A 58,562-nucleotide genomic window follows, 5' to 3' on the forward strand; every position below is an offset into this window, starting at 1 on the left:
TGTATTACATGACCAGTTTCTTAGCATGTACATCTAACTTTACTCCCGACTTTAGTCTTCTGCCCCTATGCACGTCCCTATTTCTTCTCTGTGTTTGGGTGAAGTAAGCCATAAATAAGATAGGCCTGAATCCAGTAATGAAATGTCAGAGCCGTGGGCTTGTTTGCCATCCACAAATATTGCAATATCCTGACACTATGTGGTCAAGATTGGTAGTGGCTCTTTTTATGTTATTTATATTATAGCTGAAGTGAGTAATGACAACCTTTATTTGTATGTATGTATAAAATCATGTTTTCAATAGCCTACAGCAATTTATACTTTCAATTAATATTTGCATTTTAAAACTGTCTATACATTTGTTATTTAAAATATAAATAACAATATATACAGTACACTATGTAAGGTATACTGAATTTACAACACTTTCTTTTTAGTAAAAACTTATTTTTACCGTACTTTTCTTTATGACGTTTTTTTTTTTAAAGATGAGGACATAAAATATTCAAACATAATACAAAAATAAGTAACTCTGTACCAAAACTAATTGTTCATGAATTTGTTCATGTTTGTCAGCATGTAAGCACACAGAATCGCTAAATATTGCATAAGCAGCAAAGAATAAGCTTTAAACCTTTTAAACCAAGCATCTGGAGATAGAGAGACTTTAGAAATTAATGAACTGATTAAAGAAAAAACACTTTAGAAAACTGAGTCGTTCTCAGTACCAAAACAAACTTGTAGCCAATCAGCAGTAAGGTGTAGGATAGGGGCTTTACCACTTATATCAGGGAAAGGCAACTCTGGTCCTGGAGGGCCACTATCCTGCAGAGTTTAGCTTCAGTCCTCATAAAAACTCACCTGCCTGTATCTATCTAGTAATCCCTAAAACACTGATTGCCTGGTTCAGGTGTGTTTAATTAGGGTTGGAGCTAAACTCTGCAGGATAGTGGCCCGTCAGGACTGGAGTTGCCTATCCCTGACTTATACTGTTTTCAATACAATACCGATATTTTTCAAGGCAGTATGGTTGATGTTGATATCGATACGATACTTCTAAACTAAAATTTTAAATTATGAAATTTATAAGATTATTAAAATACTCAGAGTAAAATTGGTAATGATAACCACTTAACTTTCAATATGCCTTAATTGTACCTTATTAGGTTATATTTTTGTGTACACGTGATTCAAATATGTTTTTTTTTTATTTACACATGATTGTAATCTACAAATAGGCTACTATGGTTGAACTACGGTCACTTTAGTAAAAACATGGTTCATTTTGATAAGGGACTGCCACTGACAGTCTGAAGCCTGAAGCGTCTAAACTTCCTCTACTGTCTGTTTCAAGCTTCAGTTCCCAAAGTATGTCCGAAAAGTAAGATAATATATTTAATACAGCAGATTCCGCCATAATCCTTGCCTGGGTTTCGTATGCGAGATCCTTTTGGTATAGGTGTGTTTGTTTTGGTGATTTTAAAGATAAGCATTGGCTACCAGAAATCACACCCCCTCTCAGAAATCACGTACCCCACCTTTAATCAACGCTATAAGGCTACGTCATGAAGTTGGGTCAAGACGGCGGATGGATATGATGTTGTGTTGGCAGTCCGCTAGTTCCTGCTCTGCTACATGACTTCTCAGCATTGAGAAGTGTGCCACTGTTACAGAATTAATTTATTATACTATAATGGGCTACAAAGCGCAGTTGATGTAAAAAAAAAAAAAGAAGACTCTCTTCAATAAAAACACGTTGGCTTAAATTGAAATCTCATATAAAGCGCAGTTAGGAGAAAATATGGTCTTATGCAGAGGTTGTTCAAAATACGGTTAACTTGCCTCCTGCATATATTCTATAAAGTATTTTGTTTCCAAAAGACAAAATACAAACAAAAACAGAAAAAAATTAATAAAAATAAAAAAACAGGATGGGAACTATTTCTTCAGGAAATCTCTTTAAGCGGAAGGATACCATCCTTCAATGAGAAAACACGAACAGGTGTATGAAGCAAAACAGTCGGTCAATACATCCGTCCACCATCATCACAAAACGCCAGTTACAAGTAAACATCCCATACTAACACAACACTGTATCTGTAAAACATATGTGTAATTTTACCACGAAGTACAGCTGTTCAGAAAGGAGATTCAACATGACGTAAGGTAAGAAGACAACATTTGTTGGCTCGCTAGCTCGGTGGCTAAACGTAGCGGCAAGTGCTTTGATAACTGACGCTCGAATGGTATTACCCAATAACTGTTAGTATCTCGGAACGCTTTTAGATATATTTAGCGTAACGGTACTGTGTTTATGTCAGATGTATTTTACTCCGTAAAGATATCGACATGAAAATGGCACACATATTTGAATGTCCTCTCAGCGTTAGTTGTCACGTATTATTGTTCGTATTTAGAGAGCTTCGATGTCATTATATGCACTTTAACGTTAGGTGTTATAATACTGTTTCAGCACGAAATAAGTACGTTAACGGATATGAACATTTCCTCTTCTGAGGTGTTCAGAAGTTTGCGTAGCTGGCAGCAGTATTTACTTGAAGCGCACTCTTGTTACGTCTAAATGCGGGTCTTATTATGCCGCGGTGTCATGTTTTATTAGGTTCGGTAACTGTTTCGTACATCTCTGTTATTTTGATTCATTGTTAACTGCTCTAGTTCATTTCAGCTCATTTCAGCTGCCATATGGTAAATGACTCGCCCTGTCATTGATTATTTATTTAAAGATCTCAATCGACTGTAAATGAAGAATGCTGTCATTGTTTATTTTTTCCTGTAAGACACAAAATATGATGTACTGCCGGATTCAGTCACCATTCGCTTTCATTACACTTTTTTTTCCAGACAATGAAAGTGAATGGTGAACTGATTGGGGAACTGATTTTTAACTTATAAACCTCTAAAAAGAAACCTGCTGTAAACTGAGGTTTTTAAACAATGTTCAACTTAAGTTGTTTAACAGCAGAATTCCAGGTGAAAAACAGCAGTTTCAGGAAGTTCAAAGGGAAAATAGGTTTTTAACAATTAACTTATAAACCTTTAAATACAGACTTCTCATGAGCTCTGAGATGAATAGATTTCATATGCTTTTGATGAACCCATCTCTTTACATTAATTCAACTTATTTTTTAGAATAATCGTGTTTAATAGTGGAATTCGTGGTGAAAAACTACGTTACCCATAATGCTGTTCAGAAGGTTCCCCCAATTAGAGTGGTACAGTGAACAAAATATTCCAAAAGAGATCTTTAGGCCTGCCCACACCCCATGAATCAGCGCAAATAAGGTAATTTAGACAGTCTTTGAAAAAAATAAATGAAAATTCTGGACCGAAACTTAAAATTAATACTTTTATTGAAAGTGACACAATAAAATTGGACAGAAAATATATTCATATTAAATATATAATTTGTATTTTGTTCTATGCAACAGAATCAGATATAACTCTTTTTTTGTCTTTTTTTTGTCTTTTCTTTTTTATAATTATCCAAATAATGTATAGTCCTTCGAAGATATTATCAGAGCATGTGAGCAGAGTATTGGGGAGCACATCAGTGAACGAGAGGGTAGATACTATGGAATATGTTTTTCTGTGTAAGAAGCCACATCATCTCACTCGACTGTAATATAAAGAGAGTTTGGAGTAAAAACATGTTATTAAATGTGATATTTTTACATGATTTCAGATGGAGCAGCATTTACTACACAGAGCCGTAGTTCACAGAGAAGCTACGCAATCACATTCGATTAATTGTTCAGCCCTAAATTTACATCATTTTGAAATTTCATCCAGTTACCAAAATAGTGTGGTTGGGCCTCATTAGGGGACAGTCATGACAACACAGCAGACTGCCGTCCATCAGCTGCTGGCTGTCTGTGGGAGTTTCTTTCATAAACAAACACTTACTAACAATGACACTTTTCCTCACGCTGCGAACACCACTGCTAGCATCATCCCTATGGCAACAGACCCCACAGCGACCAAAAAGACAGGCATGCAGCCGAAGGCACCACATTAGCAATCAGTGAGTAAGAGGAGTCAGTGTTCCCCAAAGACACTCTTAAGAAATGCTGAAATCTTAGAATATCCTCTAATAGTAGGTTACAAATCCCAGTACTCTCAGGAAATAGAGTCTTGACTGCTAGCTGCTAATGAAAGTAGACTGGATCACGTCAAGCTAGGTAGAATAATCACTGAAACATGTCATGTGAACTACACAAGGGTAAGGGTGATTTTGAGTCAGTTATTCCCTTTTTTATGACCGAATTGGCGTAGCAGGTGTATTTGTGTATGTCAGCTTATTATATTATATTAAAGGTTAAGCAAAAACAAAATATACAACATAATAATAATAAAAAAATCAAAAATCACTTAATTCGAAGCTAGTTGCAACTCAACGATACTAAAATAACATTTGTGTGTGTCAGACTGTGATTGAGAGAGACGCCTGCCAACTGAAGGCCATTCATGCCATGAGTTGGGTGAGGAGCACGTGGCAGCTCTTGACGACAGTGGGACGGGGAGAACGGAGGGAGGGATGGGGGCAGTGTGCTACATGACTCATTGTGTTGTGACTAGAAGAAGCTGGAGGAAGGAAAGACAGAGGTGGGCCTGATGACAGACAGTGGGAGCGTTATCGTTGAGGTCAGCAGTGCTCATTTTAGGGTACCTTTGTTTTCCATCACAGCTCAAAACATAATGCATTTCGAGGTCAATCCAGAGTCTTGGCACTGGGTGTCATAAGCTGGGGCTCTCTGTAGGATCTCCTGTCCTGCCCTCTGCTTGAGGAGGGCATGAACCACATTAGATAAACAGAGCGGAACCTTACAGCCGCACTATACACATGTCAAGGGAGTGACCAATGTAAAGACGAATGTAAAACTTTAAACAGACGAAGGAATCTTTGTTAGCAAAGTTGTTGAAAGTCACGTGACATACAGCCAAGTATGGTGACCCATACTCTGAATTCGTGATCTGCTTTTAACCCACCAAAGTGCACACACACAGCAGTGAAGACACACACACTGTGAACACACACCCGGAGCAGTGGGCAGCCATTTATGCTGCAGCGCCCGGGGAGCAGATAGGGGTTCAGTGCCTTTCTCAAGGGCACCTCATTCGTGGTATTAAGGGTGGAGAGAGCACTGTACATGTACTCCCCCCACCTAAAATTCCTGCCGGCCCGAGACTCGAACTCACAACCCTTCGATTGCGAGTCCGACTCTCTAACCATTAGACCAAGACTTCCCTTTGACTACAAAAATGCAGCATGCATTTTTCACTCTCCCTCTGGAAGTCGGAACTTTGCGGTGTGTTGCTCCACTCAATATTCTGCTCTCTGAATGTGCTTTCCATTAGGTTCTTCATGGCTAATGTGAATGCTCCACTCATGTGCCGCTCATGCTCTCCGCAAAGTATGCTAAATTAATTAAAATAAGCTAAAACAACAAAAAATCTAGATATTTCTTATTTTTAATTAATACCCTCTCAACAACCAAAGATGCCCAACAGTTTGGGAAAACTGGGATGTATTAAACTTTATCATGTCATGAGATGTAAAATTCTTTCATTTTGAAAGAGTGTGATTTATAGACATGGAAATTCAAGTAATTTAATACAATTACATAACTCCATGGCCATTTTTTATAATGCATGTACATTTTTCTAGTTATTCCAAGCTGTAAAATATTTAATCGGTCAAAATACTTCCTTATCCTTAATCGCCATTTACACCATGAAACAACTGGAAATGTCATGGGGTCTTTGAATGTTGTTGTAGGCAGTAGGGCGACTTGTGAAAAAGGTTGAGAATCACAGCAAACCAAGTGTTTAGGTTTGCAGGGAAAGGATGTAAAAGATCAATGTATGTTGCATTTTTGATGGCAGGGCTTTCTATTCGTTGAGCTCTATTCAAGGCTAGATTTTGCACCATTCATCAAGGCCCACATAAATCAATACACAACCACAGGATGTTGGTGTCCAGCTCTTTTTCCTTTAGTGTGACTATGAGCCTCAGTTACTACAAGCTCAGTCCTTTAGGCCAAGTAATAATACCTGGAAGTGAAATCAGTGAAATGGAGCTCCCAGGAGGTCCTGTACTTGCATTAAGCATGTGCAGATAACAGCTCAGTTTTTCCATCGCACTCTTACTGACGTGATGTTAAACACACACACACACACTCACACAGGCAGAGCAGGAAGATCAGCTCTGGTGCATTTATAGAGCAGTCCTACACTCAAAGTTGGCATTCATTCAACAAGGAAGTGATTTATTTTAAGTAAATGAGGAAAGTGAATGGTGCATTAGCATACCCTCTAAAAAGCCTCTAGCTGGTTCAGCAGCCATAAACTGTTGAGTTTCTTAAAACACTGGAGCAGAGACTTGGGGTAAACCGATATTGTTTTTTTGATGGCAGATTCTTTTGATTTCTTAGAGAGCAGGTTGTCTGATGGCCAATATAAAGCCAATATATAGTATTTATGAAAGTATATAGTTTATCCTTATTTGAATAAACTACAAATAGTTTAAAAATTAATGGAAAAATAAATCTTAAAATTTAACAAACTTACATTAGATGGCAACTCCTTGACTGTAATCGTTTTACTAGTTTTACACACAGCACACAGTGAATATGATGATGAGCAACTAAATACAGTGCAGCATAATTTAAAATCAAGGGTTTAAAGTTTGTCGATCGTGCATCTCCAGTAACAGCTAAACTGTCCTGTACACATTCAACTCACACGGACTGACCGTCACGCACAAAACACATTCAAGCTGGTTACTATTACTAATGTGCACTTCAGAATATCTGACAGCTGGTTTCGATTAAGTCTGCAATTTTTTTTTTCATGGAAATTGTTTAAATATAAATATAAAAGCGTAGTTGCTGAATGCTGACGTTAAATGAGAACGTATTATAGTGTTTGTTTTTCTGTTACTAATAATATAAAAGAAAATGCTGTAATACTTTTTCGTATACGGTTTTCTTTAACAGTTCTCTCTAGTCAAGTCACCTTTATTTATATAGCACTTTTAACAATACAGATTGTGTCAAGGCAACTGAACAGAATTAAATAGGTGGCTACGGGTGACCTTGAAAAAAAAGATAGAAACAGACTTATATTAGCATAGATGCCATTCTTCTCATGGTGTAGCAAGTACATCGGGTCTTATGAGAAGTGTTCCAGGTTCTGGTTTTCCTACTGAATGCAGCCTAAAAATCCTTTAATGAATTTTAATATTAGAAATGTGTTAGTGTGTAATGTGTAAGCCAGGTTAAAAAGATGGGTCTTTAACCTGACACAAGAGCCAGTGCAGTGTTGACAGAACCAGGCTAATATAACCAAACTTCCTGGTTCTAGTAAGAACTCTAGCTGCTGCATTTTGGACTAGCTGTTTGGACTATTAGTTTGTATATTAAGCATGCAAAACAACCACCCGATAAAGCATTACAAAATCTAACCTTGAGGTCATGAACACATGAATTAACGTTTCTGCATTTGACATAGTAATAATAGGTCATAATGTAGATATTTTTTTAGATGGAAAAAAGCCGTTTTACAACTGCTAGAAGTGTGGCTTTTAAAGGAAAGATTGCAATCAAATAGCACACCCAGGTTCCTAACTGATGACGAAGAATTGACAGAGCAGCCATCAAGTCTAAGACAGTGTTCTAGGTTATTACAAGCAGAGTTTTAGGTCCTATAATTAAGACCTGCTTTTTCATAATTTAGCAGTAAGAAATTACTCCTCATCCGGGTTTTTATATAGACTATGCATTCCGTAAATTTTTCAAACGTATTAGACAAAACTCTAGCAACGTATTAGACAAAACTGTTAAACAGAGACTAACTAATGAAGATACATAGATACTGTTCTCAGTGCAATCAAAATCAAAGTGTGGCACACTGTCAAAATAAAAGACCTGCTTCCAACGCATCGCCAAAACAAAAACAATTTTGCAGATGCTGATTTTTATAAAAATGTACGATATTACAGAAATAACTTATAGGTTATCAGTTTTGCTCTCCTTCCTTTTGATGTGGGTGGGTCTAGTCTATAATCACATATCCCCCTCTCTCTCACATCCCTAATGGGTTTGTCATGAGTTTAGTGGAGAAACAAAGACTGCCTTATCCTGGGCTGTAAAAACAGCTGATGTTAGTGTCATGAAGAGAGAAGTCGTGTAAGGGACCCACTGGCATTATTCATTTATCTGAACATGCTGTGCTGCTGAAGATTTAGCTTGCCATCGTGTATGTCTTTGATGATTTAGAGAACTGGAGCATGAAGGAGGACAGCATTAAGATGCATAAAGCTCAAGTTTAGCTTTAAAAAGCTTGTAGACGCTTCACTTCCTCATAGCAGACTTTTTTTTTTTTTTTTTAATTGCACTAAATTAATGTTGTTATATGATATTCTGCCTTGTTAACTCTTTTAAATGCCTACTTTGAGGTGATTGTTTTCAGTGAATTGCAGAGATCACGCTCTCTATTTGGATTTATATTGTCTTAGGGGAATGTTTTTGGTTTGTTTTGGTCCCCTTATCTAGGGCCTGTGAACCTTCACCTGACCTGCTCTAGACGGACTCCTCTCTTTAGACGCTAAAGAAGCACTCTTCAGACTCCAGGACCATGTCAAGTAAGCTTACTGAATGAATACACAACAATAATAATAAAAATATATGGAAGCATATTTGTATTTGTCTATTGTCAAACACAGTTCATCCCTTCATAAGGTCTTCTGACCTCTTTAGCAGGTAAATACACTCCAGCCCCAGGGGGCCCTTTTTCGGCCCTCACACCCAGCATGTGGCCCCAGGACATCCTGGCCAAGTACTGTCAGGTAGTTTACTTGTGTAATTTTTTTTTTCTTTTTTCTTAGAGGGCTTGTTTAATAATGCTGTAAGTGGCCGATTAATGTTATGTTATTGTAACATCTTCATGGGAAGTGGCTCATCTGTCAGAGACGTTGTTCTGACTGTTGCAGAAAGACTCCAGTATGGAAGCAGAAGTGCAGTATGATGAATTCGGGTTCCGGATCGATAGTGAAGGTTAGTGTGGGAACATCAGCACTCATTAAAAGTTGAGCAGGGCCCAACTCTAACATTTATCTAGGACAACCACAGAGAGAGAAGAAAAAAAAAAAACTGGATTTGTCTTTACACTGCAATGAATCTATTCAATAGGCTGAATTTTGCATAATCTATGATTCTGCACCATCTCAGGCAGTTTTCATAATGCTCTATATACTGTACCATTCTAAACTTTGAGCTCAGAAAGTGTTTGTTTGCATACAAACAATATTTAATTGTTTTTTAATTTATCCAAAGCAACAGTGAGGACATTTATAACGTTACAAAAGATTTCTGTTTTAAATGCAGGCTGTTTTTTTTTACTTTGTCAACCAAAGAAGCCTGGAAAAAATGTATCATGGTTTCCACAACTGTTTTCTGCTGATATTATAAAAAACAATCCTTCAATACACAATCAGCATATTTAGAATTATTTCAGAAGGATGGTGTGACACTGAAGACTGGAGTAATGGCTGCTATATATAGAGTTATTTAAAATTATTATAATATTTTACAATATTACAGTTTTTCTGTTTTTGTTCAAATAGATGCAGCCTTGGTGCGAAAAAGTAAATAAATAAATAAATAGTGGTAGAGAATGCTAGCATGTATAATTATTGCCAATAATATTTTATGTAGGAGCTTTGTTGTAGAAATGTTGTTTGTCACAAGTTAATTTTTGGAAAAGCAAGTGATCCGGTTTAAAAAGAAGGGTATCCCCCTGGAATTTTTATGTCAAGTGAAAAAGCAAGCCTCATCTAGTACTGTCTTTGACAAGTGTTAAGACTTTTTTTTATATCTCAGATGGGGTTGAGACAAGAAAATGTCAGCGTGGTGAGGGAGCCCCTCAGAGAGAAGACCCTCAGCAAAGACTTCGCTGGCAAGCCCACCTGGAGTTCACGCACAATCACACTGTAGGAGACCTGACATGGGACAAGATCTCCCCCACACTGGCTCGCTCTGATCGCCTTCGGACCCTGGTGCTGGGGGGCATACCGCACAGCATGAGACCACAGGTCAGCACTCAGAACCTGCACTTGTTTGTGTTTTTACCTCACAGCATATTACAGGCTGTCCTTGTGTTGTTACACACCATCAGGCGGCTAATCTGCTGATGTAATGTTCTCATGGCAACCGTGTTAATGCTTGAGGGATTCTTATTGTCACTGAAATAGGACATGATGTTTTGGTAATATCTTGTTTATGCTGTATTGCTACTTTCAGAGATTCCCATGAGAACAGCGGTGCGATTCAAATTTAAGATCTTCCAACCGCATCTCTACTGGATCTCGTGTGTTTATCTGTCTTGTTCCTCATTGTCTCTTTCATGCATTCCCTTAGTTGTGGATGCGTTTGTCAGGGGCCCTGCAGAAAAAGAGAACATCAGAAATCTGCTACAAGGAAATAGTCAAAAACAGCTCTAATGATGACACCACAGCAGCCAAACAGGTACATGTCATCTCTGCCACGGATCTGATGGAGTCAGAGCTTTATTTAAAATGGAAACTATTGAGCTGTCAGAGAAATTTGAAAAGATGCATCACGGTTTTCAAAAAAATATTAGACTACTCAACTGCTTTACACAGTAATAGCAATAAGAAATGTTTCTTGAAAACACCAAATCAGCATATTAAAAAAATCTCACTAAGGCTCACTGTAATGCCCATTAAGTTTAAATGATCTTAAAATAAATAAACACATAAAAAGGCATATATATATATATATATTTTAATTTGATACATCTGCTTGAATAACAGTTTTGAATTATTTTAATTTGGTAGTTTTTGCAGGTAACACTGATATGCATTTTATGTGTGATTCATTTGATTGCCGCCTTTTCAACTGAAAGCTCGAATTCATTCATGTATACACACTTACCCTCAGACTGTTCATAGCCCTCTTCCAGTACTGATTTTATTATGGTTATCTCTCTGTCTGTGCTGCAGATAGAAAAGGATCTTTTGCGGACCATGCCCACTAATGCGTGCTTCAGCACCATGTCGAGTGTGGGGGTGCCCAAACTCAGGCGGGTCCTGAGAGGGCTGGCGTGGCTGTATCCAGACATCGGCTACTGTCAGGGCACAGGCATGGTGGGAAGCAACCTTATCACACTCTTTGTCTCTCTGTCACCTAACATTTGGGTCACCGGGGGTCAAACTCAGAGGTGTGTGTTTGTCTTTGATACAGGTGGTGTCCTGCCTGCTGCTGTTTCTGGAGGAGGAGGATGCACTGTGGATGATGTGTGCACTGATAGAGGACCTGCTGCCTCCCTCATACTTCTCCTCCACGCTGCTGGGAGTTCAGACTGACCAGCGTGTGCTCAGACAGCTCATAGTGCAGTATCTGCCGAGTCTAGACCAGCTGCTACAGGAGCATGACATTGGTGGGTCCACAGCCTCAAAAATATTTAATGCACGTTACTTTTTTAATTTGTTTTGCTCCAAAGAGTGTAGAAAATTTAAAAAAGCAATTCTAATGTTCATGTTTTCCCTCTAAGAGCTTTCTTTAATCACGCTGCACTGGTTCCTCACTGCCTTTGCCAGTGTGGTGGACATCCGCATCCTGCTGCGAATCTGGGACCTGCTCTTCTACGAGAGCTCAGTGGTGCTCTTCCAGGTTACACTGGGCATGCTGAAGATCAAGGTTGTTTAAGTTTTTTAATAAAAAATCATTCTATGAACTAAGTTTTCGTATGTTAAACAAGTGTTGAGATTTTGGTTTGCCACACAGTCAGTAACAATGGTTTGTTCTTGTATTGTAAAGGAGGAAGAACTGGTATCATCTGAGAACTCGGCATCCATCTTCAACACCCTCTCAGATCTGCCCAGTCAACTAGAGGACGGGGCGGCTGTGCTGGGCGAGGCTGTGCGTCTGGCTGGGTCTCTGTCTCAGGAAAACCTTGATGCACACAGACACAAGCATCTTGCCTACATCCTGGCAGAGCAGGCCCAGCTCAACTCTGGCAACTCCCATTCCCTCCACACCAACCTCAGCAAGGTTGAGAACATGAACAGCATCTCGGATCATCATCTGTGATGCCCACGTTTTGACACATTGTATTTGCAATATACAAAATGTGAAATCAGGCTCACTCATAGGTGTGTGTCATTGTGCAGGTGGTCCGCAGACAGAGCCTGCATAGGAAATCCACTCTGAGCTCGCTTCTCTGGGGGGAGGACGAGGTGGAGGCGCTGAAGGCCAAAAACATTAAACAGACGGAGCTGGTGGCAGCGCTGAGAGAAGCCATCAGTCGGACCGCAGAGCACTTTCACTGCCTGGACCCCCGCAACGGCAGCACTGTAAGAGCCACACCATCACATGAATCACATTTTAGAATCTGTCGGGAATAATTCAATTCGAAACAGAACCCTGACTCATGTACCTGATGAGTCCAGCCAAGTCGTCTTTATTTATATAGCGCTTTATACACTGCAGATTGTGTCTAACAGGAAAATTGTTTTGTCAATAATGCAAGAGGACAATAACAAAGAGATATTAATTGGTAATAATAATTGTAATTATTTAAATATCTGCAAAAATAATAATTACAGTAAAATATTGTAATTATTAGAATAATGATAATCATTAATACTATTATTATTACCAACAAATATATATCTGTCCAGCTTATTTGTCTCATTATTATTATTATTATTATCATTATTGTGTGTTCAAAATAGTAATAATATTTAGTATTAGAAATATTTTTGTTATTATAGCCCATACTGTTTTTAGATTTTGTTAACATAAGTTTGCACATTTCTCCTCTCTCTGGTTCTAGGATTTGACTCCGGACTATTCTATGGAGAGCCATCAAAGGGATCACGAGAACTTCCTGGTTGTGTCTCGGAATCGTCGGAGACGAGCCAAAGCCTTGCTGGACTTCGAGCGACACGACGATGATGAACTGGGTTTTCGAAAGAATGACATCATCACAGTGAGCCCCTGCTGTTCCTGTCATCTAAACATGTTCACTGATGCCTTGGCTTTGTTCCTTAACTGCGTTTATTCTTAGATCATCTCACAGAAAGATGAGCACTGCTGGGTTGGGGAGCTGAACGGCTTGAGAGGTGAGCTGAGATCTGCTTACACTACACATTGAGCTTGTCTTTGATTTTCAGAAATGGTTCCAAATACACTTAAAATCTACTTACAACTCATTAGAACAGTCAGTTACTTCCCATAAACCTTTTGTCCCTTTAGGCTGGTTTCCTGCTAAATTTGTGGATGTCTTGGATGAACGAAGTAAAGAGGTAATAGCTTTGCTTTTGAATTTGCATTGTGCCTGAATTCCTGTTTATAAGGGAAAAACGTCCTAACCGTCTCATGCACATATGTTCTTGTCGTTCAGTACTCTCTGGCTGGAGATGACACCGTAACTGAGGCAGTGAATGACTTGGTCAGGGGCACACTGTGTCCTGCTCTCAAGGCCCTCTTTCAGCATGGCCTGAAGAAGCCCTCCATACTGGGAGGACCCTGTCACCCATGGCTCTTCATCGAGGAGGTAAGAGCAGGTTGTGTTTCCTTGATAAAGTATAGAACAATCTATAAATACTTAATAAAAAAACAATTCATTAATTTTGTGGAAAACACAGTGATCATCATGAAAGGTGATTACAACTAAAAGGCTTGTCAGTTGTCAGAAGTTAGAAGCTGATTGGGATATGCTTGCAGGGAAGGCACCACATGTTGCTGAAGGAGGTTCTGATAAATCTTTATAAATAATATCCGACTTCTCTTATACATGCCGAGACAGAATTGGCGAACAATTCCAGCTGCAGTGTTGAACCGATTCCCCATTGAGAGTCTCCACATGATCCTGTCCTCTAGTGCATTTGCCTTACGTGGATGACCAGCCTTCATGAGGGACTTCAATATTTGAGCTGCAATATTCCAGAAATCAGAGATTTGGACTGACCAACTTCTCTTGCGATGGCTGAAAGGATCATTCCTTTGGCCTTCATCTGGACCGCCTCCTTTTGCAGGGTTTAGACACCTTAAACAGTGCTGCCAGTTAAATAGGGTTTGTCATATGATTAAGGAAATTAGCACTAGATGCCAGATTAACACCAATAACCTGTTCTCTAATTTTGATCAGTTCTTTTTCAAATATCTCATTTATGTTTTTTATACAGTGCTTCATAATACAATTCATTTATGAAATATGGTTTAAAACTGCCTTTGTACTCCTGTTAGTTTAACTTCAATAGGACTTGAACTTTTGATCTCCACTGTATTTTAAGTGAGTGAAAGAGATTAAGTTGTGTGTGTGTGTGTTGATCACAGGCAGCTAGCAGGGAAGTGGAGAGAGACTTCAACTCTGTCTACTCCAGACTGGTGCTCTGCAAGACCTACAGGTGAGACATGTAGTTACATAAGATCCATCCTTCTCGAAATCATCATGATGTTTGCTGATGTGACGGCCGCTTCGTCTCTTTAGGTTAGATGAAGATGGGAAGGTGCTCACACCTGAGGAGCTTCTTTACAGGGTGAGTTTTACAAAAGAGATGTTGAGCACTGGTTTTACGTTTGTATATTGAGCGCTCTCTGTTTGTCATCTCAGGCAGTGCAGTCTGTCAACATGAGCCACGACGCTGCACACGTTCAGATGGACGTCAAGTTCCGCTCACTCATCTGTGTGGGCTTAAAGTAAGTCACCCTGCTGTTATGTTTTCTCTTCCCACAATGCATGTGCGCGGCCTATACTCTCTTTATCTGCATGTGTGTTATGTCAGCGAGCAGGTGCTGCACCTCTGGCTGGAGGTATTGTGTTCCAGCATGAGTGCCGTGGAGAAATGGTACCATCCCTGCTCTTTCCTGCGCAGCCCTGGCTGGGTTCAGATAAAGTGTGAACTCAGGTAAGACTGAGCCTCTGGCCTGAAAGTGAGCTCATAAATGGTTCAGAAAGAAGTGGAAACTGAAACATAATTGTACAATTTAAATCAGAAATTTTCAAATTTGTTTGTTTTTTATTTAATTGTCAAGTCTAGTAATGGAAATAAAATTGATTGAATTAGTGAATTATTGGTTAATCTACATTTTTTATTTTATTATTATTAAAAAAAAAAAAAAAAAAAAACATTATATGTTCTGATAAGCCATAGTAATATTTTTTTTAGCAAATTTAGTTTGCAGATTGGTCGAAATGATTCCTTTAGTTACATTTTTACCAGCGTTCCATTTTAATCATATGAATAGTAGATGATTTCGAGAATTAGAGGTTCGAGCGCATACCGCTGAAACCCTATTCCAATTGTTAGAATGGCCAAGGATCAGCAATCTCCACCTAAAACTGATCAGGCAGACCAAACCGTAAGTCATAGACTCGTATAGAGCTAGAATTTTCCCCTTTGGACAGCTATAACAGGGTCATTTAGAAAAGGAGCGTGACCAGATATACATAAAAGTCTATAAATACTGAACACGAACAGAAACTGGTGAGCACATGTGACACGTGATTCTAAACAAGCATCCAATGTTTCACGGAGATCAGACAAAAGGTGGCTATGACAGACATATATGTTTCTAAATATAGCATTTCTAGGGTAAATAACCTGGAATAGCCAAAAAAGCTCTTTTTTTAAATCATTGAATGAGCTGCTTACAGGCGTTAAATAATACACAGTGCATTTTTGCTTGTGCTTAAATGTCTTAGTGTTTACACCCCAGTAATCGCTACTTGCAGCTATATTTTTTTTATATTTTTTAAAGTAATCTCTTACCAAGGCTGTATATATTTGATGAAAAATACCATTCAATAGTAAAATTGTGAATTATAAAATCTCACGTATTAGAATCTAAAAATGACTTTGAATTTTCCGGTTAATATATTTTCTGTGTAAACATTTTATCATAAGCCATTGTGATTATTTTTTGAGCAAATTAAGTCTTTAGTAATCTGTAATTTAAATTAATTGTAATATAATTCGTTAAAACCCCATCTGTGCACTAGAAATGACTGCCATAAATGTTATTTTGGTTTATTTTGAGTGCATTACTGACATGGGTTTGTCTGTGTTGCTTTCAGAGTTCTCTCAAAGTTTGCCTTCAGTCTCTCCCAAGACTGTGAGCTGCCTACCAAAAAAGAGGTGAGAGACTGGCACTTCCTCCACTCACATTCACTCAATGTCTCACATGTCCTCCCACACACACACACACACACACACAGGCTAACATGCATCTGAGTATTTATCTGCCATTCCAGAAGTCTCCTGTTCTCAAATCAGAAGTGGTGGATGTCTTGGTCCAACATCACCTCTTTAGTTGGGACCTCTAGGTAATGCTGGCAACTAGTTACTAGCCTGCTGCTTGATGATTAGCTGCAGAAGCAGTCAGTGGTAGTAGTAGTAGTGTGTCACTGCTGTTAACATAGTGGCTTCACAGAATGTGAACTAAACCTTTAAAAACCAGTTCAGCAGCTTTTGTGTGGATTGCTAATGAAACTTTATAGCAAATACTGCTCTACACCATGTTTAGTTCAGACAGACGCTCGTAGATGAAGGCCTGCTCACACCAAGCCCTATGCAACTAAATGGCAAAAACTTTTTTTTAACTATACATGATGAAACTAATATATATTAATATATAATTTATAATATATATAAATTATAATATAATAATATATAATTTTTTTTGTCTCTTAGCAAGGCTGCATTTATTTGATCAAATACAGTAAAACAATACTATTGTGAAATATTATTAAACGCTTTTTAAGAATTGTTTTTTATTTTAAAATATATTTATTCCTGTGACGCAAAGCTGAATTCTCAGCAATATTACTCCAGTCTTAAGTGTTACATGATTCTTCAGAAATCATTATAATATGACTATTAAATGCACAGGGAAACATTTATTATCATCATCAATGCTGAAAACTGTTGTTTCTTTGATGAATCTTTGATGAGTTCAAAAGAACAATTATTTTCAAATGTCTTCAGTGTTGCTTTTGATCAATTGAAAGTGTCCTTGCTGAATAAAATTGTTTCTTTTCAAGTTGTCTGATTCTACTCTCAATTTTATTTATTTATTGGCATCTTTTCATTTGAAAAGTCCTTTTGGCATGGGAATGTATTGTTTAATTTAAAATCTTGTCATGTGTAAGTTCAGACTGTGTTGAAAAAATTTAGGGGTGAGTATTCTGGGTGTCTTATATTGTGATTATGAATTATGCAATCCTGTTTTCAGTCTGGATTTAGACTTGATGCTGATAGGAGTCTTTCATGTTGTCTGTAAGTAGCATTGGGAGGCATTACCTGGTGTCAAGAGTTCCTCAGTGACTCCATGTTCACCTGAAACCTGAGGCCATTAGTGCTAATGTTAGCTTGTTGAGGAATGTACACTTTGACCTTTAGCTGTCATTTGTGTATCGTGGTTCTCGTGTCACCCGTGACCTCATCTTGACTCGAGCTCTCAAGCACTTTAATTACAGTAAGATAGTCATGAAAATCAGCAGGAGTGCTGAGCACAGCCATTTCTTTTAATTAGTTCAGCCATTCGAGGCAACGGAGCGTTGTTTAATCAGTGCAGTGCATTACCGAATGACTCACTTTACCCCACTCTTTTTCCAGGAGAAGGAGCAGAGGCCCCTGAAGGAGGGAGTTCAGGACATGTTGGTGAAACATCACCTCTTCAGCTGGGACATTGATGGCTAAACCATCACACACTTCCTGTGAGCTTCACACACAGACCAAATCACGCTCCATCTGCAGAAAAACAGGGATCACACCTGAAATTCATCTTCATTCGTTGTCCAGCTTTGTCACATGGCTGAAATGGTCAGTGTTTGTGTGTCTTGGCACAATAGTTACACTTTTTGTGACTCTTAAGAGTCTGTACAAAGGAGGAGTCCTTTGCCAAGACTTGACATGGAAGCAGACTATGGACTGCCTGCAAACACTTCCTCTCCTCCAAAGCTAAATAACTATTGCACCCTTTGGTCCATTTACTCTTAAGTATTCTTGACTGCCAGTGATCTCTGCATAAGATTGTCGGCCCAGCTGTTATACTCCTGAAGGATTGCTTTGAAAAGCTAATTCAGTCTGAATGATCACGTTTGTGTGTATCAGGCTTGTACAATTAGAGATTAAATGCATTTTCAAAATCTTCGCAATGTCAAATGATCTTCAGAGGATTATCCAATTAGCTGAATCAGATCTCTTAAAAAATGTCCTGTGGTGACCACCTCACATCCGCAACATCCAATTACATCTACAGAAAGCTACTGATGACAGAACTTTTTTTGAGATGTGAAATAGATGAAGGTCCAGTGCAGCATTACAGTCCACATGTAGTCATGATGTACTGCTCTGAATTCTAGACAACTGTCAGTGTCTTCTCTGGAAGAGCCTGCACTGGCACTATTCGATGTCCCTGTAAATGAAAGAAAAAGGGTCCATTTTATAGTTCTTGAAATTGGTAGACATGGTTGTTTTGAACAATAAACTAGTCTGTACTGGTTGAGCATGGTCAAACACACAGGGCTTTAGATCATATCCACAATCACGGATCATGTGTACGTAAATAAAATTACAAACAAAAATCTCTATCTGTTAAGAAAAATAAAGAAAGAAATAATCATTTGTATTGAAGTCACAAGGTCTTCAGTATTTTAGGGGTCTTCTGTATTGTGACGTACATTCAGTTAGTGAAATAATCAGGGAAACTGTTTATTGCAAACTAGTCCAAAAATACCCCAAATGATCAAAGGCACATTAAAAAAAAAAAAACAATTAAAGTCATTATTGAACTGTCTATTTCATACTATTTTATATATATCAGCTGCAAACCAAAGTTTCGGGCATAGATGCCTTCCTTCAACCTACAAACACATCTCAAGGTAAAAAGTTTTTTTCTACAAAGCAGCATAATTATACTGCTTATTGAATGAACTCCAAGAAGATGATGGTCAACAAAAACATTAGGTGAATTATCTCCTGGGCTGAACTGAAGAAAGACACCACTAGATGGCATAACATTAAATAAAATAAATAAATAAAAAAGTTTATTGTAAGGATTTAAAATGCTAGGCATAAGCCATGGAATATAACAGAGGTCCCTGCTCCAGATTTAATCCTACAAAGGTGCATTTGTTCTGATCAAGTTGGAAGACCCCTGGACTAGATAACCAAACTCTTGACCAACAAAAAGAGAATCACACACACTGCTCAAATTGTCAACATCAGTTTATTTGTATATTGGTTGTGGAAAATGAGTTTCACAAAACGCAGAGAATGGTCCAGGTATCATGTTGCCTAAAGGGTTTAAATACTAAAGCTCAGTAAACAATAAAATAATCTGAAAGAATTTATAGCAAGTGTTGTAGAGACCTGTCGATCACATCTGAGAAAAAAAATAATATTAAATCAACTTTTCTTAAGAACAACTGGCACTGGTTTGTAAAGTTTCCCAATGAGGAACTATTAGACACATTTTAGAACCTTAAGATCTACATTCTGTTGTTCCGCTGACTACTCTGAAGTATCTCATTTGAAAAAGTTTCCAGAACCTGAGCTAAGCTGGTCAGGCCTGATAATGCTAGTGATTTGGGGAAGTGTAAACAGACTGTAATACGAGGTAATTAGCAATGAGTGTGATTAGATTTTAAAACTCACATTTCACACTAAACAAGCTGCCAGCAAACTCTGCAGTCACAATGTCTTCAGCCCCCAACACTGCCCGAAAGCATTCTTATCATCATGGTCCACAATAACAATGCCAATTCAAATTAAATGCAACTGTGTGACAGGTCTTGTTAATACTTCGCTACATAATGGAGAGGTCAGCCAGAGCGTTACATAATTTCCAATGGGATTATCCTAAAAACATGTTAAGAATGACCGCCATAGAGCAAGAACATGATGTCATGTTCCGCAAGAAGAAATGGACTTCAAATTTAGCTTTAAGTTGACATTTATAGTATGTGTCTCAGTATCTACGATCTGTACAGTCTACAAACACACGCATGTCTTATAATAAATTAAAGTTCACAAAACAATCTGGATGTTGGTTCTGTGAACTCTTAAGCCTGGTCATCAAAGTGGTCCGGTCCATGTGGGCAGGTAAAAGGTGTGACTCTTGGACTCTTGAAAGGAGGAGTTTAGCAGCCCCCGACCGCACCGGCGAGGGTCACTGTGGAGTTACTCTGAGGTTTGCCTTTGTGCCGCTGACCTCCTCGTCTTCTGCCTCCAGACTTTGGCTTCAAGAAGGAAGGAGAAGGAAGTTAGAAGATGACTGCTGACTTCAAAAACTTTACACTTGATCCTGCTGTGGCAACATTTACCACTTTATACCGCAGCAGAATCACATGTAAAATAGTAATAATAAGCAGCTCCACTGAATAATTACATGGTAAGTACATGTAGTTTACAGGGTTAATATTAGTTAATGAAACCATTAACTGAAAATGTTTTTCTTCAGTTAGTTGCCAAGACAAAAACTTTATATTTTTATTTCAGCTTAACTTGTACTAAACGAACTTAAACTAAAATAAAAATTCTAAAAACTATATAGGCATATTATTAACCCCCCACCACCAATATTAATAAATGTTTGATTTGCAAAATGTAACTACACACGTTTCAGTTTCAGAAAAAATTAAGAAAGATCTGAATTTTGTTCATTTGAATTCTAGATGGTTATTAATTGAAATATTTCAACTGTTGAGAATGGTATTCAGAAATTCATTTAAAATCATACAGATAGACGAAATTTAAAATATGAAAAACATTAAAATAATTTTAGCTCTTCCAGAAAAAAAAAAAATATATTTTTTTTTTAATGAAACTCCTTAAAATACAACCCAAAATTTCAAAAGGTCACATGCAGAATTCAAATTCAAAAATATCAAATAAGCCCCCCCCATACCCCCCCCCCCCCAATACCCCCCCCCCAATATTTTGGTTAAAGTCTAAAATTCAAATTGCAACAATTCTAACATAAATTCAGCTAACAAAATAGTAGGCACAATAACAGGAACAATAGGGTGTTCATTATCTTGTGTACAGAGACGACACCCTCTCGGTCACAAGCTTCACTCATTTCCAGGCCACAGTATAATTTGGGTAAAAGATGCATCATGCACTGTTCTTTCAGGATGTTGAGACTCTATAAAGAGCACAGTTCCTGTGAGGGGGAATGAGTGAGTCACTCGCTGTCCCTCGTTTTACCTTGTTCTCTCTGTTTTGAGGGTCTTCCTCCATTTCTGTCTGAAGCAGTACGAGGTGTGAAACAAGGTGAGTGTAACGGAGAGTTTATGGGAAATGAGGGATGAAATGAACGCACAGGTGAAGAAAAGCAACAGAAGAGTGTGATGTAGGTGAAGAAATGTAAATGTTTCGTGTGAATCGAAAGGAAATTGAAAACAGGTGGAGTGAAGGGAAAAAGTGATAGAAAGCTATTAGACTGGACATATCAGACAAAACAGCAGGAAGACAAATTGCCTTTTAAATCCAAGCAGAACACAACTTCCATTTAGTATTCTTCCCCTCATCTGTTGTTATTACCTGCTGTGGTACACTTTGCTGAGCGGCTGGCGATCCTGTGCTAGCGTTCTCCTCACTGGACGGGGCCACTCCATCCTCTCTTCTAGTCGGGGCTTTCTTTGTTGACTGCATCTTGATTTGGGGAGGTTTAGAGTTTGGCGGCTGATTAGTTGTTGAAAGAAGCAACTACAAGCCAAAAGAACAAGTGATCATCTAAGTTTAAACTGTTTGGAAAAATTCTATTATATTACATTACATTACATGCATGCATGATTTACATAGTAAAAAATAATTTAAAATAAATAATAGCCAATACATTATGCAATAAATAAATGCATGTATAAATAAAAAAAATAGATAAGAATATTTACAAAATAAAAAAATTATTATGCCAATTTCCATTTCATGATCCTCATCTGCTAGACAAAAACGATTTTCGTATTCATATTTCTTCTGAGTCTTATGCTTCATGAAGCTGACCTTTGTGATGGTGCCTACAGCTTTAGTTCTTCCCTCTCTGAAGACGAGCCTCTGGTCTAGGTGAAGGTATTCTGGGGTTTTAATGAAGCGGAAGTGGACGGTAGCTTTGTCTCCTGTGCGTAAGCAGTCGCTGGTCATAGAGAGGATCGTGGCTGTTTGCCTGATGCTACCGCAGTGCACTGTGGGAAGGAAGAGACAGGTGAGAGAAATGGTACAAGATCAATCTCATATTTATATTTTAGAGCGAGCAAGGGCATGTATCTCACCCATTGCTTGATATCTAGGTGAGATGGTGGTTGGGTGATGTAAAACTAGTATCTCAGCCTCAAACTCCCAGTATGCCTGCGGGTTTAATCGTGGGGACACCATGACCATGCCCTTCCTTATTGATGAGCGCTTGATCTGAAGGAGAGAGAAATGAGAAGGAATATTGCAATGAACAGCAAGATGTATGCGAAGCGATTTTTAATGTGTCAGTGAAAAAGATTTACTGAAACTGATTCAGTGAGTGAATCTGATTCAGAGTAAATCGCCTGCAACTGATTCTCTTTCGGAATTGATTATTTGGTTATGTCTGATAATAATCAGTAAAATAATTAATAAAATAATTAATAAAAATAATCAGGAACTATTAGTTGGAATTAGTTGGCAGTGAGCCTTTAATTGTAATTCAAACCATATATTTAACTTTTTTGTTCTAAACGGGTAGAAATATTCTTATAAAACAGTTACATACATATACACACTAAAGAGACAACGTCAACTGGGAACTCCAGAAAAAACATTTTACGGAGCATTTCTGTAATTTATCAACTAAAATTATTTGGCTCCTCAATATTCAAAAGTTACTGTATGTACATTTTTGACTCTACTAAAGCATAAACATACCACGATATGTTTGCAGATATTTAAGAAACAGGCGAAGATAAAATACTTGTTTATCTGAAAAACAATGCTACAGTCAGTAATTCCTCTTTGAAAATGTGCGTTCCTGGCCGGAACTTTGTTTTGGTTTGTGAAACCCACCCACTGTCAGTTTACCCAATTGTATTTTGACACCCCGGGTTGCCAGTTGGTGGAAAATACAGTGAATTTCATTTCATTCATCATCAAGGGCCTTCGTTCCTGTTTGTGTCATCAATCTGGCAACCTGTGTGTGCAGTCAAGTCTGAGGAGGAGGAGTCGGGTGAAAAAAAGTCCAATATTTATAATCTGGACTGCAATACCTAGTTTAACCACTCGTTGTCAATCCTACACACAGCACCTTTAATGCCATTTAGTTTGGAACTCACACCACATACCTTTTTCAGAGCAAAAGAGGCCGTCTGTCCACCACGGACCTCTTTCACAGGCATCCTCTTGCGGTGAATGGATTTGACTGTGATGGGTAGAAAAGCACCCAAAGGGTCTGGTCCAAGAAGCAAAGTGTCATTGAGTCGGATCAGCCCTCGTAACGTGGTCCCAGACACCACTGTTCCTACACCCTGCCCAAAAATGATTGGACTGATGAGAGAGGGGAGACATATAAACATAGAAATGGCGACAGACATCGTGCTTACAGGTACTGAATAGGTGTCATCTATCTGGAACTCAGCAGGCTCATGGTCTTTAAATGAGCTTCTGGAGGAGAGCAGGTTCAGGAACATCTTCAGCAGGTCCATGTTCTCCCCTGAGACGTTCGATATCTGGAAGATGGGACATATTCTACAAAACAAAACAAAAAATGTGGGAGTCTGGAGAATAACTGGAGCGACAAGTCAGCGATAAGCAAAAATGTGTATTGTGGGGCAGCATCACCTCTCAGAGCTGAAATTGGATGCAGTGACAATGACATCATCTTTGTTCTGGACTAGGACAGGGATCTTTCTGCAGCCTGGAGACTTTAAGATCTTCTGCAGGAGCTTCAAGGTCTCTGAAAAGACAATGTTCATTAGTATGGCAGTTCATGCAATATTCCACCATTTAGTTCATAGTAAGCGAATGGCATTATTTGTGGACTCATGGGTCACCTTGAAGAATATTTGCTGGACACATGTCAATCTTAGTAACCACCACAAAGACGGGAACATTGAGAGCTAATGCCAAACCCAGGTGCTCTTTGGTCATGCCAACAATTCCTGCATTACTTCCAATCTGTGCAAGAGAGACGGAGTCAATTTAGGGATATCAACAATCATGAACGCATTCTGTTCCAAACCCTAGTAAGCTGCTCACTTTGGCACCACTTTAAATGTACTCCCAAACATGAAGTTGGTCCAAAACATTCCTTACAAAAATATGCCACATTTTAGCACTAATTTTGAATGGCCAATACAGCTGAAATTTATTTTGGATTTTAAAGTCAAGTAAATTCAATTAAAATGCACTATTTTAACCAATATTTGTTGTGCTGGTTATAACATGCTAATGTCAGACTACTAAAAATGAGCAACAGTGAGTCTAGTCTTTTCTCATGTGCCTCACACATACAACAGAGAGTGACGGTTTATGAAGTTTCATTTGGTTAGAATGCTGCCATTGAAGGAATCAAAGCTTCATATGAAGAAATCAAGGTAGCTCACTTGGTTATGAAACCGAGCTTTATCCCCCTCCTTACCATCAGCATGCAGAAATCCGGCAGATGGCCAGTCATTCCAAACACAGTTGTCTTCAGGTACTTCTCATGGCCAGCAAGGTCAATAAAGGTAATGACTTTAGAAGACTTCTCACAGATCTTGGTCCAATCTAGACTGCCTCCGTGACTGTCAGGTTTGTTGACTACCTGGCCTTCTTGATCAAATCCCAGGATGTCGTTGCCCACGCTGCTGGTGCGGCCACTCTCCATTTCATGCTTGTGCCTGAAGAGCTTCTGTCGTGCAAAACCACGTCCATTATCCAACTCTCCATGAGTCAGCACACCCAGCAGAGTGCTCTTACCGGCGTCCACATTCCCCACTACAGCCACCCTGAGAAAAACACCATCATGACTTAGAGTTAAGCCCAAGCGACAACCACCCGCTCTCTCTCATGAAGCCCATGCGGAAGTGACTTAAACTGTAATTCCTCAACTGGCCACTGGAGGCTGGCTGCAAAAGGGAGTCAATCCAGATGACTCCCTATGTTAAATGCCCAACTTTACAGCAGAAAAAAAAACGTTTACAGCCTGGTTCAAAACATGATTTTGGTCTATATAGCTAATTTTGCCCTTCATGACAACTGTTAGGGGGTAATTTTTTTTAATAGTTCATACATTTCAATTATATGAAGCCTTCAAGTTCTGCATAATTAAGGGTGCAGCCACTTGAGTGACAGGTGGATTGTGGTCGCTGTCACCGCGGTCGAGCTAGGTGCGCGTGCCCATTTGTGATTATCCTGGAGTGACGCGCTGCCAAGATTTTGGCTTCAAAAGCATCTTTGAAAACTTATGGGTGATGTCACGGACCCTAGGTCCATGTCTTTATACAGTCTATGGTTAAGCCTGGAATACGCTACATTTTTTTTCCCACCGATTTAAAATCTGGAGATGTTGACGTCATTTCCCGAAAGTCAGAGCCAGTCTGCAGATTTGAGTTGACAGATTTCATAGAAAGTTGTGTAGTGCATAATGGTCACAGACATCAGATTATGATTCCATCCAGTAAGAGGAAATCAAACATGTTTGATATTTTCAGTCGATTTTAGAACACGTGTTGGATTCATTTGTCATGCATCTCCTAGCAACAAGGTGCTATTTTTTTTTGTTATCTGAATAACTTCTGGTAGTGTGTGACCTCCATTTGTCTAGCGCATGATGGACAGTTTTCCTTATTCACCATTTACAAAGTTATTAAGTGTATGATGCCTATTGCTTGTAAAATCGGTTCAGATTTTAAAACTTATGTAGTGTATTCCAGCCTACAATCAATAAGGAAAAAGCTTCTTGAAACTAGGAAAACATATTAAAGATGCCCCTTAATAGAGCATGATTCATATGGATCTTTGACATGCCACACTATTGTTCAAAAGTTTGGTGATTTTAACATGTTTTTGAAAGAGGTCTCTTATTCTTACCAGTGTTTATTCGAACTGTAAAAATGTGAAATATCATTTACAATTTAAAATAAATGTGAATATATCTCTGAATTAAATGTATTCCATTAATCATTCTAATGTTCAAGAAACATTTCTCATTATTATCAGTGCTGAAAACAGTTGTGCTGCTTAATATTGTGAAAACCGTGATAAAATTCCTTGATGAATAGAAAGTCAAAAGAACAGTTTATTTGAAATGGAAATCTTTAGTAACATTATAAATGTCTTTACTGTCACGTTCTACCAATTTAATGTCCCCTTCCTAAAAACAAGTTTTCATTAACTTTTGAAAGGTTATATGTACATTCTTGCTCTTTTGGATTAACTTTTCTTGCTCTTTTGCATTGTCAAAATTCATTGTATGGAAAATAGCAGCCTGGATATTCTCCTAAACATCTCCATTAAACATTGGTCCACTAAAAAAAAAAAAAAAAAAGTATATGATGTTTGAGCAACCATAAGTGCATTAGACCAAGTGTTTATTTTTGGTTAAACTGAACTGTGACTTTAATTGCAGAAAACACCCATGTTCTCATCACTCACCTAACCTCCAGGAAGTCAGCTTCTCCCACCCGACGTCGAATAAGGTAATCTCTGACCTGGCCGCCAGCTTCAGCACGCTCTCTCAACAGGATGAGGTCTGCCTCGATCTGCTCACACATGGACCTTACTGTGGCCACAGACGCCTGCATATCACTCTCATTCAAACCATAGTCTCCTCCATCTGAAAGAGTGAGAGAAGAGCACTCTTGTGGGTACTCATTTAAAAATAATAATACATTTTAAAAAAACTAAAATCGAATCTCACTGCTCTCATCTCAGTTACTCACCTGAACCCACCCCCAAGACATAGATGGTCTCCCCGCAGCCTTCGTCCATCCTCTCACGCAGATGCCGTAGTAACAAGTCATACTGTTCTCCATTGGGACTGACCAGGGCTATCTAAGATACACAACAGAAAAGAATCTCATTAAGCACGGAATGACTGTGGAACAACATTCCTTTCTTTTGTTTTGTTAGCTCAGTCTGACTTAACCCCAGTGTAAAGTCATCAGTGGCATTGGAAAACAGAGTTGCCCGACTTTACTGCATGTTACATCAGTTCTTATGTGGAGTAATGTTACACAAGCCACGGTGATGAAGCTTCATGCAAAACACGTTTCAGCAAAACAGTGCTCATCTCCAACCATACAAAAACAGGCAGCTGCCACAACAGAAAACATGAGCAGTCATCTGCCCTGGTTCCCACATCCATCGAGGATGAGTGCTGGTGATTATATGTAGACCTAAATCACTTCATGAATTGCTGACGTGTCAAGTCAGGCCGTGCGATGACATGCTATACAACTTCTATTCAAGACAACATTTTTCTAATTCTTGTTTAATTATAATGCATTTACTTCTAGTACCTCATCATAATTGAAAGACTACATGGAATGTTTTAGTTTTTACTTTAGGTATTAATACTTTAGGTGCCAAAAAACAATCAAATTCATACTATTTGGAATAAATGGTGGATGTGTGAAATACAGAACCTAAATTTGTCGTTTATAACGTGATTATGTAGTGGTTACTTGAAATAATAATTAGCTACTAGTGATATTGAAATGGATGCTATATACAACTGTATTACTTTCTAGCAGGCTTATAAAAAAATAGAGACATTAAGATCGCTACTAGCATATTATACTCTGTGTTCATATTCATATTTATTATTATATTTCCAGATTCTTTTTTATCTTAGTAACTTTTTTGTCATTTGTATTGGTCTTGTATTATTATTATTTTTTCATGTAGATTTAGTTAAATTTTAGCTTTAGATATTTTAGCACATTAAGTCAAACCTAATGAATATGAGAAATGATGCCTTGGCAACTAGCTGATATAATAGGATATTTTATGTAATTTATCAAAAATTATCAGTTTATAAAATGAACTTCCTCATTCCCTGATCTATTGATCTCCCCTCTCCCTCCTTCTGAAGGGAAATCCCTCTGTGTTGAGCTGATGTTGTTGTGAGGCTGTCATTTCTTCACTAACCGTCCGTGTTTCATTCATTGGAAGTAATGCAGAGTTGCAGTCTATAATCAGCTTGCTTTATACACTAAACCCCACACAGATGGATAAATCAGAAAACAATATTTTAATACTGTGCTACGACAGGTGCATATGATACAGACGTTAAGAAATAGGTTTAAAATATCGCTAAGCAGCCGGGCTAGCTTAGGTTAGGTTTACGGTTTTAAATACTCAGTGGACAGCACGTAAAACAGTGGAAATCTCAAACAGAAATGAAAGTCAGACAACCTGATTAAAACCGTCAGTTCAAAAGTCCAAAGTGTAGTCATGTTACTAATAATATAATTTTTGTAAACGCATTAACACGTACTACAACTAGGCTAAGTTAACTCTGTTTGAGGCCTACCTTGCTGGAGAAGTCAATGCCGAGATCCACGGTCTCGCCGTTGAACATCTCCCCGTCTTCGAAGCACTCTGCCCCGTCATCATCGCCGCATCCCCGGCCTGGAGCAAACATGCTAGCGGGGACTAGAGACTCTTGTAACCCTATGGCTCCGGGATTAAAAACCGGATCAGTCGTCGTTGCTGATGCCATCTCTCGGGCAGCAGATTTTAAAATCAAGCTAAAACAACTTTAAAACGATTTGGGGGGAACAACTGTAAGCTGATGCAGCACAAACACATTCACTGCAACGCCGCTCACCACTAGGCTAAAACCTGCTGCGTCGAGAAGAGATAAACAAGTATCGCTACATGTTACCGGTATCACAACCACATTTTAAACTGCTAATAAAGTACACTAAAATCTGACTATCCCTTAATGGTTAAGTGTGTTTAAGTTTACAATTGTTAAAAAAAAAAATGAGAGACGTGTGTTTTTCTTCTCCTTATGAATTATTCATGAGACGTTCTGGCCAATTATTTTCTCCGGAACCCAAATCACGTGTGTTGTCTTCCAATGAAAGTTCACGGGAGGTACATGTCATTACTGATAAAATATAATTACATTACAAATGATGCAATATGTAGATAAAAAGTTGTAAGGTTCGTTTCGGTACACACATAGGTTGACATAACTAAATAATAATAATAAAAAATAATAATAATAAATAATTATTATAATAATTTTAAAAATAAGAGTCAGAGATTTCAAAACGAGCGAAAAGAACAACATTGTAATTACCCGTCTAACTTTGAAACCACGTTTAGAACAGAACGTGTGACAAGTATATTATATATAATATTAAACACTGAGTCACCAGATTATCTGGCTTGTGAAATCTAATTGAACTAAATTACTAACTGCATCAGCAAGAATCTGAGTGAAGCTAACTTTGTAGAAACGAGAGCCATATAGAGATATGGCCCTGGTAGAAACGAAAGCAGGGCGACGCTATTTCACCCCTTTCAGGTAGTATTTAATTATCATTTGTTTATCTGATTTAAGTAGGTCTAAGTAGGCAAGATTGTTAAAATCACTTTGGCAAAAATAAATAATCTAACTACCTTTCTAATCTTTTTGAATTCAACTTTCTGTAAATTTATTATACAACTCTTTTAATTTATTATACAACTATATATATATATATATATATATATATATATATATATATATATATATATATATATATATATATATATATATATATATATATATAAGTATGTTTAATGATTAGATCTTGGCTTCATTGTAGGTCAGAAATGTGACACAAGTAAATTGAACAAAAGTAAAAATTTTAAATTTATTGAGCCTGAATTTAAAGTTAAGAATAGCAGCAATTGGACTGTAATCGAGAGGGTTCCGCTGAACCCATTTAAGCTAAAAAAATATTTGAAGCACCCCCTTATATTTAAAGTTATTACTAAGTGTTAGTCTTGGGATGTATTTTTTTATTATTGTTGTTTTTATTTTAATAAATTATTTATTCATTTTATTTTTACTGTTTTATATAATTTCATCATCTTTTCATAAACTCACAAACCCCCCTCTGTGAAAATGTATGGTGGCTCTCAAAAAAAGCAAGCAAGCAGACCAATGGACAGAACAATGTCACGACTGACACAGATAGTAAAGAGTGCTCCGTCAGCGTAGTTATTGGCCGTTACAGTGTAACTTTTTGATGGAGTTACTTTCCACTGTGAGCCAAGCAAGACATGTTTGTTTAAAATAATTCGATTCATTTCAGAAGTCAATAGCTCTCAGAATCAATGTAATTTCAGGTATAGATCACTAAATTGTGTGGTTGTAACTTGCAAGTCTTGGATAGTTTGTTTATTTTACATGTCTTAAAATACAAGCATGCCAAAGCTACATAAAATGTACAGATATGGAAATTGGATCATTATGATCCTTCAACTGTGCTGCATTTCAGTCATTTGACCAGCAGATGGCGAACAAGGAGTAAAAGTTGTCTAATTTATTGATGAAAACAATCTTTCCTGGTAGATCTGCACGTTTCTGTGCAGCTCTACACTTATGTATCCCAGGCTAGGTGCATTCATGCTCCACTTCCATATTATTTTAAGGGAAAAGTCATTAGGAGTAGTTTTGAAAACGTTAAAAACATTTTAAAATATTTTTTAAAAGATTAGAATTATTCTAAAAGTTTAACACAAGAACATGCTATTCCTAATGTAACAAGTAAATGCTAAGAAAACGTTTTCTTATTAAAGTCATTAACATAATACAGTTTGTTTGTACAGTACTGATGGTGACATTCAGAGGAGGGTCATTTTCTCTTGTCTATGTCATTGGGCAACATGGACATATGTTCATGCACTGCCCCACGCGCATGATGACAATCCAGACCACAACAAACTGCCGGTAAGGATGCGATCTCTCGTCCTTTGCATCTCATTTGCACTCCAGTGCTTCGTTCTGCAAAGCGCATCAGAGTATTCTTCAAAATCCGAGCTGGAATACGAATTCGGAGACTATCGTGGCAAGTTCTGTATCGACGATCAAGGTTTTGTCTATAGCATCGGAGAAGTTTATTATCCGAGCTCCACAGCGTGTCCCTGCACCTGCACAGAGGATGGACCCGTGTGTGTCAGACCCAAGTGTCCGCGTATACACCCGAGATGCACGCGCATCACATACAAGTCCTGCTGTCCCGTGTGTGAAGCGGTCAGTAAAGTTTGTGTGTACGGGGGCAAAACGTACAGAATGCTGGAGGAATTTAGGGTGAGTCTTAGGAAGTTCTTAGGCTAAAAAATAATATATTGGTCTGAATGGATATTAATGATGATAATAATGTTTCGTTTTGATTTGTTTTCCACTAACGTTAAGGTTTATTACGGAGATTCTAATAAGTAGGCCTAATGATGACCTTTTGCATTGTTTTCTTTTGTTTTACACAACACTGCTCACTTTTCAGGGAATGAAAGGTTTCAAATTGGGACATCATAAAATTAGCATGATATCTAATATCTGTGTTTTGTTTAGCAATTAACTTATGTTTGTGGGATAACAATACAGAGTATGGCACAAAACAGGCTGCACTCTTCAGACACTAGAGAAATACCCTTATTTAAAAAAAAAAGGTCATTTTATTTACCCCTAAATTAGTACTTGATTTGTAACATATTAGTACTTTAAAAGTACATATTAGTACCTTTTGAAAGGATGCTGCCCCAGCTTTTTTCTGTACACAACCGGAAAAAATATTTACACGGTATGAAGAAATTATTTCAGATTAATTTATTCAGAGTAGTTGATATGTTTGGGTGCAATTTCCTGTTACTATTATCTGACAGTATAGTAGTTTTCCCTGGACTATCAATCATCAATATTTCAGTAATAAATTGTATAATGAGTGATTCTTTGTTCCTGTTTTAAACAGTTGTCACCCTGTGAGCGTTGCCGGTGTGAAGTCAACCGAGAAGTTTACTGCACCATATCCGGCTGCCCTGCATTGCATTGTGTGAATCCTGTATACGAACCCAACCATTGCTGTCCTGTGTGCAAAAGTGGTGAGAGTTTTTACACATGCAACACTTCACATTCATGTCTGTCCCGTTCAATGTCATTACTACTGTATACGTAATGTTTTAACAAACACTTGCATCTGCATCACATGCATCTGTCAAGACCTATTTGTGTTTTGGGAGGCATGCATGTAAGGTTCTGTTTTGAGGATCAATGAGGAAGTTACATTCATGATGTGGACCTCTTGTTTTTGATTGATTTTTTTCTTGATTACTCCATGGTTCATGGTGATGTCATGGAAAAAGAATGATGCAATGGAATTGTTCGATGGATTGCTTACTACCATGCCGTCTATAAATAGGAACTAGTTCATGGCATGCTGAGATGGCACAGGCACCATGGGGCAATGGGCCATCCCTGACAACAGAAGGCTGGAGGTGGAGAGATTGTGTGTGATAGTTTATGTATGTAATGTTTATATAAAAATTGGTAATCAATGTGTATAGATTTCAAAACAAAATATGCTATATATATATATATATATATATATATATATATATATATATATATTTAACAGTGAGTAGAGGCTTAATTCACCCAAAATAATGAATGTCATAATTTACTCACCCTTGTGTTGTTCCAAACCTGCATGACTTCATATATTCTGGAGAACACAAAAGAAGATATTTGTAAAAAGTAATATTTTTTGGACCGCACTGACTTTTAATACATGAACAAAAACTTATTTTGTGTTCCTCAGAACATAGAAAGTCATACAGGTTTGGAATATCATTAGGGTGAGTAAATGATGACAGAATTTTCTTTTTTGGGAGGGCTAGAAGCTATGATTCTAACCAAATACTGAGCTTCGTGCTCTTGTTTCTTTTTCATAGGGCCCAACTGCTTTGCTGGCAATCGCGTGATCTCAGCTGGAGAACGTGTTGAGATTGATGAGCGGACGGTGTGTTTCTGCACCTACCAGGATGGAACGTGGCAGACGCACCCTCATGCTACCTGTGAGGAAAACCAACGAGCAGACAATGAAGCCACTGACTCCGACAACACATCCAAACAGATGGAGGAGCAGGAGAAAGAGAAGAGAGAGAGAGTGTTCTCGCCCAGGCTGGATGCCATCCCATGAAGGGAAGTATGCCTGGCACCAGCTCTCCTGACAGGCAGGAGGGGATGCAGAGCACCATGCAGGTGTCTGTTCCCAGGGTAAACACAACCTGCGCTGGGATAACTGCCAATGCTAACCTCTTTAGCCAACCTCACCAGCCCCTCCCTTCCTGACCCAGATCGGAAACCCACTGAGAAGCAACATGCACTACTGAAATCTTCCACTATTATACATGGTATATATGGTCAGAAATTAGGGGGCAGTAAGATATAAAATAAATACTTCTATGCAGTAAGGTCGCATTAAATTGACCAAAAGTGACATAAAAGACGTACTATGTAAAAAAAAAAAAAAAAATCAAATAGGCTAAACGTATCAGGATTTATTGAGCACCAAATCAGCAAAGAACAATTTCCAAGATTGCCATAGACTGGAGTAATGGCTGCTGAAAATTCAGCTTTGTGTCACAGGAATAAACTACTTTTTAAAATATGTTAAAATATAAAGCTAACTATTTTAAACTCACATTATTACTGCTTTGTGATCAGATGAATTCAGCCTAAAAAAATCTTACTGACCCCAAACTTTTGAATGGTATTGTAAATATGTGTATATTTCTGTATTACATGTTGTTTACTTCTTACTAAGATGCAGTTATACTGCATATTTAAATATGAAACATTGTATTTAAACAAAATGATTTCCCATTTTTCCATCTCATTCTTGTAGCATGTTGTTAATGGGCACATTGCATTTTTTGCAAGTATTGAATATTGTTTGATGTTTAAATTATTTATTCCATGTCCAATATTATGTGTTAATTAACAACTTCAGTGTTAATTCCAACAAATAAATGTACACACTGTCATATTGTATTAGACATCAACAGTAAAATGTTGTTCCCCATAATGATGATTACATATTTGATTGTTTAGATGGGAAGTGGAGCATGCAATAAGAAACACTCATTTTCAAAGGGCTGGTCAAATGGAAACATATAACTGTATAGTATTAAAATCATCTCAGGTTTAAGTATTTTGTGCTTGTTTTATTATTTTATTATTTCAACAAGTGTTTCTTTGCATATGTTTTGTTGATTTTAACAATTAAAAATTTTAACACAGCTCATTTACGAAATGCATGTAAATATTGCACACACACACACACACACACACACACACACACACACACACACACGTATATATATATATATATATATATATATATATATATATATATATATATATATATATATATATATATATATATATATATATATATGCACAAGATCCCGGGCCCTATGCATAGGCAGTCCTAATGGCCCCAGTTAAATTGCAGTATTTTGCAATTTAATACACCTTTTATGCGCAGATTAATCGTTTAATGAGCTGCACAAGTAGCAAAATCTGATGAACCTTCTCAATGTGTCAGACTCACACGTCACAGTATATCTGCAATGTATTTTCTACATTCTGGACGTTACATTTTAATAATTCTATTATTAGCGGTTATAATTCCCCACACGTGATTAAAATACATTATCGAGGCATAAATATGCCGCACTGAGTGTAGGTGCCCGGATGATGGCGTTGAAGTATGCGCCGGATACTGCGAGAGCTGTGGTGCGCGCACGATTATTTCCCAGCATTCCTTTCGCTCTCGTCCTCTTTCCCTTTCGGTGACAATGTCCAAGAGAGGTAAGAGACCCATGTGAAAATCCTTAATCATCTTTAAAATGAGATACACTTAAGCTCTGTAAAGGAATGCATGGGTTTAATTGATCGTGGAGAACTTATATTATCAATATATTGACGCCAGTTGTCAAGAATATCTTGGATATTATTAGTTATTTGCCCCTAGCGAGAGAAGCCATGTTTACAAAGTCCGCAGACTCGGGCTCCTGGAGCCAGTAGTATGATGATTTAACACTGGATACTCAAAATGTGTTGTGCGGAAGCAGGTTTTGGAACACAGAATGGCTTTAACTGGCATGTATAACAAGCAATGTAACTTTTATAAGCGCTAGACGTGCGAGTTTTGGACTGACAACATGCAACGAAGCAGGTAAGTTAGACTGCTGGAGTGTCGCGAGTAGTGATTTACCGGTGTAATGCACATATTTGAGTTTTATTTAGCTGGTATAGACCAGGCAAACAAACTGTTGGCCTAATAGATTCTGATGTATTATTTTCATCAGAAATACTGTAACTTAATCCCTGTATCGAGTGGAATCGGAGTGGTGGCGAGAAGCAAATGTCAGTTCACTAATTTACTGTAACTCTGAGGCAAATCGTTAGCGAGTAGACATTAGCCGACCTAAAGTAACAGTTCACCCTAAAATGAGCACTTTATTTATTTTTGTGGAAAATACTGGCTTTTATGCAGAATAACGACCTTGGCCACTACTATTGTTGGGTCTTCTTGATGGCAGTGAACGTGAACCGTAACTAATGTCTCTATCACTGAAGAAATATTTACCAAATATTTCCTTTGTGATATAATTTTTAAAATCGATTTAATGTAAGTGACTTGAGACTTTGCAGTGTTAATGACACAACGGTTGTTTGCTTATGTAACGTTAGACCGCTTGTCTTTTATTTTATTTAATTTCTTTTATAGGTGGTATTTAAAGGGTTCATCTGATGCTAAATTCACTTTTACGTGTTTGAACAAATGCGTGTACAAATCTACCCTATGATAAAACTCCACCCAGCTGATTTAGACGAGGTAAAAAGGGTGTTTTTACACTACCACTGAGAAATTAACCAAAGTATGTTATATACTCTTCATGAAGACCTTAAAAGTATCATATCAACTTGTGGGAAATGGGCATCTGATGACAACTTTAAAGTCTCTGTTGTAGCCGGAGTCAATCAGTTATAAATGAATGGAGTCACTTACTGTCTAGCTAAGCAAACAGAAAACGTGACCAGTATCTTTTGGTTGTTTTACCCTACCATTATAAAAGCTTAATGCATTTGTCCTCCTGTTTAGGACGTGGTGGGTCATCGGGAGCCAAGTTCCGTATTTCCCTGGGTCTCCCAGTGGGAGCGGTCATCAACTGCGCTGACAACACGGGTATGAGATCTGCCAGTATTTGAGCTTGTTATCCTTCTAAAAAGCACTTGCTTTGTCTGCTCAGTGGCTGGGTGAGTCGTCAATGAAGGAATAATAAATCCCATTGCTTATGGGTGAGATGGCAGTCGCCATGTGCTGTTAAATCTCAATCAGTGATGGAACAAACTTAAGCTTGTTTTGATGACCCAGCTGAGGGTTAGCAGACTTGTATGTCAGTTGATCTAATTTTAAGCATACTTGGGACTTGACCAGAATATTCGTTCGGTGGGTTGGCATTAGGGATGCAACAACTAATCGATAAAATTGTATATTATCGAAAATGAAAATCATTGATGACAGTGAACAATGCCCAAAGTGAACTCAAACTGCTGGTTGCATCAAATTACAGCACTGAATAAAGCATTCCTATGGACAAAATCTACAAATATTGGCAGAAACCGAATGTGCTCATGCAGGAAGTGTAATCCAAGCTGCCCAAAACATAAAACGTAATTTTAAGTTTCAAGCAGATGCATTGGCGTAATGGCTTGTCTTTCGGGCGCTTTTACAGATGCGCGTTTCCTCAATGCAAAAAATCTTTTTAGTTGACCTTTTTTTTTTTTTTTTTTTTTTCAGCTTTCTGTATTGGTTAGACCTCCCAGTTTATGTAAGTGTTTAAGTAACTTTAAGCTATTTTTAATGCTGTAATATAATTGCGGTTATCTGTGAAAGGCAGAAAGAAAAATGGTCATGTGCTTTATAGTGTTGTTTTTTTTTTTTTATTCAGATATCCAATTAAAGCAAAAATGCAACCTGCTGGAGATTGTGTGGCTCAAATCAAGCCAACCATAGCCAAATATTCTGGGAATGCCCTAAAGTTCAGAAATATTGGCAGCAAATCCATAAGAGTTTAGAGAATTTTCATGGAACCCATCCAATTTAGTTAATTTAACTCTATACTTTGGTCTTAGAAGTCTTAAATCAGAAGACAAATCTGATGAATACTTAATGAGAATTATGTTGGTAGCTTGCAAAAAGGTTATAACCAGAAAATGGTTGCAACCTGAAACACCAGAAATTAATGATTGGCTGGGAACTGTGAAACGAAATTTTCACAATGGAGCAATTAACAATGAATCTTCAGCTACAGTCTGAGAAAATTCGTACACCAGCGGCTGTTTGCTTCCTGCTATCTGTGCCTCCGACATGTAGCTCTGCACTTCCAGTGCTGCCCGTGTCCTGTGCACAGATTTCACACAATGACATGATAGCAAATGATTACAATGTAGTCCGCAATTCTGGAAAAACCATGGCCAGTCAACCAGTGTGTCCCTAAAAAAAATAACAAGCTGCTATCCACCATGTTAATCTGTAATTTTACACAAGATAAAAGTGCACTTAATTTGTCTATATTAAAAGGGTTTTTCTTGCAGGCTCTTTTTGTTTTTTTTGTATCACTAGGGCAGTGTCCGTTCTTGGAGCATATAAGCCCTGCCCGCGTGAGGCACGCTGCTTCTGACTCGCACTTTTCTGTAGTTTATTCATTCTGAACATGTTGCGTGTCCATATTGCACCAAAATGAGACGCTGCACTCTTTTAGGTCCGCAGCAACACACCCGCCACTTGATGAACTGTTCTCGACAATAAAAATGCAAGCAGACAGACCGAGGTTCCTGCCTTTATTACATGGTGTCTACACCGGACACAACAGTTTTCATGTCATGCCACAACAGCTAAAGTCTGTCTACACTAGACGCGACAGAGCAACCGTTGATCACTTACAATTTGTCAGTATGTTGTAAATGAAATGCAGCAGCAGTTTACTGTGGGGAATTTGTCACCGCATCCAGTGTAGACCGCGTGATGGGTTATATTGTATTTTGTAGCGGCGCAGCGTCCGGTTTAGACGTGGTATTACAATATGTTCAGCCCCCTCCCTCCGAAGCTTTGAATATTCTGTGTTGATTTACTACCAAAGCTTAGAAGCTCAAAAAATGGTATTTGGACCAGCCTTAAATGTACGGAGTTGGTCTTCGCTCAGTTATTGACTTCAACTGTGACACTTCTCTCACTTAGGTGCCAAGAACCTGTACATCATATCAGTCAAAGGCATCAAGGGTCGACTGAATAGGCTCCCTGCCGCTGGTGTGGGCGACATGGTCATGGCCACAGTGAAGAAAGGGAAGCCAGAGCTCAGGAAAAAGGGTAAGTGTTCGCAGAGCCTCAATTATTGTTTCATCTTTACCCTGAGCTTTAAGCTGGTTTTGAATGCAAATAACAGGCTTTAGCATAGAGATGTTGGAGTATTGCTGATCCGACCTCAAGGTCAAGTGTATATATGCTTATACAACTTTTCCCTTTTAATCTAGTGCATCCTGCAGTGGTGATACGACAGCGGAAGTCGTATCGACGAAAAGATGGCGTTTTTCTATACTTTGAAGACAATGCTGGGGTCATAGTGAATAACAAAGGAGAAATGAAAGGTGAGTTATAAATTGAAGATCTTCTTTGGTATCCTTCTTTAAGCACTTGCTTTGTCTGCTCAGTGGCTGGGTAAGTCGTCAATGAAGGAATAATAAATCCCATTGCTTATGGGTGAGATGGCAGTCGCCATGTGCTGTTAAGTCTCAATCAGTGATGGAACATTTTGCATCTCTTCTTGAAATTTGTCACTAACTTAATGATCTGAATTTTGCTCCGGCGCAGTGCTGAATTGTTTTTGTTTCCTTTCATAGGCTCAGGTATCACAGGCCCCGTCGCCAAGGAATGCGCAGACCTGTGGCCCAGGATAGCTTCCAATGCTGGTAGTATTGCCTGAGCTCAAATGTGGCTTGTTTTTCAATAAAATCCAGGAAAAAGTTTACATGCGTCACTGTCTGTTGATTCCAGGGGATTTTGTCTTGACACTGGAAAGTTAAAACTGCAAAATTTTGATTGTGTATTCACATTTTAGAAGCAGTTTAAAGGGATACTCCACCCCAAAATGAAAATTGTCATTAATCCCATACCCCCATGTCATTCCAAACATGTTAAAGCTTCATTCATCGTTGGAACACTATGATATTTTGGATGACTTTTTTTTTTTTTTGAGAATTTTTTTTAAGAAGTTATTTTTGTTTTATGTACATGCAAAGTATTGTACTTCATAACGTTATGGTTGAATCACTGATGGCAGACGGACTATTCTGATTATGCTTTTCATACTTTTCTGGACCATGACTGTGTATTTTACTTGGCAGTCTTTGGGACGGTCACAAGCCCCCCGGTTTTCATCCAAAATATCTTTACTGTGTTCCAGAGACAAAGCTTTTACGGGTTTGGAACGACGTGGGGGAGAAGTGATTCATGTGATTTTTAAGTTGCAGTAGGTGATTCTTCTGACACTTCAATGGGTTGTGAGGCCAGTCTGACACATGTGGAGGAGGATGAGACTGACATAACAGCAAAACTGAAAGCATTAATGGGAAAATATGGCATCCAAAAATAGTTCATATTAAAAAAAAAAATTTCTATTGTTCTGGCCATTTTTGGGGGGGCCATCTGCCTTTTACCTTCATCCAATGAGAATCCAGAAGGTAAGGAGGACATCTTTGCTATGGCCTGTCCTACATTTCTTTAGACACTGCTATGACCATTGAACTCCCTTGTCACTGTAAACCAGAGCAGACTCTTTCAGTAATGTGGTACTATAAAAAGTAAATTGGCTCCTTAAACACCAAAGTTGTCACTGACTTTGAAGGCACCAAGGTGGAGGAATCATCCAAAGTTGGGAGATGGTCAGATATGTGCAGTCGCTTTTTCCTCGGTTCATTTAGTCTTCTCATCTTCAGGGTGCAAAAAGTTGACTCTGGGCACTATATTTGTGGCAGAGCCTGTGGTGAATTCTTCTATGGCTATGATGTTGATGTCCAGGAGGTCCGTCAAGTTTTATTTCCCTGGAACATCAAACAGAGGACTCATGTACAAGAAGCAGAACCCACCAGTATAAAAACTGAAAAGTTTCAGGTGTTCACCAGCTACAGTCTAAATGTGACCACTGTGATGCCCAGGAGGACGAGATGCATGGAGGATTCTGTTACGTCAAAAGCATTTCAGACACAGTGGCTCCCTGTGGTTCCTCAGCAATTCCCCAACAGTTTGTTCTTTCAGGTGGTAGCTATGGAGCCAAACTTGTGGTGAGGAAATGTCACAACCATTGTCCTCCAAAACTGACACCTCCAGAGAGACGAGCTTTGTTGAAGTTCCTCGAGTCTGATGATTGATCTTCTTCAGGTGACACCATCCACTTCCACAATCACCCCACAGACTCTGAACTTACCGCAGTATACTGTGACCAGAGATGAAGGCTTAGTGCCGCCTTACCATTCTCCGTTTATGGAGGGTCTGGATAAGACGTCTTGTCTTCATTGACACTGGTCCCCACCAACACTTCAGACCTGTAAGGCTGGTAGACAAAGGCTCCCATTTCTATTTCTCCTCCATTTTTTTTTTTTTTTTATTCCTATGAGGCGTTTGTGTCAAATTTTGGCACAGAGTGTCTATGAGCTGCAAATGATGCTTGCTATGCTGGCATTTATGCCATGTTCTCCTCCCTGTGGTAGTCAGATTTATTTGGCAGATAAGCAAGGAAGATGCATCTGCAGACATTCACAGAACTTGAATTTGCTGTACTTATACTGATGCACATTTACTGTGAAGTGCAAGGTGAAATCGAATAAATATTCTGCTTAATTTTCTGAATTATTATAATTTTTTTAATCTTTAAAATGTTTGTTCTTTAACAGATATAATGACAGTGGTAATCACAGTATTTTTCTTTTGTGAAAACATTTAAATAATCATGACGAAATACATTTTGAAGAAAAAAGAGAAGCATATAATATATTGTACAGTGAAGGTAAAGTATGCAATAAGCATTAAAATAGAATAAGCATTACATATTATACAGTTTTTTTTTTTAATTGTATATGTTATGACATATATATATATCTGAACGAAATTATAAATGCAACATGTTTTTGCCCCCATTTTTCATGAGTTTAACTCAAAGATCTAAGACTTTCTAAGCACATTTTTTGAGTGGTCTTTTATTGTGGCCAGCCTAAGGCACAACTGTGCAATAATCCTGCTGTCTAATCAGCATCTTGATATGCCACAACTGTGAGATGGATGGGTTATGTCAGCAAAAGAGAAGTGATCACTAACACAGATTTAGGCAGATTTGTGAAAATATTTGAGAGAGGTAGACCTTTTGTGTACATAGAAAAAGTCTTAGATCTTTGTGTTCAGCTCATGAAAAAATGGGGACAAAAACAAAAGTGGTACGTTTATCATTTTGTTCATATAAAATGTATATTCAGCACACTTACTTGAATAGGAATATTATTTTGCCCATTATTGTTTCCACAATAATGCTCTCTTCATTTTAATCTATGAGCATTCATCATTCATAGTTTCTGTATATTTAATGTTAGAATTCAAGAAGACTTAAAACCTGAATGTTATATTTTTAATAAAATCTTTTTGAATATTTTGAAATATTTTATAGAGCTTGGAATAACTAGAAACTGAATTATTTAAAGATTTAAATGTATTTGTTTGAAGATTTTATTCATGTATATAATTTTTTCCAAATGTAGAAATCACTCTTTTAAAATGTCATATATCCTGGGGAATCCTGGTTCTTCAAAGAAAAAAAAGTATTGTAATTAAAATAATAAACATCTTGATTTTTTTGTTGTTTTAGCTCATTTAATTGCTTGCTTCTGTTTATTTTCTGCCCTAAATAAAAGTCGCTTCACGTTTATAGACACTCGTTCACAATCGATCCAATCGCTAGAGGGCGTGGTTTCACCGCTTATAGGGACCAAGTGTTTTTAAAACAATTTAAGTATTATGTCTATTATTCTTTCATGTTTTAAAACTATTCAGTCTGGCTTCTTATTTAATGCAGGTTTAAATGTAAATGGGAATATGTTCTCGATTCCACATGATCAGATATGTGCTTGCAGCATCAAAACAGAACTTCAGTCTGCTGACAGAGGAAGGCAGTGGCGGATGGGATCTGAATCTGACTGACAGATATCAGTAGTCTGCTGTCGCACGGAGCTCTCCGGAGTTGATCTTGAACGGTCTGTCATTCCAGCGCGCAATGAAGGATCAAAACTACTCCGAAGAAGTTACTAAAATACTGGAGGAGGCTCCTTCTGCTCGCAACGTACTTTTAGAAAACTACAGCAATTTATACAAAGTAGCGGACTACTGCGAGAGCAACTACCTGCAGGTAAGACACTTACCACACGAGCTCGCGCAGCTTCACATCCCACACACAGATCCAGTCTGAGACCGGTAGGGCAATTATGAGACGTGTAATTTACTAAACAAAAACTGAGTTATGTAGTAGTGTACTTGAGTGGTACGTCTGTGAATTGTAAAAAAAATAATAAAAATGCGTTTTTGCATTTCCACTGCGCTGCTTTTCTATAGTTTTTCCACGTAAACAGGTCTATGCAGAAATCAGTTTTTACAGTCATTATGCAAACAGTAGCATACTCGTATATGTGTTATTAAAGGCACATGCCACACGGTTTAGGGGGTTTATTGTCCTTAGGGGTGTTTGGAGTCCCAGTAGCTGCACTCTTACTGACTTTGTAAAACTACAGATTAAACCGACTGTAACAGCGGAACTCACAGTTTAATCTCACCTCACACTCGTGCTGCTATGTTCAATACAGCATTCAGGAAGAAAGACACACAAGTGAGAAGATAAAGCAAGACTGTCTTCGTTACATTAAAGACAGTGTGTGACCCGAGCCTTGTGTGAGGTGAAGGTTTTTTTTTTCTTTCTAACGTTGCATGCTCCCCAGAAAAACCGCTAAACCAGAAATCACCTGTCAGCAGACTAAACAACAGAAAATGCTTAGTAAAGTTAATTGATGTCTTAATGAAAATTCTAAAAGGTTTGCTTGAGGAATAAATTTAAGCCTTAAAGTAGTTAATATCACTGGCACAGTATAAAAACAATAGAAGACGAATAACAAATGAAGATTACTGTCTGTAGCAACAAAAACGCTTGTGTACTTGTACACAAACAGTTTGTTCCCTTTTCCTCTTGCTGCAGGATGTTAAGGGCATATATTAGGCCTACATGCAACACCATGACGGCTATTATTAATGTACATTAAGATGAAGTTGGTTGAAACATGCTTTCATATGTCATCTGTGTTTAACGGTTTAATTAAAGGATTTTTCTAATTCTGCAGTCTGGAAATGACACCACCAAAGCCCTGGAGGAGACCAAGGCCTTCACTACTCAGTCTTTGGCTAGTGTGGCCTATCAGATTAGCTCTATGGCCACCAATGTGCTCAAGCTTCTGGATGCACAGACCCTGCAGCTCCACAAGATAGAGTCCTCCATCAACCAAATCGGACAGGTATCAGCCCCAATCCTCTTTGTCTTGAAGGGAAACTGGAATATGCAGTCAGATTTTTTAGATACTTAAAATATGTTTGTTATTTCGATCATATAACCACAACACAGCCATTTTAATTAAAGTAGTTCAGTCTTATCATGTAGACTTGTGAAACTTTGCCGGCTCCACAATGTCGTCTTTCATTTCATGAAAAATGGGTGTTGCCCTTCAGATAAACTGAATTTAGCAGGTTTTTAATGTGCTGGTTCCTTATTTCCATTAGTAATTGAAGCAAAATTAATTAAAATTTTACTGTACATCACCACCAAATAAAAAAAAAGATTTCTTAAAGAAAAAAAAAGAAAAAAACCTTAAACTTTTTTTTTAATTAATTCAAAAAAGCAAACTCTCTTATATTATAGATTCATTGCACACAAACTAAAGTATTACAATAGTTTCTTTTGCTATTGTTTTAATTCTGATGGTTATGACTTACAGCTAAGGCAAATAAAAAATTCACTATCTCACAAAAATTAGAATATTCCATTTTGAGCTTGATTAGTTTGATTCATTTAGCGTATAAATACTGGGTTCCTCCTGGGCTAGTTTAGAACATGCAACCACAATTATAAGAAAGACTACTGACTTAACAGTTGTCCAGAAGACAATCATCAACACCCTCCACAAGCCACAGAAGGTCATTGCTGAGTGCTGTATCAAAATATATTCATAGAAAGTTGACTGGAAGAATTAAGTGTTGTAGGATAAGTTGCACAAGCAACAGGGATGAGCACAGCCTTGAGAAGATTGTCAGTAAAAGCCGATTTAAAAACTTGGGAGAGCTTCACAAGGATTGGACTGTAGCCGGAGTCAGGGCATCAAGAGTCACCACACTTTTCACGTCACACGTCTTCAGGAAAAGGGCTACAGCTGTCACATTCCTAGAACCAAACCACTCCTGAACCAGAAAGAAATGTCAGAATCATTTCACCTGGGGTAAGGAGAAAAAGAACTGGACTGTTGCTCATTGGTCCACACATTACTCTTTTCAGATGAAAGTACATTTAGCATTTCATTTGAAAATCAAGGTCTGGAGTCTGGAGGAAGACTGAAGAGGCTGACCATGATATTACTGTGCTTGATTGGTCCGCAAACTCACCTGACCTGAACCTCACAGAGAAGAAGAGGAAGATAAGTAACATCTGACAAACAATGCAGAGGAGCTGAAGGCCACTATCAAAGCAACCTGGGCTTCAATAATGCCTCGGCAGTGCCACAGGCTGATCGACTCCATGCCACGCCACACTGAAGCAGTAATTCATACAAAAAGAGCCCCAACTAAGTATTGAGTGCATAATTAAACCTCCTGCATGCTCCGTGCCCAGCCTGCCTATAACCAGGTCACCTGAGGCAGGGCAAAAGCAGATCCCAAGAAGAACTGTAACAAGCAGGCTTGAAATAATAGTGATCCTTCTCACTGTATTGGAGGGCTCACAGAGGAACACCATACTGGCGTTTCAGGAAGTGTCTAATGTCTTAGCAAGGCTGAACAGCATCAGTTCCTCCTACATGACATACTCAACTTTTACAGAGGAAGTTGATTCCATTGGAACAACATAAACGGCTATGAGCTTTGTGTTGTGGTGGATTTAAATACCAGATTATGCTTGTGGTTGCTTTATAGCACTCTTGTTTTTAGAATGCATATTATTAGCTAACTGCATTGTGAACTAAAACATGGTTAATAAAATACATGTAAGCATTTTACATTTAATATTAGTTCAATTCAATTTTATATATGTTTAATGTTAATCATTTATTTAAAACAATAACTTTTCAGTCATTGTTAAAAAAATAAATGACTACGTAGAACTACTTTAGCTATGTGTTACCTGAAAAACAAATACAGCCCCGCAATATAATAAAACAAATATTTTACTACAGAATGTTGCAAAGACAGGAAGCAGGTTTATCATCTCTCTTTTATGAGTGCTGACAGTGTGGCATGTAGATTGGGAATATTTATAAATTTTTATATCAAAAATTGCTTTAGAGATTTTAGAGTCATTTTCCTCCCAATATCTGTACTTTTCTACAGACAGTGGACATGCACAGGGAGAAGGTGGCCCGCAGAGAGATCGGCGCTTTAACCATTGTCAAGAGGATTCCACGCAGTCATAAGATTGTCTCCCCAACAAAAAATAAAGAAGCCCCGCTCAAGTACTCCCGCACACCCATCTCTTTCTCTAGCCTGGACTCAGTTGGCCATGGCATGAAGGTGAGCACACATATAATTTCATGAAGTCGGTACAAAGCATGGTTCGTTCTCCAGATTGTGGTGCCAAAGGTATACAGTGAGGCACTAGTTATTTAGCAACAGTGCTTTCCCAATTAAATACTCGTGCATTTTTGTATTATTCAAACATTCAGTCCAACTAGATTGGATTTATTTGCCATTGTTTTCACAGAAATTGCATGCCTGCTATACCTCTGGATTAACAATTCAAATTTTACAATTTTAAGAAATAACTTTTTAGCTGTTTCATCGTGTAACTTTTAATTTCTTCCCTTCACAAAAAGTTTGAAATAAAAGGCAGAATGGTAAAAAGTATCATTCAATGTTTGTTTCTTTTGTTAGATCAATATCTTACTTGGCCGCATCATGTTATATAGCAGTTAGTCTGATATCAGTTAACAGTGCGGACGTTTTGAGATCACTGTCTTTTCCTGCCTCCTCTACACTCCTTTTCCCTCAAATACACACACACACACACACACACACACACAAGCGCACACATTTGGCTGGCTACCAGCCACTAAGTAGTGTGGGAAAAGCAGCTACTCATTAATTGGTGTTACCCAAGTATAGCAAGTTCAATGACACTCTGCTAGGTTCATATAGCAGTAAGCAGACAAATAAACACAAATCTTGAAGAATTTCACAGGAATGCACTTGCGGACAGATCAGCACAAAGCCACAGAAGACTGTTCATGCACACATTTTATATTAAGTCTATCACGTAACACACACACCAAGACTTAACACATTGCACTTTATTTCCAGCGATATCGTCGACTTGACTGCACAGATCCTATTTAAACTGAACTGAGCTGGATGATGACATCATTGAATTCAATGATGAACTGCTTTGCATTATTTTGCCTTTTAATGCTTTTCAGTTTCTTTGTCACAATCTGTATTGTTAAAAGTGCGATATAAATAAAGGTGACTTGACTTGGCATTGCGTGTACTCGCAAGCGAACACATTTTTGATTGATATACTTGTAGAAGGTAGATTTTCATGTAAAATGTTGATTATATACACTACGCCAGTGTACGTTTTTAAGAAATGTATACTCTACACTCTTTTTAATTGATAATCTCTCACATAACTGATAATAGCTTTGATAATAATGAGGGATGTTTCTTGCATATCAGAATGATTTCTGAAGATCATGTGACACTGAAGACTGGAGTAATGATGCTGAAAATGCAGCTTTGCATCACGGGAATGAATTACATTTGAAAATATCTTAAAATAGAAAACAGTGATTTTAAATGTTAATAATATTTCACAATATTAAAGTTTTTACTGTATTTTGCCCAAATAAATGCAGCCTTGATGAGCATAAAAGACTTCCTGCAAAAACATTAGAAAAATTCTGGTAATGTAAATATAAATTTATTCACTTTATGTTTGACTGTAAAGTGTGATTTCTGTGCTACCAGTTTCATTAAAAAGTATTAAAAATTAATGATGGTAAATGTTTTCAGACAGGTTACCCCACTCAGGGTGGACAGTGTTTAGTTTGTCTGTGGATTGTGTTGCTGTTGTTTTTTTGTTTTGATATTATGATTTAGTTACTTGTATCCGGGAAACATTAACCTGCAATTGTGTGATGTTTTCAGGATTCTGACCAGGTGCAGTCAAAAACAGCTACCATGACACGGAGCGCCAGCATCCGGAGGTACATCTAGAGCTGTTCACACAGGACCAGTGTTATTTTCTATCATGATCAGATAATAAAGTATTTATTCATATTTCGAATTCGCTTTTATTCTTACATTTCAGTTTTTATTTTAGTCATTTGGAGTTTTTACAAATATTTTCATTGAGCTTTTATTTCTATTTCATTTTTAGTTTTAGTCAATTTAGTACTTATTTGGAGTTAGTTGTGAAGGCAACATTCTCTAACATTTGTATTTTATTTCAGTTAATGAAAATGATTCTCAGTAGTTTTAGTTAAGAATAAAACAACATGTTTGATCTGTTTTAATGTGTGCTAATTTGTGAGCATTACACAGATTAGTGTATTTTTTTTCAGCATCTTGTGCCATGAGTGCTGTGATGCTGATTACATTTAAAAACATATCTCGAGACATTTGCATGTTTTCATTCTGTTATGCAGTATCTAACTGTTTTTGATCACAAGTGTGCATCCTTTGTTTATTCATCACCTGCCACCCACATGACCACTACCACCGTATGATTCACTTTAATGAAGTCATCACATCTCTTTTTATCCTGGATTAGATCCTCCACCAAAAATGCCATGTTTGTTAAAAAAAAACACGAATGAAATCAGATATAACTCATATAAGCCCCATGTCTCAGGCTTCTGTTCCTCTTCCCTCTGAACTAGAAGCCCTTTCTCCAGGAAGTGATTTTAGTTTGGTCCACCCACTTCCTCTTTACACTGTCTGAAAGCAACACAGTCTGCATTGAGATAACTTTAGTTTGTCTTTTTAGAGCAAAGTGTCCTAAGTGGCTTTCTGCATGAAATTCAGAAACCTCAGTATGTGTTTCTGTGTCTGTATGTTGATTAAGTCGAGGCAGCCGCCCACCTGAGCCTGTCCAGTGTCCTGTGGCACCCACTCTCTCTCATGGAGCGTCCCTTACCTCACTCAATGACAAGTCCATTGCGTAAGAGCACAGAAAGTGTTTTATCATTTCTGATCAGGATTCTAACATAACATGATATTTCTATCACTTGTCCTAACTGGATTTCTCCTGTGGCTGCAGTAAAGCCGTGCCGCCTCCTGTAGTGCCCAGCTGGCCCACCAGCCCTGATGTTGATATCGTCAGCACGCTGCTGGAGGAAGGACCACCCTCTCCAATCCCACTGATGGAGGCAGAGGGCGAACAGGATCATGGACAGGAGACTGGTCTACCCCCACCTCCACCATCTCCTCCTCTTGATTGTATAAACCTCCCCCCACCTCCTCCTATGGTGAATACACCTGAGCCCAGCAGCCCGATGACAACACCACCTCCATCACCACCTCCTCCCCTTGACTGTAGCAACCTCCCCCCGCCTCCTCCTATGGTGAATACACATGAGCTTAGCAGCCTGATGACAGAAGCACCTCCATCACCGCCTCCTCCTTTCGAAACAGGTTAGTTTGTGCCGAATGACATTTCAGCATCATCCTATAACATGGCAGGTTATTGATTTGCAGCTCAAGAAACATTCGCTAGTATTATCAATATTAACAGTAGTGCATCTTAATATTTTTAATTTTTGTAGAAACCATGCTACGTTTTTTTTCTTCCCAGGATTCCTTGATTAATATAAAAGGAACAGCATTTATTTGAAATAGAAATCTTTTGTAATATTATAGATGTCTTTACAGTCTTTTGTGATCAATTTAATGCATCCTTGCTGAATAAAAGTATTAATTTATATACCGTATTTTTTAGACTATAAGTCGCATCAGTCCAAAAATACGTCATGACGAGGAAAAAAACATATATAAGTCGCACTGGACTATAAGTCGCATTTATTTAGAACCAAGAGAAAACATTACCGTCTACAGCCGCGAGAGGGCGCTCTATGTTTATTAGTGGTAGACTACAGGAGCACTGAGCAGCATAGAGCGCCTGCTCGCGGCTGTAGACGGTAATGTTTTCTCTTGATTCATTTTTAGTTAATTTCTCTTGGTTCATGTCAAATTAATTTTGATAAATAAGTCGCACCTGACTATAAGTCGCAGGACCAGCCAAACTATGAAAAAAAGTGCGACTTATAGTCCGGAAAATACGGTATATAGACCCCATACCCCAACTTGAATGCATTAAACAACTAAAAAAAGTTATGATGTATGAGACTAAAACAAGAAAATATTATAAACTATCCACAAAAATAAATATGTAATCAAATAAAGTATGTTCTGTAATATACATGCTTGTTGTAAGAATACAATCTAGTCAGTAAGAATATTTGTACTCTGAAGTGAAGTCAGAGAAAAAGAATCCACTGACAGTATAGTTTAAAATAGAAAATTCTACAGAGTAATAAAATTGAATAAGTATATATTTTTGTGTCTAGTGGCCGAGGAGAATGGGTTTCCTCTGCCAGAAGACATGCCTCCTCCACCAGTCCCTGATGGCCTTGATCTTCCAACCCCACCACCTCCGCCGTGGGATGAGAAGATTGAAGGTACAAAAATGCCAAAACAAAAGCACGTTTAAAGGTGGTATTTTGTTTTGTAGAATGCTTTGTGTCTTGTTTGAATGATTACATGTTTGCTTTGTTTTACAGCCAGTTTATCTATGCTCTTTATCTTGGTGTTGCTGTAGATTATTTCTGTGAGCTTTTTTACTCTTTGCACTACATGTCACACTTGTCTTTCTCTTCTCACTCAGCCTCACACTCTCGCCGGTCACAAGTGCGATGTCATCCTCCAAGCTCTCGCTCGCTGTCTCTGAGGGTCCGCATGGGCCCCAGCGCTCGCTTGCGGTACATGCGCTCGCTTTTTCTGCCTTCTGCTCAATCACACAAGGCCCCACTCCTTCCTGAGACCTGATTGGTTAATGCCACCTTATCAAATATATTGATACCATTTACCAAAAATAGGTTCTTATTTAGCCATGCATACCGTTCCAAAGACCATTTAGTTTAGCAGTTGCATTTTTATTGTTTGGCCCTTAAAAAAAACTTAAATTGGTTCTCTCACACTTCTCTTGATAAACACCTGTCAGCCCGCCCCCTCCATACCCGCCTCCTCTGGCTCGGCCTGTTTCAGAACCATTGTGCAGGATCCCTGCTCGCCTGGAGCACCTGGGGAAGTGAGGCCTCTCTGTGAATTGCTGTCTGACGCTCTTCTCTTCCTTTATATTTGTCACTTCCCCATCAGCACATCACTTCTCATATCACGGCATCCTACACACAACAGGACACTCCAACTACATCCTCCACAAGTTCGATCTCTCTTTTGAAAACTCAAATGAGTCGAGTGATTTTAAAAGGACAGTTCTGCCAAAAAAGTCATGACTGTCATCATGACTCACCATCATGCCCATAAAAACATGTAAGCTGCAAAAAGGACAAAGAACAACCAAATAGGCATCATAAAAATAATCTTTGCAATTTATGCACTACAGCGTTGCTGTTGTAATTAACCAAAACTATTACCAAAATTGTAGAGCAGGTGCTCAACCAACTATAGAAAAGATTCAGCAAAAAAACAAACAAATGTAAGACTGACCTATAAAATAGATCTAAAACAAGGAAAAATTATATACTGTACAAAAATTTTTTTAAATAGACATGTTTGGACGCTGTAGTGGAGTAGAGGAACATAAAATAGTTTTGATGCGTTATATTCCAAGTCTTCTGAAGCCATAATGATAAACTTTTGTTGACTTTGGTGAACCATCACTGTAAAGGTGAAGTGTGTCATTTCTAGTGTCAAAAAATGGAATCTCGAAATAACTGCAATAATAATTATTATTACTATTTTATAAAATGAGAAATATGTTGGTATAGTTTTTATTGTTTGATGATCAGTGTGGGCTTCCATATGATTGAAATGGGGGGGGAAAAAATCACAATTTTATTTGATGTGGCACGGAAATTACCCACATTTCCTTCAAACACACTTATGATCATAATTTTGCATTTGAACTTTGCCAGTTTTGTCATTTATGTTAACTTTGTCAATGCACATTTAGACCTTGAGCTTCCAGCTCCGCCCCCATCGCCACCGCTAGAAAGTTATGACAACTTTGAGGAATTGCCCCCTCTACCTCCCCCCATTGATTACGACATAACTGCACCAGCCGACTATTTGGAGAAAGGTAGGCTCATTTGTTAACTCATTCAGGTAAAGAATTTGCATTGTGAAAATTACTGTATTGACATTTTATTTATTTATTTATAAAAGGACCATGCACAATTTTTTACATAAAATTTCTATTTCATGTATTGTACCGGATATAGCCAATTGTCATCCGTAGTCCCCCGCATCTAAGACTGATCATTTTGTAATGACACATTCAGAAAATGAGATATCAAAAATACCTTTGGGTACTGATTTTCCGTTGTAATTCTTTTTCCTACCAAGTGGTGGCACTATATAGCTACAACACAGGCAAGCCAGGTGACCTGGTGTTTCTGGAGGGCGATATCATCTACCTCACCAGCAGGAATGAGGATGGCTGGTGTGAGGGCTTTCTCAATGGAGTAAAGGGACATTTTCCTGGCAGCTATGTGGAATCCACTGCTTAACTTGCCATAAGAAGCCAGAACGTCAGTAAATAAATTATTGAGACTTAAGTTCAAATTCAAGTTTAGCTTTATTGTCGTTCCGCTGGACGTGGGGGCATACAGTGGAACGAAATGTCGTGCCTCACAGGACCACGTTGCTACATGAATATAGAGATACAACAATGAAGTTAAACAGTATAAACCTAAACACAACTACTAAGGCACCTTGTATTCGCATTTCTAAAGTGAAATCAACTGTATGATTGGAGCTGCTGAAATGCTTTTACACTATGTTTAAGTTTTAAAACATACCAAATATAATTAACATGACGACTGATTTCAGCCAAAATGAGTTTGTATTTGGGTTTAAATAACGATGGTGATAATTGATATCTCAGGACTTTAAGTTATCTTAAGTACAACATATTAATGTTTTTTTCTTTTTTGTACATTTAGCGGTATTAGATAAGTTAAGTTCACAAAGTCATGGGTAGTCGATGGTTATTTGTTAATTCTGCAAACATTTTCAGTGTTTGTCTGAATAGGCAATTGTGTCGAGCAAATAATGAAATAATATACAGGTATAATATATTATAATGCAGTTTCCTAATTATAAACCTTTATTACTCATGGTACGTTACATTTAATTGATTCCCTTACAAATACTGTATTTCCAAAACATTTTATCCTTTAGTTTGTGAATTCAATGTTAATGTACACCACACTGGCACAATTTAGTCCAAGTTAGCATTTTTAATAAATAAACCGTTGACACTTTTATGTCACTTATAAACATCCACTCTTTGTGAACTTTATACAAAGCAAATTGACCTGTTTATTTGGCATTTTTGCATTTAGCAGACACTTGTATCCAAAGTGATTTACAAAAGAGAAAACAAAAGCAGTTTGTAAAGGAGCCAAGCAAACGTATAATATACAATGGCAGGTTTATTTGACTAGATTAGTTCATTCATTCATGGGGAACTGGCTCATCAGCGTCAGCAGCCTTATTTACTTTATATTTTTTTCTCCTTTAGACTGTTGTTTGCTTATTTCATGTTGATAAAATATATTAAACTTTACATTATTCTTAAACTTAAATGTGTTTCTCTTTATTTCACATAAATAAAAGGGAAACGTCTTGGGAGATATAATGTGTATTTGGAGTCAGCACAGTTGTTAAATAATAGTAAGACTTCCTTGATTAGCTGTCTTGGCCAGAAAGGTCATGTTGGTCCACCAAAAACAAAGCAACACAAACCAGCCTGGACTTTGCATCATGGAGAGGCAATATAATGATATAGGCAATACAATGCCTGTTCTTTAATTATAAGGCAACTGAGGAAAATAAAAAACAAATAATGAAGCACATCGTTGCTGGTGCACTCTTTTAGAAAAAAAAAAAGCTGTGACTGGTTGGTACCTTTTTATACATTTTTTCCTAATTAACCCCCCCAACCCCTCCCCCCCAAAAGGTACATATTGCCTAATGTGAACATATCTGTACTTAAATCATACATATTACCGTAGTACCTTTTATAATACTACTGGCCCAGTGACAGCTTTTGTGCCTTTTTCTGAGAGTGTGTAATAGCTGAAATTAATGAAGTGCTGCAAAAACAAAATGTCCTGGTACAGGAAACTCCTGGGATATAGGTACTATGTCTTTAAATAACCAGTCAGTCACCATAAAAGTGTTCAAACTTCACTATCAGCACTTTAAACCCTTCCTCAGATAAGGCTGAGTCTCAAATCAGAGCAGTGCAGTGCACCCAGCGTTTCTACTTTACTGCCGTAATCACCTGTGTTCTTCTGAGGTAAGACTTCTATTTGTTTTTCAGAGATGTGCTTGAATACTCGCTGGTTTTAAGAAATAATTTCACTGGCTACATAAAATTTGTTCGATGTTGATTTATGCTAGTAGAATATTACCAGCATGTGACTGGGCTTGTATAAATATACTGATCTGTAGGCTTTGTAATAGTGTTAAAGGCATGATTTGCTGATCTGCTCTAACATATAGGCCTACAGCAAGGTGTTCACTAAACTTTATAGAGCCTGGGACAACATTTTTAGCCCACTTGGGCCCATTGAGTAAGAACTCAAAAGGAAAACTTGGAAATATATATTTTGTTTCATAACTGTGATTTGTTGTCTTTTACATCTGTCCTCAATACAGCATTAGGACATTTCCTTTTTGAATCACTGTCTTGACTCATTAGGTTACAAAAGTTTAATATGGGGGTTAAATATGGTTAAATATCTACACACTGATTTTCAAAGGTCTATGAAAGGTCCATGTATGTTTTAGCATAAAGTCGGATTTGAACAAAGTACTGCCTCTTAAATGTTTCATGTATGAAGAGTTGGATGGACCTACTGAAAACCTAACAATAAATTCAATATTATATGTACATTAATAATAGACTAATTAAATATAATTTATTTATTTCCTGACAGAGTTGCTGCTGATTTGGGAATTTCTTCATTGCCATGGAGAGGAGTGATGATTCATATATTACAGTATTTAGGTATGTATACCTGCTCTCAGTGCTCTTTTGTGAAATTGAACACACACGAGCACAGTTCCCAAACCATCTGTTAGTATACTAAATGTATCTTATGTATCTGTAGTTTATTATTTATAACAATAAATACATGATCAGTTTCTATCTTCTGTTTAGCTGTACGATATATGAATGATTGATGCTCTTTATCATCACTAACAACTAAAACTCACATCATCACACGTGCTCACACTCATGCAGTATCTTAACACTGCCCAACTGTTGTTCTTTCAGGATCATCGTACCTATTGTAACCTTTGGGTTTTTGACAATCTGCTGTGCTGGCTTCTGTAAAATATTCCAGCGGTTTCGTAAGGAGCGCGTGGAGCGTCTGCAGGCACAAGCTCGAGCCGTGGATCAGCGCTCTGTCTTCGTCATTCCAATCTCTCTGTCTGAGGATGAGCTTCACAGACCACCGCGCTACAGCACTGTACAGTTCTACGAGCCACCTCCTGCTTATCACGAGGTAACCCTGACGAAATTGTGCAACTCACTCTAAAAACATTTCAATGGCTTTGTAAATATCACGGTGATAACTTAATTCATTATTATTAATAAGTTCACCCCAGAAAATGTACAGTCTGTCATCATTTACTCACCCCAAACACCCCAAACCCTGAGCCTGATGATAAAGGGAAGTCGTGGGTTAGTGGTTAGAGAGTTTGACTCCTAATCCTAAGGTTGTGGGTTCGAGTCTCTGGCCGGAAAATACCACGACTGATGTGTCCTTGAGCAAGGCACTGAGCCCCCAACTGCTCCCAGGGTGCCACAGCATGAATGGCTGGCCACTGCTCCAGGTGTGTGTTCACGGTGTGTGTGTGCGTTCACTGCTCTGTGTGTGTGCACTTTGGATGGGTTAAATGCAGAGCACAAATTCTGAGTATGGGTCATCATACTTGCACGTCCTGATTTTGCCAAGTTCGATGTGTTCCTAGGTCAACATATTTTGTTGACCCTGGAACAACATTTTACTCCAAAAATATATTCTTAACCATATCCCTACACCTAAACCTAACCTTAACCATGAGTAATCCCTAAAATCAGAGGAAATGATAGATGAATGACACTGATGTACAAGCACCAAACACTGATTTTAAGCATAAACTTCACAAAATCTATAAACTGGTTCTTCAAATCTGATTGGATAATCACAATGTTGTTCCAGGGTCAACAACGATGTTGTCCCAGGAACATGTCGCACTTGGTAAAATCAGGTTAGGCCATCATACTTGGCTGTATGTCACATCGTCACTTTGTAGTGTCATTCTTCTGTTGAACACACACACAAAAGATGTTATGAAGAATATCTGTCTGACTTTCATAGTATGGAAAAAATACTATGAAAATCAGTTGGGACCATTTACAAAATATCTTCTTTTGTGCTCAACAGAATAAAGAAACTCTCAGGTCTGGAAGAGCTTGAGGGCGAGTAAATGATTACACAACTTTAGATCCTTGATTGTTTGAGTTGGAAATACCAAATACCAGTGCCTAAAATTTGTTTTTGACCAATTTTATATAAACAACTAAACTAACTAACTATACAACTAACTACAATATACAACTAAGTATATTTTTTAACTTTACAACATACTGATGTATTTGTGCAATTGCTTGCTAATAATTGCTACATTTTTGAACAGCTGTATTTTTAATGCATTCAAATTAAATAACTTTGCTTTACTCGTAAATATTGGTTTTAACTTGGCTTTCTCAAATGTGTGATTCAAATGTACTTTTTGGGTAAATTTTATCATCATTTATTGCATCCTGAAATGTTTAAATGAGCTTTTTGTCCTCACTGTTAATGATCATTAATTCCTGCTTTTGCAGTTAAATCTGAAGCCAGAGGCCTGTCCTGTGGAACCCCCTCCTGCATATTCAGAATCTGCCTCTCCTTCACCCTCACATTCATGATCACACCAAACATAAGCGCATCTCAAGCACATGGACTGGTTAAAGGAAAAAATAGAAGGTAACGTCATATTTTCATGACTTTTCAAAGGACCACTACTCCTGCTACCAATGCAAAGGTTTAAAAGATGAGAAAGAAAATGTGACAGTTATAGTAATCTGTAATGCTGTTGGGATTCTGAACATGTCCTACAGGGTCACAAAGAAAGACCGTTTTGCACAATGAGCAGCAGAACTTTAAAGTATATATTTTTTTTTGTTTTGTGAATATTTATACATTTTGTACATGCTATAGCTTTTTTGTTAACTTGTGAAATGTGTCATTTACAATAAATGTTTTAGGTTGACCTGTTGTAAATCGTATGGCTGAAAATGTATGATTGAAAGAATGTATAAATCATGCCTTTTATTAATATCCTCAGCATATACCTGAGAGTATGTTAAAAGTTAATGAGAGATAATAAATGATATGTAGTATAAGACATCTTTGTTACTTTCTGGAAGTTCTCTTCATGGTCAACATGCCCCTGAGCTGCACCCTCAGAAGCCAAAGTCCAGCACTGCTACAACCTCCTGCTCCGCCTCCTGCATTACTGCTGCCACTGTCCTCGTGGTCCTACACACATATGAGCCAATGCATTTATTATTACTCATGAAATGTGATCCATATAGTTAATACATCACATTTAGAATTCACAGCCTTGGCTATTCAGAAGGTCCATTGACAGTTACACACAGTCACATAAGTGTGATTTTGTTAGTAAACACAATATGTAAAAAACAAAGTAAAAATAAAATCTACCTCTTCAAATGTTTTTATGTCAGCCAAGGTTACAGAATTGCATACAGTCACATTGCTAACAGTTTCTCTCTTTGTCTGTCCATTTATTGATTTGTTATTAATTTAATATTAAACATTTGTTCAATTGATTTATTATTAAACATTACCCACCAAATTAAATAATGTCAATTCATTCATTTACATTAGCTACTTTTAATTCAGAAAGATTGTCTTATGATTTAAAGAAAGACAGGATGATGAAAATCATTTCAGAACATTTCAGATTCTGACATGTTTTATGTCCAAGTTCAAGAGGCTTGAGAGTTCTAGATCAAAAAACATACTTAACCCATTTTTACTATCATCTTCATTTCTCATGCTTCATAATCTATGGAAAGACAGTGTAAAAAGTGTAAAAAAAATAAGCTTTTACTGTATCTGGGTTGTAAGTGAAATGGAATTATGGTTGCAATGGAATGTTTACTGGTACAAAGGTCTACATTAGTATTGTCCTTGTACATCATGTCTTATGTGAAAAAAAACCATCCCCATGTCATCATATCATCACATGACTAAAATATTCTCAGAAATGACACCAATGGCCTGTAATAAAGTATGGAATCATCCACTTTCACTACATGACCTACAGAAAAATCAGAAGCTTCCCATTTACTTGTAGTCTACTGGACTCTCAACTGTATTCTCAGAGCCACTGGGTTAATAAAAGTAAATGCCTGAAAATATCAAGGTCAACTCGACCTGCTGCAGAGAATGACTTGCTTTCAGAATATAAATCATTTCCTCTTAATAAATAGTTTGGCCATTTCTACAGATTACCTTCGAAGTTCCTTTACCATCCTGTATCCATAAATAACTGCTGGTAGCAGATAAGGAGGTGCACATATAATTTTCATAAGCAAGTTCAAGGGAGAATTTTTTTTTTTGTACAGGTTAGTTCACCCCAACTGTTTGAATACCAGCATTCTTGACAATATCTTATTTTGTGCTCAAGAGAAGAAAGAAACACATACAGGTTTTAAATGACATGAGAGTGATTAAATAATGAAATTGCATTGTCCCTTTAGGTGTTTTAAATGTAATGCACATAACACACAGTTTTGCCAAACAAATCCCTCAGAAAATCTCTAGAACCATCCCCAAAAGTCTAAA

The 58,562-nt window shown here is 37.7% G+C and overlaps 5 protein-coding genes across 11 annotated transcripts; 4 read left to right on the top strand and 1 right to left on the bottom strand.

Annotated features, from left to right (window-relative positions):
* Nucleotides 1–1,972: 1,972 nt before the first annotated feature.
* LOC113045271 (small G protein signaling modulator 3-like) lies at nt 1,973–18,199 on the top strand. Of its 4 annotated transcripts, XM_026205543.1 has the most exons (22): nt 1,973–2,166; nt 8,574–8,662; nt 8,778–8,866; nt 9,011–9,074; nt 9,900–10,111; nt 10,437–10,544; nt 11,042–11,185; nt 11,283–11,478; nt 11,593–11,738; nt 11,859–12,092; nt 12,212–12,394; nt 12,877–13,032; nt 13,111–13,165; nt 13,299–13,348; nt 13,447–13,599; nt 14,382–14,452; nt 14,536–14,584; nt 14,659–14,744; nt 14,831–14,953; nt 16,123–16,183; nt 16,300–16,371; nt 17,663–18,199. In XM_026205543.1, the coding sequence occupies exons 2-21, from the start codon at nt 8,656–8,658 to the stop codon at nt 16,369–16,371; spliced, it is 2,259 nt and encodes a 752-aa protein (XP_026061328.1). In that variant the 5' UTR covers nt 1,973–2,166; nt 8,574–8,655; the 3' UTR covers nt 17,663–18,199. The 4 variants fall into 4 exon arrangements, with proteins under 4 accessions (XP_026061328.1, XP_026061309.1, XP_026061318.1 ...); XM_026205524.1 differs by lacking the exon at nt 16,300–16,371; XM_026205533.1 differs by lacking the exon at nt 16,300–16,371 and having other exon boundaries at nt 8,781–8,866.
* Nucleotides 18,200–19,258: 1,059 nt separating this feature from the next.
* On the bottom strand, nt 19,259–29,019 carry LOC113045288 (GTP-binding protein 1-like). Of its 4 annotated transcripts, none has more exons than XM_026205579.1 (13): nt 28,530–29,019; nt 26,935–27,046; nt 26,648–26,828; nt 24,651–24,999; nt 24,064–24,187; nt 23,852–23,966; nt 23,614–23,758; nt 23,356–23,538; nt 22,321–22,456; nt 22,055–22,233; nt 21,596–21,706; nt 21,260–21,298; nt 19,259–20,289 (listed from the first exon to the last, which is right to left on the bottom strand). In XM_026205579.1, exons 1-13 carry the CDS (start codon nt 28,716–28,718, stop codon nt 20,191–20,193), a joined length of 1,962 nt encoding a protein of 653 aa, XP_026061364.1. In that variant the 5' UTR covers nt 28,719–29,019; the 3' UTR covers nt 19,259–20,190. The 4 variants fall into 4 exon arrangements, with proteins under 4 accessions (XP_026061364.1, XP_026061347.1, XP_026061375.1 ...); XM_026205562.1 differs by having other exon boundaries at nt 21,596–21,760; XM_026205590.1 differs by lacking the exon at nt 21,260–21,298 and having other exon boundaries at nt 28,530–29,018.
* A 1,725-nt stretch (nt 29,020–30,744) lies between these two features.
* LOC113041565 (brorin-like) lies at nt 30,745–34,160 on the top strand. The gene is made up of 3 exons (XM_026200172.1): nt 30,745–31,307; nt 31,966–32,095; nt 32,945–34,160. The coding sequence occupies exons 1-3, from the start codon at nt 30,954–30,956 to the stop codon at nt 33,190–33,192; spliced, it is 732 nt and encodes a 243-aa protein (XP_026055957.1). The 5' UTR covers nt 30,745–30,953; the 3' UTR covers nt 33,193–34,160.
* Nucleotides 34,161–34,755: 595 nt separating this feature from the next.
* rpl23 (ribosomal protein L23) lies at nt 34,756–39,089 on the top strand. The gene is made up of 5 exons (XM_026205614.1): nt 34,756–34,868; nt 36,166–36,249; nt 38,305–38,433; nt 38,598–38,711; nt 38,964–39,089. Exons 1-5 carry the CDS (start codon nt 34,856–34,858, stop codon nt 39,044–39,046), a joined length of 423 nt encoding a protein of 140 aa, XP_026061399.1. The 5' UTR covers nt 34,756–34,855; the 3' UTR covers nt 39,047–39,089.
* A 3,066-nt stretch (nt 39,090–42,155) lies between these two features.
* On the top strand, nt 42,156–53,225 carry LOC113045304 (abl interactor 2-like). The gene is made up of 9 exons (XM_026205602.1): nt 42,156–42,511; nt 43,491–43,661; nt 45,739–45,918; nt 47,551–47,609; nt 48,470–48,565; nt 48,665–49,038; nt 49,971–50,081; nt 51,596–51,721; nt 51,988–53,225. Exons 1-9 carry the CDS (start codon nt 42,380–42,382, stop codon nt 52,149–52,151), a joined length of 1,413 nt encoding a protein of 470 aa, XP_026061387.1. The 5' UTR covers nt 42,156–42,379; the 3' UTR covers nt 52,152–53,225.
* The last annotated feature ends 5,337 nt before the right edge of the window (nt 53,226–58,562 follow it).

Source organism: Carassius auratus, chromosome 3, assembly GCF_003368295.1.
Source record: "Carassius auratus strain Wakin chromosome 3, ASM336829v1, whole genome shotgun sequence".
NCBI classification, from domain to species: domain Eukaryota; kingdom Metazoa; phylum Chordata; class Actinopteri; order Cypriniformes; family Cyprinidae; genus Carassius; species Carassius auratus.

Excerpts from the sequence above, each read along its gene's own strand:
- LOC113045271 (XM_026205524.1), top strand. Across the intron at positions 11,479-11,592 it reads GCTACAGGAGCATGACATTG|AGCTTTCTTTAATCACGCTG; the intron begins GTGGGTCCACAG and ends TTTCCCTCTAAG. Across the intron at positions 14,585-14,658 it reads CTGAGGAGCTTCTTTACAGG|GCAGTGCAGTCTGTCAACAT; the intron begins GTGAGTTTTACA and ends TTGTCATCTCAG.
- LOC113045288 (XM_026205562.1), bottom strand. The coding sequence starts at position 28,718 with ATGGCATCAGCAACGACGACTGATCCGGTTTTTAATCCCGGAGCCATA. Across the intron at positions 27,047-28,529 it reads GCATTGACTTCTCCAGCAAG|ATAGCCCTGGTCAGTCCCAA; the intron begins GTAGGCCTCAAA and ends TGTGTATCTTAG. Across the intron at positions 23,539-23,613 it reads ATGACACCTATTCAGTACCT|GGTGTAGGAACAGTGGTGTC; the intron begins GTAAGCACGATG and ends ATTTTTGGGCAG.
- LOC113041565 (XM_026200172.1), top strand. The coding sequence starts at position 30,954 with ATGCGATCTCTCGTCCTTTGCATCTCATTTGCACTCCAGTGCTTCGTT. Across the intron at positions 31,308-31,965 it reads GAATGCTGGAGGAATTTAGG|TTGTCACCCTGTGAGCGTTG; the intron begins GTGAGTCTTAGG and ends TGTTTTAAACAG. Across the intron at positions 32,096-32,944 it reads CTGTCCTGTGTGCAAAAGTG|GGCCCAACTGCTTTGCTGGC; the intron begins GTGAGAGTTTTT and ends TCTTTTTCATAG.
- rpl23 (XM_026205614.1), top strand. Across the intron at positions 36,250-38,304 it reads CAACTGCGCTGACAACACGG|GTGCCAAGAACCTGTACATC; the intron begins GTATGAGATCTG and ends TCTCTCACTTAG. Across the intron at positions 38,434-38,597 it reads GCCAGAGCTCAGGAAAAAGG|TGCATCCTGCAGTGGTGATA; the intron begins GTAAGTGTTCGC and ends CTTTTAATCTAG.
- LOC113045304 (XM_026205602.1), top strand. The coding sequence starts at position 42,380 with ATGAAGGATCAAAACTACTCCGAAGAAGTTACTAAAATACTGGAGGAG. Across the intron at positions 47,610-48,469 it reads CGGAGCGCCAGCATCCGGAG|TCGAGGCAGCCGCCCACCTG; the intron begins GTACATCTAGAG and ends ATGTTGATTAAG. Across the intron at positions 50,082-51,595 it reads GTGGGATGAGAAGATTGAAG|ACCTTGAGCTTCCAGCTCCG; the intron begins GTACAAAAATGC and ends ATGCACATTTAG.